This window comes from Eleutherodactylus coqui, chromosome 4 (genome assembly GCF_035609145.1).
Source record: "Eleutherodactylus coqui strain aEleCoq1 chromosome 4, aEleCoq1.hap1, whole genome shotgun sequence".
NCBI lineage: Eukaryota > Metazoa > Chordata > Amphibia > Anura > Eleutherodactylidae > Eleutherodactylus > Eleutherodactylus coqui.
Genome location: NC_089840.1, coordinates 145,112,085 through 145,184,173, shown reverse-complemented (window position 1 = coordinate 145,184,173; position 72,089 = coordinate 145,112,085). Strand labels below are relative to the sequence as shown.

The 72,089-nt window shown below is 46.1% G+C and overlaps 2 protein-coding genes across 2 annotated transcripts; one reads left to right on the top strand and one right to left on the bottom strand.

Annotated features, from left to right (window-relative positions):
* The first annotated feature begins 22,993 nt into the window (after positions 1-22,993).
* GPR37L1 (G protein-coupled receptor 37 like 1) lies at positions 22,994-30,040 on the top strand. The gene is made up of 2 exons (XM_066600238.1): positions 22,994-23,663; positions 26,071-30,040. Exons 1-2 carry the CDS (start codon positions 23,088-23,090, stop codon positions 26,839-26,841), a joined length of 1,347 nt encoding a protein of 448 aa, XP_066456335.1. The 5' UTR covers positions 22,994-23,087; the 3' UTR covers positions 26,842-30,040.
* A 13,985-nt stretch (positions 30,041-44,025) lies between these two features.
* On the bottom strand, positions 44,026-71,192 carry LOC136625762 (ADP-ribosylation factor-like protein 8A). The gene is made up of 7 exons (XM_066600237.1): positions 70,922-71,192; positions 66,760-66,840; positions 64,775-64,848; positions 62,519-62,612; positions 51,864-51,931; positions 51,026-51,096; positions 44,026-45,140 (listed from the first exon to the last, which is right to left on the bottom strand). Exons 1-7 carry the CDS (start codon positions 71,042-71,044, stop codon positions 45,091-45,093), a joined length of 561 nt encoding a protein of 186 aa, XP_066456334.1. The 5' UTR covers positions 71,045-71,192; the 3' UTR covers positions 44,026-45,090.
* Positions 71,193-72,089: the final 897 nt, after the last annotated feature.

Below are 72,089 nucleotides of genomic sequence, written 5' to 3'. Positions count from 1 at the left end.
CTGAACAAAGCACTTGCTAAGGTCACATGGCCAGCAAAGACCTGGCAGTTGTGAGGGAGATAAGGGTTGAGGATATAGTTCAGCTTTCCAGTATCCTGAATGGCAGCTGATGGACAGCTGGTTAATACTGCATTAATCCTTATACCACACATAGGAATATGGCCGTGGAACATCCCGGGTCACCACCTAAGTGACTGTGTGAGATAAATAATCTAACCTACTATATGAATTATGTACTGAACAATGAAAACTGTAGTCCCTAGTACCAGGGTGTAGTATTCGCCATAAATACGTTGTAGAGTAATAAAATTGTAGAGTAATGGAAATAGTCCAAAATACTATTGCAAATTGTTGCTTTGTGGTACAAGTCTAGATAAGGTAAACCTGCCCTACCAAACGTTTTAGGATGAGTTAGAATTTTATAACTAAGGTGCAGTGAGGACACAAAATAGAACATATGCAAGTTATTATATTAAAAGGCAACTTCAAATCTCAACGTCATAGAAGAATTTGAGAGTACAAGTTTATAACCATGTTTCACATTGAAGATCGGAATCAACATTGGAAGTGGCTTCATGCATCATTGGAGAATATGATAAATCTATAGCAGAGATAAAACACAGGCCTGATGACCCCCTAACACCAATTTAGAAACTAAAAAACTTTCACATCCCTTATCAATTGATTAAGTATTTATTCCTCTACTCACCTGTTCTAGTATTGTTTTAAGTACAAATTAATCACACCATGTCATTTTAAATTTATGTATGCATCTTAGGCCTCTTTCACATGACCGTATGTATTTTTACATTCGCCCGTATGCGGCGTAAAATTGCATGAATGAAGAATTGCTGTGATCAAGTCCCGAACTTTACCCGCATATTTTCTGCCGTTCACACAGGCTGCTGCTGCATATCGGCAAAAGAATATGCTGCAGTGTGGAAATCCATCAATCGGCAGAAATTCTCAGAATGGCTACTAATACTTAAAGGGGTTGTCCCGCGCCGAAACAGGTTTTTTTTTTTTTTCAACCCCCCCCCCCCCCCGTTTGGCGCGAGACAACCCCGATGCAGGGGTTAAACAAGAACACCGCACAGCGCTTACCTGAATCCCCGCGCTCCGGTGACTTCTTACTTACCTGCTGAAGATGGCCGCCGGTATCTTCTCCCTCGGTGGACCGCAGGGCTTCTGTGCGGTCCATGGCCGATTCCAGCCTCCTGATTGGCTGGAATCGGGACGTGACGGGGCGGAGCTACATGGAGCCGGCATCCTGCACGAGCGGCCCCATTGAGAAAAGAAGAAGACCCGGACTGCGCAAGCGCGTCTAATTTGGCCATTAGACGCCGAAAATTAGACGGGCTCCATGGAAACGAGGACGCTAGCAACGGAGCAGGTAAGTGAAAAACTTCTTATAACTTCTGTATGGCTCATAATTAATGCACAATGTACATTACAAAGTGCATTAATATGGCCATACAGAAGTGTATAGACCCACTTGCTGCCGCGGGACAACCCCTTTAAATAAGCCAGGTGTCTTCTTTTCCCAGTGTTGAGCGCAAGTAAAACCCCTCCCCCTTTCTATTTTTCCTCTACCATAGAAGTCAATGGGAGCTTCCAGCATAGCTCAGCAAAAGATGGGGCAAGACCTATCTTTTGACACCGCATCAAAAATCCGTGACCGTTTTCGGTCACTGATGTGCTATTTTTCTTGGCGCTGGATAGGAGCCTCAGGTGTAATAGCCGCAGGTCTGAAGGGTAATCAGGGGTGAGCCAGGAGTCAGCAATGGGAGGTAATGCTTTGCAGTACAAATGGATGAGGCGGGTAATGTAGTCAGATGGAAAGCCAGAAGTTGGTATCAGGTGGTCTTGTCGCAATAGCAGAGGAGCAGGCAGAAATGGAGTTTGATAATCACTACTGGGAAGCAGAATAATCATGCACTAAAGGGAGTGCAATCAGGAACAGAGGCAGGAGGCAGGAACTAGGTAACAGATCAGGGGAAAAGGCTGAGAGTCATGCAAGGGAACTGTCCACAGGCTGGATAGCTCAGCAGTGAGAGCCATCCTGACAGATAAAGTTTAGAACAAGGAGGCACAATCTGAGATTAGTTGGGGGAAAATCAGAAGTAACGTCAATAAATATTTTTTTACTGAAATTGTAGTTTATGCTTGGAACAAACTTCCAGCAGACATGTTTGAAACAATAAATTAATCCAAGAATGTCTGAAATAAATCTAGATCTACCCTAAGAGAGAAGTAAAAAGGAAATGCGTAAGGGCAGACTAGATGGACAATATGGTCTATTTCTGCCATCAATTTTCTGCTTCTGTGTTTGCACAACGTTTAGGAGGAATTTTGAGCCATTTTCCCTGCAAATGTGTTTTGTTAATTAATATTTTTGGGGTACCTTGTCTGCACAGTTCTATTCAAGCCATGCCACAGTATCTGGATCGGGTTCAGATCAGGACACTAACTTGACCAGTTGAAAACATTAATCTTTTTTTATGCATTCTTAAGTTGATTTTTTTTGTGTACTTTAGGACATTGTTGCATCACCCAACATCTCTTCAGCTTGAGGCCATGGACTGCTGCCAGGTAGTAGTATACAGATTGCATCTATGAAGTGCACACTAATGGAGGAGGAACAAGGGAGAAAAAAAGTGTATATATTTATTTTTATAGATGACCATGTGATAATGTCTACATGAATGGACTTACACCAGGGTTGTTCTGTAGTGCCACTGCTACATGCTCCATAATTGTAGCATATAATGAAGGACATTCTTGCCAGATGTCATTTCTGATTGTGAACGAACTTGAAAGTAGGAAATTTGTGCGAACCTGTGCTGTTAGATTGATTACTATATGAGGCCATAATTTTGCCCAAAAATGTCACACCCAACCTGATCTGTTTAAGGTAAAACTGAAGAAACATCCCTCAATGCACATGGTCAAAGGCCTTTTTTGCATCTATGGTGAACAGGCAAAACAGGTTGTTCAATATTTTAGCTTTATTTATCACCACCCTTTATTTAACCCCACCTTGTCCTTATGGATAAAAGGTGAAAGAAATTATCTTTTAAAAAAAAAAGCTTAACATCCACTTTGAACACTGATATAGGGTGATAACTTGCGAACAAAGAAGGATCTTTCCCTGGTTTTGGGATGACAGTTATTAATCACAGAAACGGGGAAGTCTATAGTGTCACTAATTAAGCCCTTCACAGGTATAGACTAAAAAATTTTATCTTTATTGAAATCCTTTAAAAACGTCTATGGGCTAACTGACAAGCAAAACATAAAGACGAAGGATATCTTGATATCCTTTCCAAACACCAAGTCTCTTGTAATCAATACGAGACTCCAAGGTACCGGGGTAATGAATTGCATTAATGTATATCCAGGTGACCATATAATAGATACAAATAGATTAGATCCGTTTATCCGTATGAGTATAATAGAAAGTCAGTTGTTATGATGTGACGTTTGGAGGTGTACCTGTATAGTTCACAGCTAAGAATTATAACTTCATGAGTCAAAGATAGGGACAGCTCTTACGATGTTTAGAAGTGTAGTCATATAGTTCATAGCTAGGGATTATCACTTCATGAGTCAGGGATTAAAACAGCTCAACGCGTTTCCCCACTGTAAAGTGGTTCATCAGGAGCCAAAGTGTGTGACTGACCATTATGACAATACTTGGATACGTTTATAAATACTTCCCTAATGTCCTTTATCTTATAAAGACCAAATAATACTTGGTGATGGCTAGAATTTGTTTGACGTCTGGGAATCGTCATGTATAGAGAATCTGGTCAGGTGTCATGTAATGACACTTAGTTGGCAAGATTCTTTAGTAATAGACAGCTCAGGGAGAGCTTATCAAAGGGTTATCTCAGGTCTTGTTTGGACCCTGAAATAAGGTTGTGTAAGGATATCACCACCTTGAAACCCTCTGGAGATGGCCTTAGCTCATTATCTGCTTAGATAAGCCTAGACTATGAGAATCAGAGTTATCAGTGGCATAGAGGAACTGGCTGCTAATAGTATAGATTATACGGACAGTGAGTTAGTCTGATATACTCCTGTTCCTAAACCAGCAATAATATGCTAAGGATATGCAAATTGCCCTATATATCTACTACAAAGCAGTATTTATAACTTCCTCTTGTACTAACTGATAGTCGTCCTATAATGACACTAACTAGTAGTCTGATCTCGAATAGATAGCTATTCTAAAGCCCTAATAATAGTTCAATAATAGTTTACTACTAGTGCCGTAGTAAAGTAGTTCTAGTCCCGGAGCACCTCCGGGCACAGTGCGCATGCGCGCGCTGCGTGATGACGTCATTACGTCAGTCATGTGATGTTAATGCGCTCTCAGTTGCATAGCAATGCGGCCGCTTGCTGATGGAGTAAATATCATTTATTCATCAGAGCTCAGGGATGGAATGAAAGGCTCACTCTTTCTAGGATAACTGATGATTATATACATCGTAAGTATTTTAAAAGTCAAAAAAGAGAATATAGATGCCAGATATTATAATGTGGCTCCAATTCAAAAAATAAAGGTTGAAAACAACCCTGCGTTCCAAGTTTATATTTTAAAGGCACAGTAAGCTAAACATGTCTGAGCGTTGCAAATTTCAAGAATTATCATGGGAACAGAAACCATAGATACTGGAGGTCTTGTTGATACATTAATGGTGGCACATCATAACGAGGACTAAGAACCATGGACTAAAAAGTTCCCAATATTGTCAGAGGATGGTCATCAAATGTGGGCATATAAAGTAAGCATAAATAGTAGGCTGTCAAAGATGCTGAAATGCTTAAAAAGGATAAGCAGAATAACTTGAATGAAACTCCTAATAGAGTGAGGAGCAGATATGACAGGATCAGTTTTAACCAAAGGTCACTTTTCGATAGTTCAGTCGGGCATTAAAGCTATGTCAAAAAACCAAATGAAATATTATAAGAAGCAATTAAAGCATAAGTTTGCGTTTAGACCTGACGGGTTCAAAGTGTTCATGCGGTAGATCCATGCGGCTTCTTTCTGAAGCAGACGTTCGTCAACGTTCCCCCTGCGGCCATGTGTCCCCAGCAGTTCAATACCCTGGAATTTAAGGGAGGATGTGTTTCCATCATGCATTGCCCACACATGGTCAGCCAGAGGTGTGGATTCATGGCGCTGTATATTGCTGATATGTCCTAGAATTCTACGGCGGAACTGTTGGATGGTTTTGCCTATATAATTTCTAGGACAGGGACATGTGGCCATATAGACAACGTTATGCGTCCTGCAATTGATGAAATCACGACATTAATACTTTTTTTAGTAGAAGCGCTGGTGAATGTATTGCCCTTTAAAATAAAGGAGCATGCTAGACATGGGATGACAGTTATATGCAACATTAGGGACTGAAGGGGAAAAGGGGAGGATAGGGACACATGTTTAAATACAGTGCCGAGAAAAGAGGTGATAACCTCTCCAGAAAGTTTAAGGAACTTGAGCGTAAACCTGTCTGGTTCAGGATATTTACCTGCTGGGGATGTGTTAAAGGGGGTTTCCAGGCAATGCTTGCTGTCAGGGCCATGATACACCAGGGTTAGAGCAGGGGCCACTGCTCTGACCCTTGTGTAGTGGTTGATACTTGTAATTGCAGATGTAGCTCTCATCAAAATCAATTATATATTTTAAGGCCTCCTGCTGCATTAAAGGGGTTGTCTCGCGGCAAACCTCAAAATTTTACTTTACCCCATTCCCCCTGTCACCCCCCTGGCATAAAATAGCAAAGTAAAGCGGTTTTTAAGCCGCTTGCTACTTACCGATCCGACGAAATATGAAGTTTAAAAAATCTTCTCCCAAGATGGCCGCCGGTCCTTTCCCAGGGATGCACTGCGGTTTTCTCCCATGGTGCACCATGGGCTCTGTGCGTTCCATTGCCGATTCCAGCCTCCTGATTGGCTGGAATCGGCACACGTGATTGGGCGGAGCTACGCGATGACGTGCAGAAGGGGGCGGAGCCAGAACGCCGCTCGTGCCTGGACCGAGTAGAAAGGGAGAAGACCGCACAGCGCAAGCGTGTCTAAAAAAGCAAGAAGACATCAGAATTAGACGGATCCATGGCGACGGGGACGCTAGCAACGGAGCAGGTAAGTGAATAACTTCTGTATGGCCAATATTTAATGCACGATGTACATTACAAAGTGCATTAATATGGCCATACAGAAGTGTATAACCCCACTTGCTGCCGTGGGACAACCCCTTTAATAATGAAAGTGTTGTCCCTTTTAATAAATAATGTGAAAAAAATTGTAGAGGGTGATGAGGAGAAAACAAATCTATTAAATAGCTTTCACTCCAGTGTAGTCACAGACGAAAATGAAATGTCAGATGCTATGCACAGTGATCTCTCCACTAAATGTCACTTGTTTAACCCAGGAAAAAGTGCTGAACCATCTTAAAAAAAAAAAATTGCAAAATAGCCAAGTCCCAATGGCATACACCCTCGGGTTCTATAGGAATTAGGTAATGTGATAAACAGATAAGGTTTGTTCCACTGGATTGGCGCATAGTCAATGTGGTGCCAATATTCAAAAGGTGTCCAGTGTGGGTTCCGCAAATCAAATCCGCCCGTGGACATGAGCCGTAAGTCTTAAGCCCCATTTACACAGGACGACTGTTGGGCAAACGATTGCCTGACACTCGTCCCCGCGTGTACTCGCTCCCATGCTGTTGCACAGGAGCAAGTATTGTTGGCTCGTAGTGCGGCAGCTGGAGATTTCACTCCTCGCTCTCCCCTGCCCCTCTCCATTCACTTAACACAGTGGCCGTTCAGTACTGAACGGCTGCTGTTTACACTGACCGATCATCGTTCAGGATTTTATGCCGCTTAAAATTGACCACCCACCTTATTCACCAGATCTAGCTCCCTCCGACTATCATCTGTTTCCAAACCCGAAGAAAGACCTCAAGCGTACCAAATTTCACAGCATTTCTGATGCCATGGCTGCTACGGATGACTGGTTTGAGGCACAACCGAAATCCTTCTTTTTGCAAGACTTACAGAACTTGGAATACCGATGTAAGAAGTGTGTTGACATCAGTGGGGAGTATGTGGAATAAATGTAAAGTTTCATCTTCCTATCTTGTTTCTTTCTGGGTAAAGCCAAAGACTTATCAGCAGCCCTTCGTATTAACCCTTTTCAATCCAATTTGTATCCTGGTTTTCCTAGAGGGCTTACTCTTTTTCTGCCGTTATACAACAGCGCTATATGCTGGCTAAAGCCAGTACTGCACGAGGTGACACGATGGATAGGCTCCGACAGCAGAAAGGCTGGCAATATACAGTAAGAGAACCCCGACGGACGTCTTATAACATCGGAGCTGTACAGCCCTTAATCATAATGTCTTCAGACGTCAGACAGTGGATTGGAAAGGGTTAAGGCCCCTGTCCACAGCAGTGATTTCACCGGTGGTAAACCGCCAGTGAATTACGCCGGCTGGAGCTTTCCATAGCATTGCTATGGAAAGCGCCGGCCCCCTGTCCACGAGCGGAGAATCATTGCAATTCTCCGCTCGCGGCCGGCAATTGCCCCGATTCTCCACGGTCAGCCTGTCAGATTAGGCTGACCGTCGGAGTTTCGTCTGCAGCTCCTGCTCCCGGGTGGCAGATACCGCAACACCCGTGGGCAGGGGAACTAATGAAGAACTGTAAAAGATTGGGCTATTTCAGTAGAGCCTAGCGTTTATAGCAGCGGAGCTAAAATTGTCCGCAACTATTAATATTAACCATGACCACACACCCTAGGTCTGTCCTACAACAAAGTCCTTTTTATTAATGCTAATTTGTAGAAAAATAACCCATAGCACCACCAGAAGTACATAGCACATAATCCTCCAATAAAAATTCAAAACCTGTTATGCATTTTCATAGATAAAATACAGAGAAAAAACGTGTGTTTCAGTGATTTTATTTGAATTGTATTTAAAAAGTTACCTTTGTTTGTGCACCTAATTGCGCGTCTGATCGCCCGTAACTGCCGGGGGTCTTTGAGCTTCAGGTCGCTCCACTTGTTCTGCAGTTGTGAAAGACTCCGTACCGTGCCATAGTCCCTGCACATAGTCTCTGCCACCTTCTTCAGGATCCGTTGCTTATGTTTATTTGGATGAAGATAGGGCCCTTTCATGCTTTCATAGTCCATTCATTCCATAATCCTGACCAAAGTGTGGGTTTCCAGGCGCCCAAGTGGTGATGTCCTGATGCTCATTTTAATTAGCAGAATAAAATGGCGATCAGTTAGGCCCACGAAACGGAGTTACGAGTCCCTGCCCAATACTTGCGCTGATGCCCTCGCATTGGTTATGTCAGACGCACCGCACATCCACTCCTACTTGGGGCATTTTTTGAGAAGTCTCGGTACTCACGCGAGATTAAGCTGCAGTTAACGGGTTTGGTTGCGATGAAGTGCGCGCAATGTTTTATGCGCTAATGTGTGTGTTTTCACGAAAGTTTTACCCGCCTATTTAGGAACAAGAATATTAAGATGGTTTAGAGATTAGAGCAGCCAAATATTCCTTTGTTTAGCACACAATTGCAATGTCATGACAATTGACTGTATCCATTAAATAATGTAGGGAATAAAAACATGAAAACTGTGTCCTTCTATCCCTCATAATGCAAGCTGTCAGTTAGGGCCTCATACACACGGGAGTGTCGGACCCCGCATACCGCTCTGATTTACCCAGTGCATCAATATCATGATGTCGCAATTCACAATATGCGTTGTTGATGGCAGAATGGACGCCAGACGGGTGCTTTCCATAGTTGTCTATGGAAGATGGACTACGTAGAATGCATGTAAAAAGGACTAGCATGCATCTGGCCAAATAAAAGCACCAGTTTTTATTTGGTCACCTGTCTAATGGGTGACTTCAACATACAGGCATGTCTGCCCGGTTTTACCGCCAGCCATCGTTATTGCTCTTTGTGTCAGCTTAGTACAGCCGCATTCGATGTCACAATGAAAATCCTGCCATGCACAGGAAGCCCAGCTTGGTCAAGACTCTGGTATACTAAAATACACTAATGGCTGACGGCAAAATCTGCCACCGGGCAGATATGCCAGTATGTCAAAGTCACACAGTTGACAGAGGTGACCAAATAAAATCTGGTCAACCAAGCGATCAAAGAAGCAGAAACGTTGTGAACAACACCAATAAATGAAATACACATTCTGACAAATTTATTAAAGACACTTAATGAATATTTAACACAATTACATTTTTTATTTGTCTTTAAAAAATAAAAACATAAAACAGGCATTTAGGTACAGAAGAATATTTTTTTTATGTAACAAAAACAGAAATATCAGAATTATCTTACATAAAACCAAACAATCTTAAATAAAAACAAAACTGCCAGTGTGTAACATCCAAGACAATGTCCAGTGCGGAACAGAAAAATTTAACTTTTTACAGTCCGTGGAAGCTGTAGAAATTTTCATGGTCAGGGGGTGGGGGGTGGTGAGGAGAAGTGAGCAAGTTCTGCATGCATAGACCACACACCAGTTGGCAATGCAGGGACTGTCATAGAGTTCAGGAAACCATATTCCTGCATGTGTCCCATAGGGTAGTCTGCTTGAGGGAAGCTGCTTTGATGACAAAAATAGCTAAGTTGGCTCAGGCGGCCGTGCAGTGCATCTATGCTCAGTTGCAAAAACAACCTCTCAAAATGTTCCCGTTGTGACTCATCCATGCAACGCATTTTGCATGTAACTGTCCGTCTGATAAGATCCAATTTGGCTGGACGTTGTCCACAAAGGAGCTTTACTGCTTCCAGAATCTCCAAGTTCTCAGCTATCTGTGCTCTCTTGCGTGAAGGGGCGGTGGATGTAGTTGGTCTAGGGGTTTCCGTCTGCGGCGGGCTGGGTGCGCTGGTCACCTCTTGGCTAGTGCTTGTTTCATCCGTTGGATCCTCTTCAGTCACTGTGACTACTTTTTCCTGCACCTTCAAGCTCTGTTGGAAAAAATAGAAAAGTGGTTATTTTAGCACAAAAAAGGAACATGCAAAAGTACAAATGACAATGTACTTTTCAAAGTATGGCTAGTCATGTACTTACACTGTTCAATTCACCTGGGGTATCCACTGCTGATGCCATGCAACTTGTCTCGGACGCTACATCTACAACACTGTTCATCACACTTTGAGAGGCTTGCGACGCCTCCTGGTCCCTGGTGAAAGAAAGTAGGTCAAAGTACCACAACTTTGGCCAGTAAATTTCATTGGTACTGGCCCCAGAACGCTTGCTCTGCTCCACATTCTTAAACAACTCTTTAAATGCGGTGCGCAAATTCTATATTTTGGTTTTGACCATTTTCACGTTAACCGGCTGTCCTGGCGAATGTTTTTGGAATACTTCCATCAGCTTCTTGAATACTACAGTCTTCTTTGGTCAGTTACTGTACTCTGGGCAAGTAACCTTCCATAAGCATGGGAATGAATGGTACACTTCAATGAAATCCCTTGTAAACTCTTCAGGTCCATGACGTCCCTATTAAAACACAAATAAATAAATTAACATACAGCTGAGATCCATTTTACTGTAGCATTCAATGTGCCATGCATAAAGCATTGCCTAGTGCGACCATTTATGATCATTACTATGAAAAAAAGATCACATTTAACCGCTAAACAGAAGTACAAACATACTCACTTAAAACAGGAATAAAATGGTCGTAATATTTCGCCGAGCGCAAAATATTACGACATCTAGCTTTCTTTCTAATGCCACTGTGCTAAACACAAGCTAAGCACATCCACAATTTTCTAAGCCAATACAACGAAGCTCTTTTTTTTCCCCTTCACTAATGCAAAAGCCATTTAAACAAACTATTGGTCAATTATCATTAAATGTAAACGCTACACAACAATAATACTAACTACTGAAATGCCCGGGCACCACGTCATTTTCTAACGATAATCATTAGGTTTAAACGTTTGTCTTTGAGAGGAAAACCATCGCTCACTTTTGATCATTTAAACAAATTTTTTTTTCGTTCAAAAAGTATTTTATTCGCATAGTTTCAGTTATACAAACATACATTTGTCAATTGCATAGTAAGTTGGAATGGTACATACAGTAGTTGTATTGCCATATGTAAATAAATTCTTTTCACTTTTGAGAATTCTGCTATGCGTCTTTTTCCTTTTTTAGGGCAGATATATACTGTCTATATCTAACTAAACTTGTACTACAACACAAACATAACTGACAGACAAGGGGATTCGGGGGGGGGGGGGTAGGAGAGAGGGTAGGGTTGGGGGCGTTATGACCCATGAATCTTTGGCGTCAATTTGAACACTGTTTAAGGCGGCAGGGCCCAGCTCTGAGCCGCCCCATGCCCCACTCTCAAGGGCTTACTGGGGGAGCTCCAGAGCCCTCTATAGGTGCCCCGTGGCCACCCAGGCCCCAAACCTTTCAGAAGCTCTGAAGGTAGACCACGCCTGCCAGGTATGATGGAATGTTACCTGGGAGTCGCTCTCCTCTGCTCCCATCTCATCGAATCGCATAAGATCATTTACTTCTTGTACCCACATCCCTCTCGAGGGGGGGGTTGTGGTTTTCCAGAGTCTAGGAATGACTCTTCTGGTTGCTAGCAAAAAAAATCTCAAAACATTTCGCTTGATATTTTTGATAGAACCCGGGAGGACTGAGAGAAGGGCCATCTCCTGAGTGAGCCTTAGCTGTGATTTGTAAATGTGGTTATATAAATCGATAATTTCCCCCCACAAGGCTGCCACTCCCGGGCAGTTCCACCATATGTGGGACATGCTCCCAATGTCGGTATTGCATCGCCAGCACGTTGGTGGTGTCTGTGGGAAAATTTTGTGTAGGTGATCAGGAGTTCTATACCACCTGGCCAAAATTTTGAAATTTAGGTCCTGAGCCTTACCGGCCGAAGACATTTTGTGACATAGTGTCCAGGCTCTCTCCCAGTCCTCTGTCGGTAGACTGTGACCCAGTTCTTTTTCCCAGGCTTCTATGTATGTGGGGCTTTGGTCCTCTGCCTCCCGATTCAGCATCAATTTGTATATAGTTGAAATCGTGTGTCTCTGTGTGTTTGAGGACGTGACTATTTGTTCAAAGGGCGTAAGAGCCCTTGTTAGGTTCACCCGAGGAGCCAGGGACCCCACAAACCCCCTCAACTGAAAATATTGTAGCCAGTATCCGGGGCCAGACCCTCCATCACCTATTATTTCAGTGAGTGGTTTCAAACTCGTGTTGGACATGACGTCTCTGATTCGTGGGATTGGTGTAGTCTGTAACCCTAATATGGATGTTCCCCCTAGCGTTGTCTGGAATTGTGGGTTTGTTATAAGAGGCGTTAGTGGGCCAGGGACTGAGACCATGCCTTCTTTGTGCCCGAATTCCGTCCAAGTCCGAAATAGTTCCCCTACAAACGGAGATATGCCAGGAATCTCTTTTATGAGTCTAGATGGGATCCACGCTGTTCCCCGGAGGGTCCCTGGGACCAGAGAGTGTTCCGCAGTGACCCAAAGTTTGTGGCTTTTCTCTTTGAGTAGGTCTAGCACGCAGTTTGTGAGGGAGGCTTTATAGTAGAGTTTGAAATTGGGCAAGCCCAGACCCCCCTTCTCCTTTTGTCTGGTGAGGAGTGAGTAGCGCAGGCGTGGCTTCTTTCCCCTCCAGACAAACGCCGTAATGAGGGTCCGAAGGCGTTTTAGATAGTAATTTGGGAGTTTCACCGGGACCGTCTGGCATATATAAAGAAACTTTGGGAGAGAGTCCATTTTGATTACGTTGACTCTACCACTCCAGGACAGAAACAGGGAATTCCATTTGTTAAGATCCCTCTCTAGTTCCGACAGGAACGGGAGAAAGTTCAATTTAAAGGTCTGCGTTATGTCTGCTGGGAGTTGGATGCCCAGGTATTTTATAGAGGGCTGTTTCCATCTGAATGGGAATTGCGCCTCCAACTGTGATGCCTCGGCCTGCGGCAGCGTCACATTCAGGATCTCTGATTTCTGGGCGTTTACTTTGTAGTTGCTTACTCTACCGAAACGTTTGAACTCTTGAAGGATTACGGGAAGTCCTATGTGCGGGTTGGACAGATATAGTAGCAGGTCGTCTGCGAACAGGGCCATCTTATGCTCAACTTTCCCAGTCCAGATCCCCCTGATTGAGCCATTTTGACGGATTGCGTTAGCTAGCGTTTCCATCGTTAGAACGTATAGGAACGGGGAGAGGGGGCAGCCCTGCCTGGTCCCGTTTGTTATTTGGAAGGCGCCCGACAGGGATCCGTTTACCCGAATCCTGGCTGTGGGATTTCGGTATAGGGCCATGACTCGGTCCCTTGTCCTCGGGCCCACCCCTATTTTATCTAGTGTGGCCGCGAGAAAGAGCCAGCTGACCCTGTCGAACGCCTTCTCTGCGTCGACCGCCAAGAGGCACAGCGGGTCTCCCCTGTCCCTTGCTCTGGCAATCAGTGAGAGGGATCGGACCGTATTGTCCCTTGCCTCTCGGCCGGGGACAAACCCCACTTGCTCCCCATGTATCAGCAACGGTATGGTATTTTGGAGACGCGTGGCTATTAATTTAGCGAATAACTTTATATCTATGTTAAGAAGTGATATGGGTCTATAGCTGCCGCAGACCGAGGCATCCTTCCCTGGTTTTGGAATAACTGAGATGTGGGCCATTAAGGAGTGTGACGGGAATGGGCACCCTTGTTCCACCGCATTGAATGCTTTAAGAATTAAAGGGGAGATTTCTCCTCTGAAGATTTTGTAAAATCTGGCTGTAAAGCCATCAGGGCCGGGGCATTTGCCCACCTTCAGCTCTTTGATAATTTTTGTGAGCTCCTCCTCACTAAAATCCTCGTCCAGGTCCGCTGCCTCCTCAACTGTAATTCTTTTGGGGGCGTTGGAGGTTAAATAGGCCTCAATCTCACCCTCTAGTCCCTGGGCATCGGGCTGCGTTTGATCCCTGATGTTGTATAATTTAGAATAATACTTTTTAAATTCTTCCAAAATGTCTGCTGTGGCGTGCACGTGCCCTCTGCCCTCAACCTTTAATTTGGTGACGTGAGCGGGGGAAGTTCTAGGATGGAGGGCCTTGGCCAACCAGCTTCCACATCTGTCCGCATATTCGAACGTCCCTCTGCGCAGCTTATCTCTGTATGCTAGTGAACGTTGGTCGAGGATTTTAAGTATTTGCTGCCGAATGGTGGAGATTTCGGCTTTAAGCACTTCGCTTTGGGATTTTTTGTTGGCCTCTTCTTTGTTTTGCAAGTTTGAAATAAGTGTGCGTAGTTTCGTCGAGTTTTCTTTTTTAAGCCTGGAGCCATGTGAAATTAAGATTCCCCGGACCACACATTTTAATGCTTCCCATTGGACAGGGGCGGACGTTTGGTCACTCTGGTGGTCCGCTATGAATCCAGTGATTGCTTCCTTAATGTCCGAGACACAAAGGGAGTCACGGAGCAAGTTATCGTTAAGTCTCCACGAGGTGATCCCCGCGCGAGTCGGCCGCACCAAAAGCCCCCCGTAGACTGGGGCATGGTCTGACCAGAGAAAGTCGCCTAGGGAGCACCTCGGGGAGCCATCCAACAGTCCCTGTGAAACCAGGAGCATGTCTATTCGTGTGTATGTATTGTGGACTGTTGAGTGAAATGTGTAGTCCCTGGTCCCCGGGTGAAGGATCCTCCACAGATCCACTAAATGTAGGGCGTTTAGTGTTTTTTTAAGTCGCTGTAGTGCTGATTGGGGTACAGAGGTCCTACCTGATGAAGAGTCTACTTCTGGGTTCAGTACCAGGTTCCAGTCCCCGCCCAGGATGATTTTGGATCCGCTGGCGAAATCGGCCAGGTTCTTTAGGATCTTGATGGCCGCTGGCACTTGTTCCTGGTTGGGAAGATAAACATTAGCCAGAGTATACAACATGTTGGACATTTCTAATTTTAGGAAGATGTATCTGCCCTCCTGGTCTGTTGCCGAATCTATTACATTATATCTGAGGTTTCTGTGCAGGGCGATAGACACCCCTCCCGCCTTCTTCGTGGGGTGTGGGCTGTGGAACCATGTGGGGAACAGCTTGGAGCCACAAGATGGAACATTGTCTGCCTTAAAGTGGGTTTCCTGGAACATAGCTACCTGAATTCTTTTCTTGTGGAGATGGTAAAGTATCTGGCCCCTCTTCTGGGGGATGTTTAGGCCCTTGGCGTTGTAGGTACTAAATGTAAGCTCAGCCATGGTGGTCTTCGGTGTTTTGGCTCCAACTCGTGTAGACCCTACCACCCTCCACGTTGGGGGGAGATTTGGGAAGGGGGGGCGGGAGAGACACATGAGGTAAATCAAACAAGAACAAAAACAACAATAAGAACAAATAATTCGTATCAAACTGGTGTACTATCATTTCCCGATAGTTTGCGAGGACTATCTGTGCCATCGCTTTAAACTATAGTGGCAAGAACTAACACACTTGCGAGCTTTCGCTCCCTCCCCCTATGGTATCAAACTTTTTGTAATGCGTTTGGTTTCCAAAAATCCCCCCCGGACCCCAAGGTAATCCCGATCTCGTCGGACCTGCGCACGGGTACTAAATGTTCTTTTCAGGTTGGTTTCGTCGACTTGGGCTTCTGAGAATCTCGCGTCTCCCTAGATCTCTCTCTGCGTCGTCTTGATCTGTGTTCTACTGTTTGCCATTCGGGTCTTGGAGGGGGGGTTGGGAGAGAGGATGATTTGGGCCACTCCGGCAGAGACACGAGTGGCAGCTCGAATGTCCCGAGGAAGTTGGGCAAGTCGCCGAGGCTTCGGAATGTGGCTGATTTGCCTCCTTTGTTGGCATGGAGTTGAAATGGGAATCCCCACCGGTAGACGATTTCTTTTTCCCGCAGCAGCGAGAGTAGGGGCTTCAGTGCTTTTCTCAGCTGGAGAGTGCGTCGTGATAGGTCTGTTAAAACCATTAGCGGAGCTCCTCTGTATGTCAGGTCGCCTTCTTTTCTGGCTTGGCGGAGGATTTGATCCTTTAGGTTATAAAAATGCACTCTGCATATGATGTCTCTCGGTCTTTTCGGGTCGGTGGGTTTGGGTCCCAGCGAGCGATGGATTCTGTCTATTTCTATTTCTGCCTCTGGGGGTCGCTGCAGCAAGTTATTAAAGAACTCTCTCGCCCATTTGTTCAGCTGTGTATTGTCGATTTCCTCTGAGAGGCCTCTGATTCTTATATTGTTCCTACGGTGGCGATTTTCCAAATCGTCGATCAGGTTATATAATTCAGAGATTTGCTGGGAATGTTGCGTGAGCTCGTGGGCATGGTCGTTGATGGTATTAGACACTAACTCTTGCTCGCCCTCGATTTCTTCTATTCTCTGGCCCAAGTGGCGTATATCTTGTTGTAGCGCGGCGATGTCATTTTTGTGCGACGCTTCCATCTTTTGAAAAAGGCCGTTAATTTCACTTTTAGTGGGGAGGGCTCGGAGGTGCTCCTTCCAATCCCATTCCTCTGGGGGGTCAGATCTTGAGGGCAAGGGGTTTATTCCTTCACTCCTGTTTTTCTTTTTTGTGGCTGTGTGCTGTGTGGCACTTGCAGCTGGTATTGGGAGCGAGGGTGCGGAATCATCTGCGCTGGACCCCTCTGTAGCGCTAGTCTCATTTGTGGGCTCTCTTCTCCCTGGGCCACTACGGTCATCCCTCCTCTGTGTGGGTCTCTGGGGTCGGGGTGGCTTCTGGACAGGAGGGCTATTGTCTCCTGCTACTTTATTTCTTGGTGTACTCTCTCCCCTTTTTTCTATTGTTGGGGGGTCTTCTGCCTCACTGTCCCTCGGGCCCTGGGCTGGGGTGTGGGGTTGTCCCTCTTGGGCCATGGATTTAGGGGCCATGGGAGTGTGGTCCTTACCCCATTCTGCCGACTGCTGCTCTGCCTCTGCTTCTGCCAGGAGTGCCTGCAAACTCGTCTCGGCTACTCCTGGTCTCTGGGCTGCTGCTGCTTCCGTCCCCCGCTCTGTATCTCCTGCAAAGCCGGCACCCGCCGGCGCCTCCTCCACGTGTGCGGCTTTCTCTATGCCTCCTGCACAGCCGGCACCCGCCGGCGCCTCTTCCACGTGTCCGGCTTTCTTCAGTGCCAGCGGCGCCATCTTGGCCGCAGCACCTCGCTCCCCGCTGTCTCCCGCGCCTCGGAGGAACGCCGACAGTCCGCTCCCCGGGCGAATCGGCGTCTTCCTGCTGTGCTCCCGCGTCTTCCCCTTCACCATCGGGCCGGTAAGCGGGGTCTTGGGGTCCTCTCTGGGGCTGGAAATAGGTCTTGGGGTCGGGAGCGAAGTGAGTGCACTTCTCACTCGCTCATTCGCTAGCCACGCATTTAAACAAATTTTGAGTGATAATCGTTGCGTCTAAATGGGCAATAACACACTTCAGGGACAATTCACAAAGGCGGCATACTCAACGAGAAGGATTCTACAATATCCAAAAAAAGCTGCGAGAATACTGGAGCAACATATAGAATTCAGAATGCTCTCTCTTCTTGACGGGCTCATAGAGAAATTAGGAAGGATGGAGTTTAGCAGTGTTATGGCCCAACTACAATCTCACGAAATGGAGAGAAAAATGAAAGTCTTAATGGATCACTGTCACCTCAGAGACGAGAGAGTACAATCTACTACATAGGAAAAAACAATAAGCCCTTGATAAAACTGGTTGTTGTTATTAGCCATTTAGTCCTTCATGACCCTTTGTGGACCCTATAGGTGAGCTCCCTCCATGTTGTTCGGTTTTGCATTGCTTCTTTCAGTTGTGTGATATCCATGCCAGTATCAGCTCTGACAGTATCAGCCATCATGTTCTTTGGCGGCCAGGTCTTCTTTTGCCACTGATCTGTCCAAGCATTACAGATTTTTCTAGTGACTCTGCCTGCATTACATGGCCAAAATACATGAGTCTGAGTCCGGTCATCTTGCCCTCCAGTGATATATCGAGTCTTATACGATTAAGTACTTCTCTGTTTGTTGCTCTCGCTGTCCAGGCTATACGCAGCAGCTTTCGTCAGCACCACAGCTCCAACGCATCAATTCTCCTCCTATCAGCTTTTTTCGCAGCCAGCTTTTACATCCATACATGACTCTGGGGAAAACGGTGGTTTGCACTATCCTGCATTTAGTTGCTATACCGATATCCCTGCTTTTCCAGATTTTGTCATGTTTAGCATTGTGCTTCGCCCCAATGCTATCCTACGTTTTATCTCTGGCTTAGATTCTCCAGCCTGGTCAATTTTTGAGCCAAGGAAGATGAAGTCTCATGTGCATTCTATGACCTTGTTGTTGATTTTGAGTTGAATATGGCCATTGTTTGCAGTTGTCATAATTTCAGTCTTCTTTAAATTCAGGCAGAGGCCCATTTTTTCACTTTCAGTCTTATTCTTACATATCAGCTGCTTCAGACCAGCTTCTGTTTCTGCAAGCAGAGTTGCGTCATCTGCATAACAGAGATTGTTTATGGTTCTTCCACCTATTTTCACCTCGATTTCCAATTTTTCCAGGTTCATTTTACGCATGATCACCTCCACATATAGGTTAAACAAGAAGGGTAAGAGGATGCAGCCCTGTCGGACGCCTTTGCCGATCGCAGACCAAACTGTGACTCCATACTGTGCTCTCACAGTGGCTTTTTGATTGGTATACAGTGATTTTATTAGCTGATACGCCCAGCTCTTGCAGAGCCTGCCATAGCTTGTCATGGTCGATGTAGTCAAAGGCCTTGATGTAGTCAATGAAACATATAGATATTCTTTTGGAATTCTCGAGCTTTTTCGATGGTCCATCGCAGGTTTGCAATATGGTCGCAGGTGCCGCATTCTTGATGGGATCCTGCCTGCGCATGAGGGAGTGCCGCTTCAACTACTGATCTCAGTCTTTCCTGTATAATTTTGAGAAGGATCTTGCTTGCATGCGAAATGAGGGCTATTATTCAGTAGCAATTCTGGGAGTTGCCTTTCTTTGGTAGAGGGACAGATCTTTTCTAGTCCTGTGGCCATTGTGTGGATCCCCATACTGCCTGGCACAGCGCTGTGATGCTTTTCAGTCGTACTGGCAGCAATAGCCCCGCCGGTTATGTTCTCTATGCCTGGTGCTGTATTTTTGGGTAGTTGTTTCATTGCCATACCCACTTCTGACTCCATAATGGAGGGCTCCAAGTCCACAGGCTCCACCTCATGCAATGTGTGAACCCAGCCGTGTAGGAGTCATCCATATACACCGGTCCCAAGCCCAGATAAATGGATAGGGTTAAGGAAAAACCTGGCGACCTACCCTGTAAAAAAAACTTTGTCTTGGAAACCCTATGATAGAGCTCTCAAATGATTCAGATCCCACTGGTAAGCAAATGTAATTCCAATGTTGCATCACTGCTGGAAGGGCAATCAGAAAAACCGTAACCCTCAAAACTATAGAAGAGTGGTAAAAGTGAGTCAGGGAAAAATGGAAAAACTGCTATTAAGCTGAAGCTCAGGATATTAGGGTTGAGGAAGAGGATATGTAAGTAAAGGTAGTCAGGTAGCATAGTTAACCTTTTGAGTAGGCTCCTCTTCTTGTCAGGACAGAACAAAATGTCTATCAGGTGCAGTTTTGGGAGGACAGGCATCAACCCTCAAGTTAGTCAAAAAAGAGATAGCATAGAGGATGAAAGACAAAAATATCTTCTAATATTTATGGAGATATACTTCCAGAACTGATTGTGCAGGTGGTGCCTCTTCCAGAACAGAAATATGTGGCCAATACCCATGTGTATCTGTTTAAATTGAATTTATATTAAAATGTGGCCTTAAAGCATTCCAAAGTTTTCAGGTGAGTTTTTCAGGATATGCTGCTGCTGTGTGTACCTGAGGAATAACATTATTTATGTTCATTAATTGACTTGTATATTGCATTTTTTTTTACAAATCTCCCTCTCTACAAGCTCTACCTCTAATTTTAAGTTGTCTCTGAATTGATGGGGAAGACTGCTGCTATGAAGTCTTTTATACACCACATATGCAGAAGGCAGCAAAGTCTACTCCCTATCTATTGGTAGTCAAATAGCATCATCATGGAGGACAGTGTACACAAGTACTGAGTAGTGTAAATCTCTCACTATTAGCTCCAGCAGCCATGTCTATGAATTTCTTTTCGGTCTTCTCCTCCTCCTCCCCTCTTCATACATTTTTATGGCAACATGAGTCATGACACGCCACCACTACTAGAGATGAGCTTCACTTGATACCAGGCAATAAACAGCAAATGAGAAGGGAGACCCCTAGTGAACAGCACATTAGTGAATTATTTCAATACACAAACATCATTTTAGGTAAGTCATTTGCTCTCAGATAAGCACTTGTTGAAAAGTTTGTACCCATGTTTTGATTTTCTGATTGTAGATTTTTTTCTTATTCTACTTTGGGTGTTGCTCCACTCTACACTCTACATGGATGTTGCTCCAATGAACACAAGACCTCTTGTGCTCCAGTCAGCAGCTCCCTCTCCTGGGCTATCCAGGATTTTGGACAGTTCCTTGCTGAAACCCAGCCTTGTTTTATGTTTCCTTATCCCTGCTAAATTCACTTCCTGTCTCCCTGTTTTGGCTCCACACTGCTACTAATTAGGACTTCCTATAAAAGCCTGACCATGCCTCAGATCCAGTGCATGATTGTTGTGCTCCACCACCTTGATCAAGCTCCTCTTCTTCCTGCTCATCTGCAATTGTTCTGCATACTGATACCTATGGCTGCTGACCTCTGACTTCCATTTGACTACGGTTGTCTCATCCTATTGTACTGCATACTGAGATCTACTGCTGCTCACCTCTGGCTTCCATTTGACTACACTTCTGTCTCATCCCATTGTACTACATACCGATACCTCCTGCTGCTGACCTCAGGCTTCCATTTGACTACAGTTCCATCTCATCCCATTGTACTGCATACTGAGACCTACTGCTGCTGCTGACCTCTGGCTTCCATTTGACTACGCTTCCACCTCATCTCATTGTACTGCATTCCATGATTTCCTGATAAAGACATCCAGCTTCCTTGACTACTCTCCAGTGACCGGCATGGATTTAACACCTGCAGCTCCAATCCAGCATTGGTAAGACATAACATCTTGTGTTCCCCTTTCCTACTAACTGCTCCCCTCTCCCCACAGTAAGGAGGTGTATATATACACATATCCCACTTTATATCCCTTAGTTATGCTCCAAGATTCAAGCCTTTAGTTGTCCTGACTTTAAAGCTATGTAAATCATTGGACCCCCTACAAGTGATATGGTGAATAATTTTATGTTGTTTCTAAACTGTTGACTCCACAATTGTTTGTCTTTTACATTAAATTCCATACGCTGCAGTCAGCACATTGAAATGATTCTCATCTTGGGCATAGAAACCCAAATAATATATCTATATAAAGTACATAGTGGCTCCTCAGCAGCACAGCCCTTTGCGCCTTCCAGTTATGATGGATGGCATAGTGGTTAATACTTTTGCAACATCTGGTTCAGTTCTTAAGTGAGCCAGTATTATGATTGTAGGTGATTATGTGTCTCGCTTTTCCATCTTTTCTTTTGCTTTTGTAATTCATCTCCAATATCATTGATCAATACATTTTTTCTTCACCGAGATTAAAACAATGAAGTCTATTTTTTTGTCTCTCATTATCTTCCAAGGATGTGCAAATTCTCCATGTGCTTAGAAATTGTCAACCTCAATTCGCCTTGAAAATCTAGAGGATAAAAAGAGTAAAACAGCCATACAGAAATTCACTGCAGTCTTTTTTTTCTAAAAGCGAACTCCTTCTAGACTCTGACATACCAGTGATGCAATTGCATGTCATTCTGAAATAGCAATTCCTCACCCATAACTCTAAAAAGAGGTTTGCATATCAGGGTGCACACGTTGACCCCATTGCGGTCCCTCCTTTTCAGGAAATATGTATCCTTAAAAAGGAAAAAAAAAATATCAGTACAAACTGCTCAAAGTCTTCAATTAATGTATCAGATCCTTATCTGGATTCTGCATTGAAAGTTAAAAAATTAGATTGTCTCCAAGCCAACCTTATGCCTCTTGCATATGTAGAAGGATTTGACTTCCAATGTCTTACTCTAAAGAAATGTCTTTAAAACTGCTAGCTTCTTTGAATCCATCAGATACGGGACAGTAGTGTTTCTACCCCTATTCTGAGATAATAGTCCAAAAAGCAAAATACAGGAGTACATAACCCCTCAAAGCCTGTAAATAATGGGCAATATTCCCTTCATACATTTATGAACCTTGAGGAGGACATATAGATGAAAATTTGTAGGTCCTTCACTAATAACCCACTCAAAATTGGGCATAATCCTTTCCCAATAAATGTGAGTTGTGTGTATATTGGTTTCAGGGACGAGAGTTTAATGCTAGATGAGGAATTGATAGTATTTAGCATGACGTAGCAGTTGGCCCTGCTGCTGCAGATAGATAAATGGTATGTCCTCCTCTGTTCCACGATGCGAGCCAACCCATATTGTTGTAGTTTTTGCATCTCTTTCTGTGATTCTTGCATCTGGTAAATTAATGACATCATACTTTCAAAACCTTCATTATGCCGAAACAAACATGGATTGTTTGCCCCAGCAACTAGTACACTGCATTACTCTTCACATGACATTTTGTTTTCATTAGTATCTCGCTTGGATGCTGCTGTGTTACGGGAACACGTTGCTATAAAATGTTTATTTAAATATTCTGTATACTGTTTATAACTTTTAAAAAACACAGTTGTAGCTAAAATGCATCTCGCTGTGGGTTACAAGCAACTAATTTATAGTCACGCCACTAGGAGGTGCCAGAGAGCAGAAAGTCGAGGCTGGTACACAATGTATGTAGAAAGGGAATGAGCAAAGTGTCTGGCACAGCATCAGGTCATGTGGGAAAGACATTGTGAAGCATTCACAGAGGGATAAGTGCTTCTTTGTGTTGCTCTATAGAGTTTCTCTCCGTAGTATCTCCGCTTTATCTCAGCCCTCTCCTCTCTGCTGTAAAGAAGGGTATTTTTGTTTTTTGCAAGTATGAAACTTTCAAAAGTTTTATTTGATTCCTTTCTGTTTCTTCTGTTTTTTCATTTATCAAACATCAAGACCAGCGCTTGTAATGAAGAATCCAGACACACAGCTGCAGTACAGAGCGTTAAGCATGCCGCTGCCAAACCTCGAGTCAGGAGAGGGTCACAGGGAGAAGGATCCAAAAAAGATGCTGGCAATTTAGGATACCCAAGGCTTATCTATTCACCAACCACTGGATTACCTAATGTGAATCAGATGCAAAATGACTCCTCACAGTCGCCCACCTGGGGGCCAAAGCTGAAAAACTCACTGTATCCTTTGAGTGAGAACTCACTCAGTGCTTATGGAGTGCTTCTGCTATCACTAGTGGTATTTGCTGTGGGCATTGTTGGCAACCTGTCCATCATGTGCATTGTGTGGCATAGCATGTCGATGAAGAGTGCCTGGGATTCCATCCTGGCTGGTGTTGCCTTGTGGGATTTTCTGCTTCTCTTCTTCTGTTTGCCTGTAGTTGTCTTCCAAGAAATCACGCATCGGAGACTTTTGGGGGTCCTCTCCTGCCGCATTGTACCATACATGGAGGTGAGCATTTTTCTCCAACATTTATGTATATGCAAATAGAAAATCCAATACAACAAAAGCAATTTGAAGCGAGACTACTGCCGAAACATTTTATTCCTAAATGGAGCAACTTTACAGTTTCCCATTCTGTCTATAATCACTTGAATAAATGTTCGCATTGCTTTATAATAAAAGATGTTAATAAATCTCATGTTAAACGCTGGGATCATGATAAGGTTAAGAAGTACAAATTAATTTCAGACAAATCAAATCTGGATTTTCATTACCTGAAACTGATTGTTGTCCCTAGACCTAGAGATATAGATTTATTATTGGTGCCTCTAAGCAATTCTTACCCCCCTACAGTTTAGGACGAGCTTTGTTAGTTCTGCAGGACATTACAGTTTTAAAAAAGCAGAGTTGTTTTACTTTAAACAACTGTAGATCTGGTTCTATCAGTGCTACTGAAATGCTTTTAGTATCATTTTAAAGCCTTAGTTTTAAAATGACACAAAAAGCATCTCAGTAGCACTTACAGTACTGGAGCTACAGCCGTTTGAAGTGGGGTCGGATATATTGAATTGACAGCAGTCACTTTTCTATCAGTGTGTCGGAGCAGCAAGCAGCAGAGAAGACTTGTGATTCCCCTGTCTCTCCCCCTGTCCTAGGGAAGAGTAGTAAAATGCTTGCTAATGTTATCACCCTCCCATCAATCAGAGTATATTTACTCTCTGATTGTTACATATGGGGATCTTTTTTCCAAGAAAAGGAGCGAAATGAGGGCTTGCTTATCTAATCACTCCTCTACACTGTTTAGCCTTGCAATTGCCACAGTCATTGCTGCCCAAGTCATCTAAATATTTTTACAGAACAAAATTGTAAAAACTTTTTTTTTCGCTTACACAAGGCTTTAGATATTTAAAACAAAAAAACCCGCACAAAATAGGTAACACCACTTCCATAACTTCTCTAAAATATTACATTATTTATCCAGTATGGTAAATTCTGTAAAAAAAAAAAAAAAGCTAAGCAAGGTAGCCATTTTCTGTTAATCTTGCTTCACTAAAATAGGAATAAAAATAATTAAAAAGTCGTTTACACCTCAAAATGGTGCCAGTAAAAACTACAAGGCATCCCACAAAATAGAGGTCTGTTAACAGAAAAATAAAAATGCTCTTGTCCTGGATTATAGTGACACACAAAGTCTTTTCTGTAAAAAAAAAGTGTTTATACTGTGCAAAAGTAGTAAAACACAAAAAACATTTGTAAAGTTGATGTTGTCATAATTGTAATGACCTCTGGAGTAAAGTTACGGTAACCTAATATTTATACCACATGGTGATCTCCATTGCAATAAATCCCATAAACCAATGGTGAAATAGTTTTTTCTTACATTGCCCCAATCAAAAACATTAATAAAAGTTAGGCAAAATTAGTTCTTCTACAAACTGGAACTTATCCTGCAAAATACAAGGTATCATACAGCTGACAAAACAAAAAACTTCCAACTGCTAGAACACAAAAGAGGGTATGATTTACTGGTCCCTATGGCTAAAAATGAATGATGTCAGTAAAGCATTAAAAATGCACTTTAAAACGACTGAATTCTGCATCAAATACATTTACATGACACAAATTTGAAATTTACAATAAAAAAGTGACAATTTTGGGAGGTTTTTCCAATTTTAATGTGCCTGTTTGGGGGATAATAATTTAGCATTATTTCCCTAGTAATTACTATGAAGTGATTTAAAGGGAACCTGTCACCACATTCATGGTACCCAAACCACGTGCGGCAATAAACCCCGGACAGGTATGCTCATTGCACCCATGTATGTTTTATTCTGAAACACTGCAGCATTTCAGAATAAATATACTTTGAAGTCCAACTTGGAACAGAGTTCAGAGTCACAGGGGCGGGCTGTGCTGGGCCTCTTCCCACCCGCATCCTGTAGAGGGACAGCTCTGTCCCTGCTTACAGAAGAGGTGCTCCAATTTAAGTCAAACTTCAAAGTTTGTTTATTCTAAAACATTTCAGCAATTCAGAATTAACTATATATGGGTGCAATGGGCATACCTGTTCCAGGTTCATTGTTGCTCATGGTGACAGGTTCCCTTTAACCCCTTAACGACTGGCCATAGGTCTTTTGACGGTAACCATTAAGGAGCTTTATTCTGGTGCAGGTCTCCCGTGCCAGAGAGAGTGGGTGCTTGGCACCTGCTCTAACAGCGAGGACTGAAGAAACCTTCGATCCCTGCTCAATGTCTTGATATCTAGACTCTTGTATGAAGTTTTACTTCTCTGCCTGCTGTTTATGGGATGTGGAGTGCCTATAGGCCGGGTAATGGCAGAAATTTTGAATATACTGAAAACAATCAACTATTCATGCTTGAAAATTGTTTATTTTGTGTTTCCCTTTTGGCATAGGTTTCTTCCCTTGGCGTTACAACATTCTCCCTGTGTGCACTGGGCATAGATCGCTTCCAGTCAATAACTTCATCCCAGTTATCTCCAAGACCAGTGGAGCAATGCCAGTCCATCCTGGGAAAGGTTTCGGTTATCTGGATTGGATCCTTGACTCTTGCTCTCCCCGAAATCCTTTTGTGGCAGCTGAACCAGGAACGCTCTCCAGTATCAGGGTTAATCAGTGACTTCTGTGTGATGCATCCCTCTCCTGATCAGCTTCCAGTTCTACACTCCTTAGTTCTGACATACAAACATGCCCGTATGTGGTGGTTCCTTGGCTGCTACTTCTGTCTACCCCTCCTTTTTACTATGACATCGCTACTGGTGACTCTGCGAATTGTTGGAAACACAAAGAACATGAAAAATAGCCAGTGTCAACGTCAGCTGAGCTGGATAGTGGCAGGTCTAGCTATTGTATATGGAGTTTGCATCCTCCCTGAAAATATCACAAATATCTTGGTGGCCTATACCAGTCTGGATCTCCCGGAGAATCTTTTGACACTTATCACTCAGTTTTTCTTATTCCTGAAGTCTGCAGTAACACCCGTTCTCCTCTTATGTACCTCTAAACCACTAGGACAGGCGTTCTTGGATTGTTGCTGCTGTTGCTGCGATGATGAGGGTAAAACAAGTGCTGCAAGTGACGATGCCGACAACAGTACAAAACTGGAACCGCTTCACCCCCCATACAGTGGAAATGATGCAGCACTACAGCTGGGCACACCGTGCTAAATAGAAGAAAATGAACACAAATCACATAGATACCGGTAGTGATCCCATCCTCATAACCTAACAAAAAGGGAGAATGTAGTACATGGCAAATAGAGGACAACTGGAGTAAAACTCTGAATGTTTGAGGTGAAAAGAATAGATCAAACTGAATGGATTAAAAGGTGAAGTGCAATGTTAGTGCTGGACAGATCAGACCAAACATCACAAAGTAGGGACTGCTAGAGAGCAAACCGCTTAAAAACACCCCATTAAAGAGCAAAAATTTCTGTAACTAAATATCTGTTTCAGACATGTGAACCGCGTTGTTTCTGTAACGAGCACTGAACTATCTGCAAACACTATTCGGATGAAACAACAGACAGAAACTTCTGCAACACTTCGGCTACATGTGAATACACAGAAAACGTCTCTTCACTTTACATTTAGGACAGTTCTCTTGCCCAAAGTATTAAATAGATGTGGAAGTGCTATGTAATATACCGTTACATCACATGTATGTACACAGCTGCCCTATGGACAGTACAGCGGCCAGGCTGGATAAGTACTGAGAGAGAAACAAAGCATATCATTGTCGACTAATACATTCAGTAAGAAATACATTCAGCTCAAGCCAAATGTCAAAATGCATAAAAAAATTGCAAATTCTGGGTATTCTGGTCTTTGCATTTGTTGCTGTAACTTTAAATGAAAGAGTCTTCCTAAAGGCCCGCTGCCATTCAGAAGCCTCTGCTCACCTAATGATCTTCAGAAAGCAGCGCTCTTGGCATAAACATGTGCTTAGGTACTGATAGAAATGTGAAGTGAACTCCATTATTGAGATCTTTACAAGGTTACAAAAGAACAAGGTAAAATAACTATGACCAATGTCGTTTTGGCCTCATTGACACATGCTTGTAGTAGTTCTGCATTTACAAGCTCCTCACCTTCTTAATACTAGGGGTATTTTCTTAGTGACCAGACCCCTGTTAGTTAAATAGCTCTGACTTATTTTTTTAGCTCTCAAAATGTATTTCTTCATTATTTAGTGCCCCAGAAAAGTGCACAGCATATAGTGTCATGGAGAACAGTATAGTGCCCTACATAAAGTGCCACTGAAAACAGCATAGCATAGTGCTTTATATATAGTGCCAGTGAGAGCTGTATAATGCCTTACATATAGTGTGACTGAGAACAGTATAGTGCCTTACATATAGTGTCACTGAAAACTGTATGCCTTACATATAGTGTCACTGACAACAGTGTAGTGCCCTACATAAAGTGCCACTGAAAACAGCATAGCATAGTGCTTTATATATAGTGCCAGTGAGAGCTGTATAATGCCTTACATATAGTGTCACTGAGAACAGTATAATGCCTTACATATAGTGTTACTGAGAATGCTGTAGTATAGTGCCTTACATATAATGTCATGGAGAACAGTATAATGCCTTTCATATAGTGTCACTGACAACACTGTAGTGCCTTACATATAGTGTCACTGAGAACGGTGTAGTATAGTGCCTTACATATAGTGTTACTGAGAATGCTGTAGTATAGTGCCTTAAATATAGTGTCACTGAGAACTGTATAATGCCTTACATATAGTGTCACTGAGAACGGTGTAGTATAGTGCCTTACATATAGTGCCACTGAGAACGGTGTAGTATAGTGCCTTAAATATAGTGTCACTGAGAACAGTATAATGCCTTACATATAGTGTCATGGAGAACAGTGTAATGCCTTACATATAGTGTCATGGAGAACAGTGTAATGCCTTACATATAGTGTCACTGACAACAGTATAGTGCCTTACATATAGTACCACTGAGAACTGTATAATGCCTTACATATAGTATCATGGAGAACAGTATAGTGCCCTACATAAAGTGCCACTGAAAACAGCATAGCATACTGCTTTATATATAGTGCCAGTGAGAACTGTATAGTGCCTTACATATAGTGTGACTGAGAACAGTATAGTGCCTTACATATAGTGTTACTGAGAACTGTATAGTGCCTTACATATAGTGTCACTGAGAACAGTATAATGCCTTACATATAGTGTTACTGAGAATGCTGTAGTATAGTGCCTTACATATAATGTCATGGAGAACAGTATAATGCCTTACATATAGTGTCACTGACAACACTGTAGTGCCTTACATATAGTGTCACTGAGAACGGTATAGTATAGTGCCTTACATATAGTGTCACGGAGAACTGTATAATGCCTTACATATAGTGTCATTGAGAACAGTATAGTATAGTGCATTAAATATAGTGTCACTGAGAACGGTATAGTTTAGTATAGTGCATTAAATTTAGTGTCACTAGGAAAAGTTTAGTATAGTGACTTACATATAGACAGCCTGAACTGCTTGCATCACAACCATGCACTCTGTGTACATAAGCCCTGTGATGTTCTGTTGTCAGTGTATACATGTCAGTGAGAAAAAAGCCATCAGCAAATAATCTAGAACTCCTCATCTGTAACTCATTATAGAAGTTAATGCTGACAGCCATATTCAGGGTTGGTGTAGTGGTAGTGTATTTCAATTTGGAAAGGATACCACTATATATGGCAGTATACCCAGGCGAGCGCATTCAGAGTGTGAGCACAGAACCTGGAAGTTATACAATGCAAACTATGTCACCTAATACGGAACATTTTTGCATTCTGTACAGTGCTTATTCTGGTTGTATATTGTACATGTTCCTAAACAGCAGGTTCAGATATGGCACTTTTTCCAGATTATGGTCATGAATCAGCTGTAAAGATGCAGCAAAGTGCAAAATTCCCTGTACTAATTCCCAACAGTTCCACAGCATAATGCGCGTGCCGTAGATCTTCAAATCCGCAGCATACGCTGACATTTGGGCCACTTACGCATGTAACAGGTTTTGGAAACCCCATTTAGATGTAATGTACTGTAAATTGTCATAGATTTTCAGTGCGGAATCTACACCAAAAAATCCACTCCCCATCCACAACGTCTGAACGTGGCCTCATTGAAGAGGACCAAATTCCCTTAGCTGCAACCTTCTAGGTAGCGGAAAGCTCTGATGGTAAAACAACAAATTCTACTAACTACAATGTATCAAACACGGCTTTGTTTTTATGCTCCTGATTTTGGACAATGCCGGCCTAACTGATACATTGATTTAAGCGTATATTGTATTTCATGGTGTTTATCTGTATTTATTAAAAACTGGCCTTCCACTTTCTGTGTTTCCTTTCATGGGTTCACCTGACATTTTTGGCAACAAATCTGCGGAGAAACCATGTAGCCCAAATATGAAAATAAGTTATAAATAAACTTGTATTGTATGGACTATGGACGTGTGAACATTTTGTGATTAGCCATTTTTTTTGTATGTAATTAACTAATTGAGAAAGCTGTAGCACTGGAGCAACTACTGATCGACTAACTACAATGTTTCCGTTTACATATACTGAAATATGAAGTAAAACACACAGATAGCTCTACTCATTGCCTGCAGTACCATAATACATGTAAATCTGCTCCTTTGTTCAGCCCTTCTCTTTGCTCAGACTACAGGACTATTTGTCTATTCCAGATTGCAATCAGGTCTCCATGTATTAGACCCAGATAAAAGGTTATTCTGTGGAATAAAGTCCTCCTGCTGGTCCGAGGCGGCCTCGGCTGTTCTTCTGTATTGTCAATGAGAAAGGTCTCTTTGTCTCCTTTTGGCTGTGTGGGAGTGGGGAACAGTTACTGTTGTGAAGACAGAAGCATGGAGACGCGGATGTCACTATGGAAACCAGACCCTTAACGGCTACGAAGAAACATTTACATGTCCTGATTGAGAAAACAAAGAGGAAAAAGGAACTACAGTCATTACTTTACTCTGACATAATCAGGGATTCTCCAGGAAGGCTGTGGGACACAAACCCATGAGGCTGCTTTATGGCCAGTTATGTCCGCAGTGACGGAGTTTTATCAAAACTATTGAAAAAGAAAAGTGAGTGGCACATAACAACCAATGGGATTCTTAGTCTCATGTTTAGAGGTCCTTTGCTAAATAAAGTACAGGATAAGAATGAGTAAGCAATACCCAGCGCTCCATGGAATAGGACCATATATTGCAGAGGTAGAAGTTAGGAAAACTAACTTACTTTGCAGGAGGATCTCAGTTGAGAACATCCCCTAATCTTGCTTGGCAATTTACCAAAATGGTGTTACCCAGGGCTTGGAATAAACGATCCACCGGAGGCAAGGTATCCAGGGTTTATTCATAAAGCATTATATGGGCTTAACAATATTACTTTGTTATAAAAATATTAAACTGGAAATAAGTAGTTATAGAAAGTGTGCAACGCGTTTTGGAGGATGATTTTAAGACAACACGAGTTCTAGGCGCAGTTTCTTTCCTGGACCTTTTAAGTAATTTTATCTTCTATATTACATATAATTTAACCCTTTCCAATCCACTGCCTGACGACATTCTGTTTGAAGGCTGTACAGCTCTGATGTCGGAAGACATCCGGCAGGGTATTCTTACTGTATATTACTGGCCACTCTGTTGTCAGGGGCTTCTCCAGCATGTAACATACTGCAGTACTGGCTCTAGTCAGAAGATGGCGCCATTACATAATGCCAGAAAGAGAAAGCCCCCTAGGAAACCCTGAATTTCCTGTATTGTATCCTGAAGTATAATTTTTAAGGCGTGAAGTTACCTCCCCAGAGTACCTTATGTAATCGTATTTAATTATTTATTTTTGTAATTTTACAATCTGTAGCCATATATAGTTTTCATTGTAAAACTTTACTTATTTTACATCATATCCGGTCGCCGGAGTGCATTAATGCCTCCGACCCTTTGGAGCACAAGGGCATGTGTTCCAGAGAGTGTTTCTAAGCTTGGACAAATTACGCCATTCAGAGCGCACAATGTTGGTAAACGCTAGTCTTCGCAGTCTTTTTGTGCACCAAAACAACCGCAAAAGCGGGAAATTGCAAATTTCTGATGTCTTAATTTAGAAATATATCACCTGGCTGGACATTTTGTTATGTACTCGAGAAAGGTGGAAGAGTCATCCTCCGAAACACGTTGCACACTTTTTTAATGCTATTTATTTACAGTTTCTTATTTTTCTATTGAACTGATATTGTTAAGCTCATATATTACTTTATGAATAAACCCTGGATACCTTACCTCCGGTGGATGGTTTATTCCAAGCTCAGGTTAACACCAATGTCATACATCGCCAACCGGAATGAGGGGATGTTCTAAACTGAGACACCCCTGTAAAGTAAGGGAATTTTCCTAACGTCTACTCTCAGCAATGTATGGTCCTAGTCCCTGCAGTGCTGGGTATTGTTTACTCATTTTTATCATGTACTTCACGTTTCCGAGATCTGTATCGGGATTATATTGATGCTCTCCTCCTTTGGATGCCCGTATGACCAGTAACCACTGGATAATTGGGGACTTCAGGTGTGACACACTAAAGGTGGCCCAGCCACGCCAGGTAACTCACCTCTGCATTACCTGTATATTTGGAATTTCTCAACCTTCCTACCTCAGAAGCACTGCCCTTGTTTATTATCTCTTTGCTTAAAGGGGTTGTCCCGCGGCAGCAAGTGGGTCTATACACTTCTGTATGGCCATATTAATGCACTTTGTAATGTACATTGTGCATTAATTATGAGCCATACAGAAGTTATAAGACGTTTTTCACTTACCTGCTCCGTTGCTAGCGTCCTCGTTTCCATGGAGCCGACTAATTTTCGCCATCTAATGGCCAAATTAGCCGCGCTTGCGCAGTCCGGGTCTTCTTCTTTTCTCAATGGGGCCGCTCATGCAGGATGCCGGCTCCGTGTAGCTCCGCCCCGTCACGTGCCGATTCCAGCCAATCAGGAGGCTGGAATCGGCAATGGACCGCACAGAAGCCCTGCGGACCACCGAGGGAGAGGATCCCGGCGGCCATCTTCAGCAGGTAAGTAAGAAGTCACCGGAGCGCGGGGATTCAGGTAAGCACTCTCCGGTGTTCTTTTTTAACCCCTGCATCGGGGTTGTCTCGCGCCGGGGGGGGGGGGGGGGGGGGGGGGGTTGAAAAAAACCCAAAACCCGTTTCGGCGCGGGACAACCCCTTTAATGAAAGCAGCAGCCTGATTGGTTATGTGTACCTACCATACTACTACTAGTATCTATGTATTAGTCTTGAAAAATCTACCCCATTGCTTTCACTCCCAAATTAGTTTCCAAATGAGATGTATGCAAACACCCGCCAACCCAAACCCGGTACTTAAACAGAGCTTGTTACCACCTTTATGTTGCTCCCTTTGAGATATGTCTGTAAATTAGTTTGTCAGAACATTATATGTTATTTGCATCAGTGCTTCCATACAGGACTAAATGAAGTAGTTCTCTATGTTCAGGACATCTGTTATAGCCCCAATCACCTCCTGGGCTAACCCTGCCCTCCGCTCGCCAATTGACTGCCGTCTCCCTATGTACAGTGATAGGGAATCAGCTGTCAATTACTAGCTGGATTGTGGCATATGCAGGGTAGCCTGAGCTCAAGAATATCGGCGACTATTTCTTGTAGTCTTCTATGGGGTAGCTGCTACTGATAAAATGTCAGGAACACGCCTAGAAGCAGTATACACACACACACACACATATATATATATATATATATATATATATACACAAACACACATTGTCAGTAACATCCCTCTCCTAGAAGAAGTATAGAATAGGAATTTAGTTTACCGTTGACACCCTTTCTTGAAGTCGTTATGACAGTATATGGGCTTCCCACCCAACCCCTTATCACATCTTGTGTGTATATATGTATACGGTAAACTAAATTCCTATTTTCCCCTCGACATCATACGTTGGAGGAATACCACATTATAAGCAGGGCTTAGGGTAGGACTACAGCCTGTAACACCTTCCTTCCAAAGGCCGTATCTCAACCGGCCTCCAGCTCTAGTCTACATGAAGGTGTGGTTACTGGACCACGTGGCGGCTCTGCAAATTTGGCCAGTGGTGGCGTGGGCCTTTTCTGCCCAGGAGCACGCTATGGCCCAGGTGGAGTGGGCCTTCAGTAGGGGAAATGCCCTGGGACTTGTAGGCATCTTTAATGGCTCGTTTGACCCATCGCGCATTGTGTCTTTAGAAGCGGCCTTTGCCTTAGCTGGCCCCTGCAATTGAACAAAGAGTTTATAAGATTTCCTGAAGGAATGTGTTGCTTCCAAGTACGCCAACACTGCCCTCCTGCCATACAAGTTATGGAACTTCTGTTCCTTCTGGTTTCGGGGGTCTTGGCAAAAAGAGGGAAGAGTTATTGATTGACCCCTATGAAAATCCATCAGGACTTTTGGCTGAAAGAAGGGATCTAACGTAAACGTAATTTTGTCTGGATGGACTATCATGTAGGAAGCCTTAAGCGAGAGGACCTATAGCTCTCTCACCCGTCTAGCTGACATAATTGCCACTAGAAGGGATACGGTACTTTGTATGTGAGGGTGGAAATTGATAAGTCTGCAAAAGGCTCGAAGGGAGGTTCACAAAGTGCTTGTAGAACTAAGGATAAATCTCAGGGAGGAGTAGTCTTCCTGATTAAGGGGTGAAGTCTGCTAGCACCCCTATGGAATTTCTTGACCCAGCTATGGTCTGCCACGGAAAAGTCAAAGAAAGTCCCCAGGGCTGCAACCTGGACTTTTAGAGTATTTGGACTTAACCTCTTATCCAAGCCCTCCTGCAGGAAGTCAAGGATTCTAGGGATCTCGGGCTGAGATAGCTCCCGAATATCCTGTCTCATCCACTCCGAAAACTTTCCCCAGACTTTTGAGTAGAATCTCCTAGTCGAAGGTTTGAGGCTCTCACAGATGGTTGACACAACCCTGTTTTACCTTTTCAGCATCCAGATGGTTAATTTGAACCTCTAGCCCCCCAGGTAATGTAGCTGTGCCCGATGTAGCAGGTCTGGTCTCATCGGCAGGCAAATGAGATCTCTGATAGAGGGAATTTAACAGTGGGAACCAAGGCCTCTTGGCCCAAAAGGGAGCCATCATTATTATGGCAGCTCTCGATCTCTGGACCTTCCTTAATACAAGCGGTATTAGAGGCAGGAGGAAAAAGCGTATGCTAGATCCCAGACATGCGACAGGGCATCCATTTCTACTGCCTGAGCCTCTGCTCCCCGAGAGAATAGATGACATTTAGCGTTTCTTCTGGAGATGAACAGGTCTATCTGTGGAGTCCCCCACTCTGTAGTGAGTAATTCGAACACCAGAAGATGTAACTCCCATGCAACGGGATGCACTTCCCTCCTGCTGAGGAAGTACACCATCATGTTTTCTGAACCTTTTACATGAAAGGCCGACAGAGATCGGGTTAGTTGCTCCGTCCAGCGTAGGATCTTCCCTGCCAACCGCTGCAGAAGAGGATTCTTAGTGGAACCCTGGTGACGAATAAGTGATACTGCTGTCACATTATCTGAGAAGATCTTAACATGTCTCCCTTCTATCTGTCTGAAAGCTGTGCGGGGATTTCCAGACCACATTTACTGTAGTTCTTTAAAGTTAGACGTATTGGCTACCTAATGAGGACCCCAAATCAATTGTATGTGCCTCCCCTGTAGGTGGACCCCTCAGCCCGTGGAGCTGGCGTTAGTTGTAATACCTACTGAGGTGGTCAAGGTTCCACTCGGTGACTTTGGTGAGAATATCTATTGACATCCAGCAACAGAGGGAGTCCCTAACCTTCGGTGATATGGAGATTCTCTGGTTTCAAGAAGCCCGAGTCCTGTCCCATTTTTTGAGGATAAAGGCTTGCATTTTTCTGCTATGGGACTGAGCCCAAGATATAATACCGATGCAGGAGGTCATAAGGCCCAGAACTCACATAGTTTCTCTAATAGATACTCCAGGAATTTTTATAGAGGATTACACACGTTTCTAGATTAGGTTGCCTTTTGGAGGGGAAAGAACACTGGAGGTGGGAATCCAGTAGAACACCTAAATTTTTTTTCCCTAGGTTCAGGTTCTAGGCTTCTGCGTGTTAATGAGCCAGCCTAATTCCTGCAGCAAAGCAAGAATAACTTCTAACTGTGAACTCAAGTCTGCGAGGGATTCTGGCACAAGGAGGAAGTTGTCCAGATAAGGGATAATGATTATCCCTAAGTCGTGCAAACGTGTAACCATTTTTAACACTATTTTAGGGGACGGAGGAGATCCGAAAAGGGTAGACAAACTAGAAGTGATGAATCAAATCGTCCATATGTAACACAAATCTAAAATATCTTTGGGAGTTGGGGTGGATGGTTTGTGACAGACGGACACACACTTGTTATTTGTATAGCGCCAACTTATTCCGCAGTGCTTTCAGGTAATTTATTTATTATCCCCAGCAAGCTGGGTACTCATTTTACAGACCTGGAAGGTAACCTTGAGCCGGCTACCTGCACCATGTGAGATTGAACCTGCAACCTTCATCTCGTGAGCGAAAGCTTAGGACTGCATACTGCTGCCTTAACAGTTTGCGCCACACAAGGCCAATAGGCATCTTTAAATCGATGGTGGCCATAACACTACGTTGAATTTTTTGTAAACTCATATAGGATTTTTACATTTATTATGGTTCAATAAGAATTATCCGGTTTTGTGACTAAAAATAACGGGGGAATAAAACCCTTTTTGACAATCTTCTTTGGGAACAGGGATGATGGCCCCTAACGTTAGTAGGTTCTGAATCCCTATATGCAAGGCCTGTTGGAGGAGGGGGTGACTAGAGGGAGGTTACTACAAATCTCCTGGGGGGGGGGGGGGCAGTGAGAACTCGATCCTATAACCCTCCGATATTAAACGTAACACCCATTCATTAGCTGTAATGTTCCGCCATACACTATGAAATGTGGACAATCTCCCACCCACTTGTTGGGGGTAGAAGTGAACGTACTCTTTGATGGAATCTTACCCCTTCCGGGTAAGACCATCTTCCAGTTTTCCCATTTCCTTTGTATACCCTAGATGAGGAGTGGGGTATTTGTGGCCTCTTGGGGGGGGGGAAATCTCTCGACCAGTAACCCCTGACTTTTATCAGCTGTACCTTCTCCAGAAGGTGTTCCATGTCCAGGCCAAATATATGTTGACCCTGAAATACACGTCTACTTTGGGAACATCTTCAAAAGTTGCTATGTCATCCTCTGAAAACAGGAGCCTATCTTTAAAGTCCTTTGATAGTATTAGATTATGCTCCGCATACTTCTATTCTTTCAGTGTTAAATTTACTGGGAACACTGGTTTGCGTCAGGAAAAAAGGCCGGCAAATATTTCGTCTTGGCATGGAACGAGGCTGCTGTCTCTTCCTCCACTTGCATAGTTTTGCAAAGTGCTCTGTGTCTATGTCAGCGGAGGAAAATAAATATATTTTCTCCTCCTGCAATTCCTCACTGAACCCCGATAATTCCTCTACTGAGAGGTTGTCCCCTAACTCGGACTCTGAGTCCAAAGATCCAAGTCTTGTTCTTTTCGCAGAAGTAGAGGGCACTGGCTACTGGAAGTTGGATATGGAGGCCTGAACTTCCCCTCGTACTATGGCGCAAATATCTGGCATCACCAAGGTTTTTTCCTCCTGCAAAACTTTTGTCATACACAAAGCACAGAGTGACTTTGTGTACGTGTTGTCTAGACATTTTAGACACACTGGACATTTTTTTTACTTCTTTTTCTGGCCTCTCTAGACTTCTGTGCATCCCTGTCTTGTGATGGCATGGAGTGCAGATGTTAAAGTGTGTGTAATGGTGGTAGTGTGCATTGGTTGGACGACTCACTTTTGTCGAGTCTCAGATTCCTCTGTGGCGGACATCCAAGCGGCAGAGCCAGCAGTCTTGAAGAGCACCGGAGGATCAGGAGCCCGTTCTTGCATACACCAGCAGAGCACAACTTGCAGCTGCTGTGTGTCTTTTTTCAAATTTTCATGGTTCTCCACTAAGCCACGCATCCCCCGTTGAGTTGCCGCTGAGGCTCTGCCCCATTGCGAAGCATCTGACATCAGTCCGGCATCAGACCAGGAAAAAGACAGCTCCTGCCGCTGGTAAGACCCACGAGGCGGCCGCCGCGGATGATGGCAGCGGACCCTCACTTGAGCCCCGGCCCGCACAGACTCAACTGGGACTCTACCCCGGCCGGGCTCTGGAGACCTTCCTTGGATACCCCGCCCGCGCTGTCACAGACAATGTCCAGGAGGATAAGCTCAACCCCCCAAGAGGTCAGGCACCATCCGTAGGAGTCTTCTGCTGTCACAAAGACACTGGTGTTCAGGTGGGTGGGGAGAGGTTCTTTTATGTTCTTCCGCTTCCTTTCCCCACAGGACTGCATACCTCCAACGTATGCTGCCATGATGACGAAGGGAAAAACTAGATTTTGTAAGAACTTACCGTAAAATCTCTTTCTCGTCTTGTTCATTGGGGGACACAGCAAAGACCTTGGGGTATAGCTTCTGCCACTAGGAGGCGACACTAAGCATAAAAAAGTGTTAACTCCTCCCACTAGCTATACCCCTCTTGCAAGCAGCATGCTAGCTCAGTTTGTGTGCAAGCAGTAGGAGCAGCCAGTAGGAAACAACACAGAGAATAAACAACAATACTCACGAACTGTAACTCATTCCAACACCGTGTGCGACTGCACCGAGGACCCTCTCCTAGGGAGTATACGTCACAGTTCCAATACCAGACTGGGTGGGTGCTGTGTCCCCCAATGAACAAGACGAGAAAGAGATTTTACGGTAAGTTCTTACAAAATCTACTTTTCTCATCTGTTATCATTGGGGGACACAGCAAAGACCTTGGGACTTTCTAGAGCAGTACCCAAGGGGGTGGGAAAATAGAAGAAGCCGCGTGTGTAAGGAGCAACCTGCCCTTCAACTGCGACCCGCGTTAATGGATTACTAAGCATCCAACATGCTCAGACAGAGCTTAAAAGGGGCCTAAGTAAAAAGCCCGATCCACCCTCTGGGGGAAGAAATCCTGACAAGGAGCCTCTGATGAGGCACTCGCTGTAAGAGTATACAAGCCGTAATACGGCCTGAGAATAGAACCTCGCTGTGACTGTGACCATGTATGCCGCGAGTCGATCCGTTGCAAGGATTCCCCCCGGAGACACCGGAATCCAGTCGGAGTTGCCAGGATTAGCAGCCGTGCACTAACGTGACTGAAGCATGCTACTTACGCGAAGTACTCTTGCGTAGTCAGACCAAGCCAACTTACCCTGGAGCGTTCCTCAGAACTACTGACAAAGGTGCCCACCGATACTCCGCTGAGTGGCCCCGATACCGACGGCAGACTCACCGCAGGTAGATAACGATCGTCTCCTGTACCGACGGTACAAGGTAGGCATCCAAAGCAGAGTTGTTGGGCCCCAAGCGCAGAGACTTCAGAGAGTTGTCGGCCTTGCGCCAGTCGACTTAGTTGTAAGTGAGCTTCTCTATACCTCCAGGTAGCCAACCTCACCTTCACAGTCCCTCCGTGAGGGAGGACGCAGGTCGATTCCAGACGCCCTGAAGATACTACTTGTTGAGATCTGCCCCGTTCCATGCTGGAATTCCGTGTTGACCAAGGCTGGAGGATCTGCTGTGTAACCCAACTACCTCCGTCCATGACGTCGGCTGTCAGATTAGAGCGTTCATTTGCATGGCCCCTCGTGCTTCTGAGGACATCCGTCCCCTGGAATGGAGACTAAGTGGGTAATCAACTAGCGCTAACCCCGTACTAGGATTCAATGTTACCGCGAGAATCTACTAGGCACCACAAAAGTTGGGCACGCAAGGCAGCAAGGGTACACTAGAAAGGGACTCTCACTGATCCCCTTGGCACAACCCCAGCAGTAGGGGAGGGCCGAACCCTAAAAGCTGCCGACAGTACAAGTATGTACTGTTTTACGCTCAGCTGCAAGCAATAACGCAGGGAAGGCGACGCCTGAGTATCGCCGAGAGCCGCTGGATCTGCCCTACTCAACTCCATTAGGCGTGTTAACCTCCCTATACAGTTCTGCACCCCTTAGGGTCATCAGGAGCTCTGCCTCCAGTAGTGAGATAGCCACGGCTGTAGGACAAGTAGTCCAGCGGTCATAGCAAGCACAACATGCCCTGTAGTTCAGTGACCGCCTGAAGGAATGCGGACTCATAGTGGATCAGCATGACAAGACGTCGACTGGAGGGGCGCCCCAAGTTGCTCGTAGGAAGCTGCAGGTGTTCATCCAAGGGGGGTAGCCATTAGGTAAAGGTCCAGCGCGCAAGCTCTTCGCAGACTTCCTATGAGTATTCTCCTTCCCTCGGAAAAGTACCACAGGACTCAGCAAGACCGAAGTACAGCCCAAGGCCGTATAAGATGTTGTCCCTGGGATGACTATCTTGGAAAGTGTAACTCTTGTACTATAGCGAGATCACATACCATATATGGTTCTAGCCGGGCCCTGTCCGCGTGGCATCCCAGCATCGGACATTGCGGTCTGTTTGCCTGCAGGGAATGCGGAGGGGCAGCTAGCCGTTAGGCCAGGCTCAACTCCAGTCAGGCCTGTCACCGACGTCAGCGTACCGCTGACAATCAGTGTGAGTAACATTGTTCATAGACCGAGATATTCTCTGCTGGCCGTAAGCCAGTACTGCAGGGGAGAGCGCACTTGATAAATGGCTCTGTCCCGGACTCCGACCAGAATGTAGGAAACTACTGAGGGGAAAAATCTGACTCCGGCTCAGACCAGTGTATGCGCTGCTTCAGGCATGGAAGGCACCACCGGGCTCCGCAGCCTGGGGTGCTGCCGACAAGCGGCCTGAACCCCGTTGTATGTAAGACAAGGTATTCTCCAACTAGGTGTAGTCTCGTTCCGTAACGAGAGCGCACACCGCATGTGTGCCTTGCCTGCCGCTGTCCGCGTGTCCTCCTGGACACGGACACTGTGGTATGATTGCCTGTGGAGAGAGTCAGCCCAATTTGGGGCAGACCTGTGAAAGAATGAGTCCAGAGACTCCTTGTGTGAGTACTGACGAGAGGTCGCATACTCTGTAAGATGAAAGTCTCTCCACTTAATCTGGTACTTCAGTGGGAGCACATTCGCTATGCGGCTGTGGCCGCCCCGCCTGCATCTCCTGGAGTCGGGCACTGCGGTACATGTGACTGCGGGGGACAGCAGGGGAGCTGCCGACGGGCAAGGCTCAACCCAATGCGGAGCAGACCTGTGCCGCGACAATTTTAGAGTCTCCCTGTGCAGTACCCTATCCAGAAGGGATGGTACCACAGGTGTCAGCAAGCCCAGAGTAATGCTGACCAGAGTTCGCACATTGTTGTCAGTATATATAGTGCTGTAGCGAGAGCGCACCTGGCCTGTAGCTCTGGCCGCGTGTCCTCCTGGACTCAGACACTACGGTACTGCAATAGGGGAGCTACCGACGGGCAAGGCTCAACCCGGCCCGGAGCAGATGATAGGATGCTGATTCCAGGGACTCCTTGTCAGCGCGCCCAGGTAATGCTGACCATCCGGTTGGACGCTGTATACAGTAAGGCGAGATATCCCTTGCTGGATGTATCTCGTACTGCAGCGAGAGCGCACTTGGGATGTGGCTCTGGCTAGCCCCGTCTGTGTGTCCTCCTGGGCACGGATGCTGCGGAATGCTGGCTACAGGGAACTGCAGAAAGGGGCAATGGGGGAGCTACCGACAGGTAAGGCTCAACCCGGTCCGGAGCAGATATGGGCAGCGATGGTTCCAGACGGTCTTTGTGTAGTACCGTGGAAGGTACCAGATGTCTGAGCAGGTCCGGAGAATGCTGCCAATAGTTCAGCACTGTTGTCCGTAGTGAGAGCGCACCTAGTACGTGGCTCTGGTCGGCCCCGTCTGCGTGTCAAAGCAGGGGACCGCAGGAAGCGCCATAGGGGAGCTACCAGCAGCGGGAAGCCCCGATAGGCTGAGTGCAGTCTGAACGAGACCCCAGTAACCCCAACTTCTCGCGTGGATTGCGTACGGAACGGTAGCCTAACTGTGAGCTGGTGGGCTGCACATTCGCCATATACACCGGCCTATGGCAATAAACTTAACCGAACGGCCGTGAGCTACGCCATCTGTTCAGCAGCAATCACAACCTGACCTGCGGCAGTGCACACAGGATATGTGCGCCTGAGACCGCTGTAGAGGACAATGCTGACTGCACAGCCTCTAAAAAACCGTGGCCGGGCAATGGTAAGGCGTATCGGTGGGCCGGACGAAAATGGACGCACCGCGGCATGACCTTCCTAGCAGGAACGCTGGGAGGCGTAGGCGTGTGACGCCATGTTGCGGGGGGAGGGGCATCCTCCTGGACGCGCCAACGCGAGTAGTAAGAAGTGGCTGCGCGGGGCACGAGTAGTGGGAGCCATGTGACCGCCCTGCGGCAATTTTAAGAGGCCATGCACCAACCCATAGGGCCCCTTGCCGTGGCAGGGGCGTCTGAGAGAAGGGGCTAAGCAGGGGGCCGCGGGGGCCCGGCTCAGGAGAAGAGTGGGGCCACCCGCCGACACGTGGGGCCCCTAGCCGTGGTGGTGGGTGAGGGGCGCGCGGCGCCATGTTGATAAAGGGCGCGCGCGCGGCGCCATGTTGATAAAGGGCCCATGCGGAGAGAGGCGTGTAGCGCCATGGGACCGCTCAGCAGCACTTTTGAAAGGTCCCCGCCCCTAGCCGCAGTAGGAGCACCGTGTGAGAGAGGGGGGGCACGCGGGGCCGAGCTGACAGTGGCGCCAAGTGACCGCTCGGCAGCACCTTCGAAAGGTCCGCCGAGCGCGGCGCCATGTTGATAGAGGCGCGCGACGCCGAGCTGACAGCGGCGCGCGGCACTGCTGAGAGAGGCGCGTGGCGGCACTGCTGAGAAGGGGTGCGCAGCGCCGTGCACGGCACTTTTAAACCGTCCGCGCGCCAGCACAAAGATCATCTTGTACGGCCGTCAGGGCCGAGCCGCTTCGCGGAGGCTCACCTGGCGGCGCCATGTTTTGGGGGAGGATCGCGGGCGGAGTATAGCATCTCCGGCAGCGAACAGGGCCACCTGCAAGCTCTCCGCCGGCGTGCAGCAACAAGATAATGTGCAACAAGCCGCCTGACCGCTCCATCTCTGGCCAAAAACAGCGCTTTCAAGTATAACATGCCGGCGACACAACAAGCCGCGAACGGCCAGGAGGCCGTCAACGGCAACCACATGCACAAACACGCCGACACGGGCCAAGTCCCCGCACACACCCAGCAGCAGCCAATGCAAAAAAACACATAGACATTACGGTCCGCACGGCGGCGGACTAACAAAATAAACCCACATACTTACCTCTTGACTGAGGTAGGGTGGCTCCCGGGCTCCAGCAGAGCTTCTCCCCATCATCGCCTGCCTTTGATGAGGCAGTGGATGCCGAACCATAAATAAGGGGGGCTCTATGGCTGGCGGGTCACACTCAGTTTGGTGGCCGAGTGTGCCTCCTTTTCTTCAGAGGGGGCCCGGCAGACAACAGATGTCTGTAGTTACGTCTGTTCGCCGCCCTCGGTGGGTTAACGGGGAGAGTCCTGCCTCCTCGTTATGCCCTGGCCTTCCGGAGAAAAAAAGGAAACTAATGGAAAAATTCAAAAGAAAGAAAAAAATAGTCTCAGCAGGAGAGACAGTCCTGCCTCCTACACACTAAGCTAAAAACTGAGCTAGCATGCTGCTTGCAAGAGGGGTATAGCTAGTGGGAGGAGTTAACACTTTTTTATGCTTAGTGTCGCCTCCTAGTGGCAGAAGCTATACCCCAAGGTCTTTGCTGTGTCCCCCAATGATAACAGACGAGAAAGCTCAGTAGTGGTCAGTAAAAAGGCGTATTGCAATCTCTAATAGGTTAAGTACATCTCGGGCTGTTGTCCATTCACCTACAAAGAAATCTACACTAGCTACAAGCTGGAGTAGATTTCAGGTATAATTTATGCCAGATTCCGTGGTAAATTAGACCAGGGCATCAACGCCGCGCCCGACAAACCATGCCTATTGAAAGAAAAAAAACGAAAAAAAAAAAAGATTTGCAGAGTAAATCTTAAGAAAAGGCTTAGTGTGTGCAAAAATCTTTTTTACACAAACCACATAAAGAAGTGGGATTTTATAGAACTGATGGATGCTTCATCCCGCTAGCCAGTGAGGTTGTTGATGGGTTCCCTTGAAGTAGAGTGTTACAATAATACAACGGATGAGGAGGGTTTCGATGTTGACAAAGTTATTAATTTATTAGACAGCAAAAAATAAAATATACACCAGAAACAGACTTCAAGAAACAAAAAGTCTTTGTGTTTTGTAGACTTGTATACACCGTGCCAATGGCGGCAGCGACTAGGATATGGCAAATTGTTCAGAATATCTATTAACAAACATTTGCTGTAGTCTTAGATCTGAGCAGCACGGAAATACTTGGACATAAAGAATGCAGCTTCTCTGTATTTCTACATGAGGCAAGTACTTCATTAAAGATGCATTTTCTTAGAACAGGCAGAAAGCGTCTTAATTAAAATTATCCAAAACCTTTTATTAACGAAACACGGAAGTCGTCTTATAAAATATGTTCACACAGGAAAAATAATTGAAAAGCCTTGATCCACCTTTTGTTTTGCTCCTCGAGGTGGCGAACGCTTCTTCAAGTGACTATACTGGGTCAAGGAGAGACCTGGCCATTATTGCCTATATATTTTTTCTTTTGTAGCAGGTTTATATAAATTGTCTAGAAAATGGCCTGTTCTATTTTTTTCGGTATAATATGGTTATATTTCTGTTGTGAACCGAGACTTTAGCTTAGACATACCAGTCTCCATACCTTACTTTGCGTACAACTATATGATATTTCATACATACATATATATATTGACAAGGTGGTCTATATAAATTAATGTTGATACGTTATCAGTCAACCAGCAGATAACTAAATTCTTACATTTAAATAAAAACAAAAAAATAAAATAAAAATCAAAATTATATACATGTACACGGGTATAGATATATACACACACTCCAACAACAAGAAAGGGGTATCAGAGAGATGGCTGAATGAGCTAGAAGGTGAACAATATCTTACAATGGAAGTGTGGAGAGTGTAAAAATACCAGTAAAATAGAGGCGGAAGGAGATGAGAAGAAGAGGGCATACCCAAAAAGATAAAAAGGAGAAAGGGAGAATTCCAAGGACTTGGACACCTTTCTCGGCATTTGTGGTAAGTCCTAGAAGGAACACATTCTCCAGGATATGTAAAAGTGGCAGCCGGGGTTTTGGTGTTTTCAGCTCCTCCGGGACTTAGAGTGCTGGATAAGCCACTGTAGAGTGATGTCTGGAAGAAACACATGAAGCATTACAGCATAAGCAAGGGTGTCATATATAACAAGGCAAGTAGATCTACAACAAATGGAGAAATAGAACATAGCATGTCCATCCAGTTCAGCCTATTACTCCTCAATGTTGATCCACAGAAAGGCAAAAACCTCCAATTAGGCAGATGGCAATTTTCCTCATTTAAAGGGGAAAAAAAACCTTCCTGGCAATTAGAATAACCCCCAGAATCATCGACCCTTCAGAGTAGTCAGTGATATAACATGCAATATTGGAACACTAAAGAAAGACATCCAGGCCCCTCTTATATTCTTTTATCGAGTTCATGATTATCACATCCTCAGGCAGAGAGTTCTATAGTCTCACTGCTTTTACCGTAAAGAACACTCTATGTTGCTTTTTTCCTCTAAATGTAGAGAGTGCCCCCTTGTTACAGTCACAGTCCTGGGTATAACAGATGATGGGAGAGATCTCTGTATTGTGCCCTGATATATCTATACATAGTTTGTAGGTCGCCTCTTAGACGTCTTTTTTCTAAACTGAAGAATCCCAATTTTAATAGCCTCTCTGGGTATTTTAGTCCGTCCATTACATTACTTTAGTTGCCTGCCTTTGTACCCGCTCAAGCTCTGATATGTCCTTCTTGAGTACCAGTGCCCAAAACTGTACACAATATTCCATGTTTGGTCTGACTGGTGACTTGTAGAGGAAGAACAATGATATCATTTGCCCCTAGACCTCTTGTGATGCCCCCCTATTTGTCTTGGCAGCAGTTGCCTGACACTGGTTTCTCCAGTTAAGCTTTCCGTTAACTAAAACCCAAGTCCTTTTCCATGTCAGTGCTCCCCAGTGGTTTTCCATTTAGTCTGTAACGGTAACATGCATTTTCCTATCCACGCGCAGAACCTTATCAGTGTTACACCTCAGTTACCACTTTTCTGCTCCCAACTTATCCAGATCCATTTGCAACCCCATTCTGTCCTTGGTGTTAATTACTTTACACAGTTTTGTATCATCTGCAAATATCGATATTTTACTGCACAATCCTTCTACTGGGTCATTAATAAATATATAGGTCTTTAGCAAAAATAGGAGAACCAAAAGATGCAAGCTCTGCAAAGAATGCATGTTTATTTCAAGCTATTCTTCACCAACAAGAGCAAAGCCATGTACAATTGGCGCACCCCTAAACACATTACAACGTCTGTAGAAACACACTAACGGTACCGTGACAGAGATATGCGCTCTCTACAGACTTGCTTCCAGGGGTCTCATGGGGGGGGGGGGGGGGGGGTGTCAGTCTGCCTTTTAAAAATATCCCAACAATAGTGCCGTATGCTGCAATATTTGTGCGGTTAAAAAAAATACCAGACCCTCGACGGACCCCAGTAAAAGGCTCAGCGGTTCCACCAAATGGATAGCGAGTGGCTTACGGTTATAAGATAGGATCTGAATGAAGTTTGCCGCGGTTGTGTTTTTGCTCAGGTTCTCCGCTTCCCTCCCATAGTGTAATGTTGGGTTTACATGGAAGGACCAGTTTTAAAGGAAGCCAAAGGAATACCTTAGGAGGTAGCTTGAGAAATGGCATGGAATGAGGAAACAAATACATGCAGTATGTGCGGACCTTTATCATTAATGTGTAATAATTATATATATATATACAGCAAGTGTTTAAAGGGGTTTTCTGGGTCATTTCTATTGCTTCAGGATACGCAGCTGTGAATGTGTAAATGAGCCCTTAGTCTATGATCTACAGGTATATCTAGAACATTCTCTACAATGACCCTCCCAGCATTACTTCCCCTAGGCCTTGCAGATTATTAGTACCTACATGCAGAACTTTACATTCATCCACACTGAATCTCGCTGGGGCAGATACTAACACTACCTAATAGTTAGTGCACACTTAGACTAGTCTTAAGGTGCTTTTACAGGAGACGAGTTTCAGGCACTTAAGCGTCTGACACTTGTCCCAATGATCATCACTCATCTGCTTTCACAGAGGAGCAATAGTCTTTCAGTAAATGGAGGTGGAGCACGCTGGAGAGCTCTCTAGTCTGTCCGCCTCCATCTCCATTTTTGCAGATGACACCACGCTATATAATATAGTGCAGTCTATGGAAAATCATCACGAGTTATGAGCAGACTTGTATTCTTCCTAGCACTATGCTCAGTGTGTCCACCTGAACAAAACAGAGTGAACTTGTAGTTTTCAGCCCCTTCTAGGAGTTAAAACCTTAGGGTGCCGTCACACTTGCATGAAAATCACGCGATTTTTGTGTGATGCGAGAGAAAACGCAGAATTATGAAGCCCATGCTTTTAAATGGTTTCATTCACATCTACGATGTTGCGAGATTTGAACATCGCTGCCTGCCCTATCTTTCTGTGTTTTACTTTTTTTAAAAATCGCCCATGTTTCCCTATGGGGCCTTCATTTTATCGCATCGCAACGCACGAACTTGTGATTTTCATGCAATGCGTTTTTAGCATTAGAAACTCCTATTGTTTATCTCAAGAAAAACACAGGAGAAAGTCACAAGTGGCAGCGATGTTTTAGGAAAAAAGCATTGCTGACGCTCAGACATCTCTTGAGCAAAACTGTGATTTTGCCATGATTTTCTCACATCAATATCGCGATCACCAGCATGAAGGAGCACTTATATGAAAATCACATCTATGCAAAGTTCCTATATGAGGCATGTGATGGGATTGTTTCCCAAAGCGTGCCAGAACCTGTCTTAGGGTACTTTTACATGGGCAGACTATCAGCAAAAAAGTCGCTCAAATTAGCAATTTTGACCAATTGTTGTCCCATGTAAAAGTGGGGTCCAACAGGGTACAGAGCGAGAAGTGGCACGTTATTTGTTTTGTTTCAGTGAGCTGCTCCAAAGTGACTTATGAGCGATTTTTCATTCACTACCCTTTTCAGTCCAATTACAAATTCTACTTTCTAAACCAATAGACCGTATTGTACCCGTTCGCCATCTATGAGGGACAGTGTCATACGCCTTGGCAAAATCCATAAACACAGTACCCGCACAGCCTGGCCTCTGTCCGCTCTCCTACTCCCCTCTTCATAAAAACAAATCAGGTTAGTTTGACAACTTCTGTCTTTGGTGAACCTGTGCTCACTATCACTTTTAGACAGATGGGTTAACAGTCAAAAGAATTGTTCAAACGAACTAAAGTGAACGATAATAATCGTCCGGCTGGACGGCGAATAGAAGTAGTTTGTTGTTCATATTCTGCAGGCATAAAAGCCATCATTGGCGCCTTCACTTATTGTTCGGTTTAAACAGCAAAAGGCCCTCTATTCGCCTATAGAGACTGAACAATTCTCATTTGCGTGAGACAACGAGGCATTTGCCTGTCTTAACAGGCTGAACGAGAGCTAACAGAGACAGCACTCGCTCAAATCAGAATGGTCTCGTCTAAAAGGACTCTTATAAAACCATTTTTTAAATGGGAAGATGGAACAATGTATCTACAGCGCCACCTATTGGAAGGCAGCGGTCCTGCAAATCAATGTCAGACTTTTTAACAAGCCCTGTAACAATGTCTGGGAATTATGAGCCAAAGCCAGAAACTTCTTCCAAAGAAGATAACCATGTACAAACAGTGGTTTCGGGATTTTTGCCCCTCATCAGTGTGCAGAAGGTTTCTGGCTTGGCTAGTAAGAGGCCTGTAGACACGGGTCAGGAAGGGTATTGGTTTTCCTTAAGGAGAGCACCTAGAAGGTGTGAGGAGACTTATAAGACCATCCATCCATGCTCCTCACACCTTCTAGGTGTACTTGGGAGAAATTGGGTAGCAAATTGAGTGGTGCTTTTTCTCCTATTGCCTCTTGTGAAAATGAGAAGTTTGGGGCTAAACCTGAATTTTCTTGGAAGAAAAAAAAAAAGGTAAAAATCAGAATTATTCATTTTTGCATCCAAATGTTAACGTCCACAAAACACTCATGGAGTGAAAATGCTCACTGTGCCCCTTAATAAATTCCTTGAGGGCTCTAGTTTCCAAAATGGGGTCTTTTGAGCGACGTTTCTTATATTTGCAATGCAAGGCCTCTGCAAACCTGAAATTGTGACTGGAAAATGTCCTAATAAGAGGGAGGTTCCAAAATCCACAAGCTGCTCCTTCAAGTTCTGAGGTTTGTGCTTGAATCAAGTTGTAAACCAGGGCTAAATATGGGATATTTCTGAAAACTGCAGATTCAGGATAATAAATATTGAGATTTCTCTGGTACAGAAGAAAAAAAAAAAGTTTGAAAAAGTTTGTAAAAAAAAATTAAATGTTTAAATTTCACCTCCACTTTGCTTAAATTTCAGTGAAACATCTAAAGGGTTAACAAACTTTCTAAGGGTGGTTTTGAATACTCTGAGTAGTGCAGTTTTGATAAAGGGTGATTTATTGGGGGTTTCTAATAAACAGGCCCCTCATACCTACTTCAAAACTGGTCCCTGAGAAAAAAAATTGAGTTTGGGAATTTTCTTCAAAATTTGAAAAATAGCTTCTCCACCTGCTAAGCCTTAGGACATCAAGAAAAATACAAAGGAAAGTTTAAACATTATGCTGATATAACTTGGATGTATGTTAGATGTTATTTAACATTTTGGTTGCTATGAATGTCTTACAAGCAGAAATGATCAATTTAGAAAAATGCACATTTTTCCAAATTTTGGATTTATTTTTCTAAATAAACAAAAATATACCAATCAAAATTTACCATGAATATAAAGTAAAATGTGTCACGTGAAAACAATCTCGGGATCACTTGAATATGTAATAGCATTCCAAAGTTATTACCACATAAAGTGACATGTCAGATTTGAAGAAGGGGGATGGGGAGAGGGAGGGACAAGTGGTTAAGGATCCTCCACCTACCTTGTAGTCTGTTAGCTCCCATCACCAGCCCCCCCCAGTTATTTACCTCTTTAGTTTCTGAAGTCAGCAGACTACTTTACAATGTGGAATATCGCCTACAGACAACAGGAATTGTAAACTTTTTCATTATGGGATCTTCTTTTTGTGGAAGTTTGGAGGAAATGTCTGCAATTTGTTTACATGAGGATTTTTTCATCTGCCCCAATACCGAAGTAGTAGCCACAGTTCCCTACTTCTTGCACTTGCTCCATAGCTATGCTTCCTACATATGACTGATCGTCCTGTGTGCCAGGAGTGTACTAATAGTTATCACGGAGACCCACCAGCTAACACTGCTGTCTCTATAAGATTTGCCATTGACAGGCATGCTGGAACACAAACCAATCAGAAGGGAGGTTTCCCAACCAACAAGATCTCCGGCCCCGGCTCTGACGTGTAACCATATTCTTACTGCCTCTTCTCAGTTACAACACGTAACTGGATTATGTAGTATAGCAGTGTGACACATTGCGCCACCAGAAACACTGGTACTAGAATTTCCCAATAGTTTCTTAATAACAGTTTTGTTTTATAACAACATTATTGTCTTCGTTATCTTTTAGCCCCATTAGAAGATTTGAAAATTAGAATATTCAGAATAAAGTTAGTTTGCAGCCGGCCTTATATTGTAGGCAGAGGTGAACATGTTAAGGTTGGGCCACTGCTCATGGGCCTGTGATGCTTGCTGGCTGCTGAGCCTAAAATCTGACAGTTTACTGACAATACACCACATGCAGCGGCATCTGTAAAGGCACACCACTAGTAACAGGCATTATACCAGGACAGGCCAGAGGATCCATGTGTGAGGACCCTTGTCAAATTAATCTGCAGGATCACCAGGATGTGCCTGTAGGTAAAGGCGCAGAAACTACATCTCACCAACGGCAGACACATAACATCAAATACGAGACACTCGCAGTAAGTAAAAGTCCTCCGTAATTACATACTTTTCTACTGGCACCTACCAATGTTGTCCTTTTCTTTGCAGGAAATGGAGTAGCAGCAGATCTCCCGGTCCTGGATGGCCGATAGGTTCCTAAACAAGAAACAGAATAGAATATAAGCCGATCCAGGCTTGTAAGACAAAACATTGCCTACTATAATATAATACATGCTTATTGTAGGGTAATTGTGTCAGGGCTAGTGCGATAACAATGACTCTTGGCGGGGCAGTCATTTATGTATACCGCAGCCCCTACGCTCTGCCAGCAGAGATCCCTTACAGGCTGCGATAGGCACTGCGCATGCCCAGGATTATGACGTCATGGACATGCACAGTGTGACTTTTTCTCAAATTCTCAGCTCTGTGCCGAGCGGGGCTCTGTATTAAACACTGTCCATTTGCAGGCATTGCGAAAATGCAGCATTTCAATACACAGCCCTTCAAGAGCTTCATATGAAACACAGAGAAATAGAGCGTGCTGCGATTTATTTCTCCTATGTTTTATACGGATGTCCCCTTGCATTTACAACGCAGGTGTGAATGGAAGAATGGAAGTCCATAGATTTTCATTGCCTTCATTCACAGTGTGTTTCACACGGGAAATACGCATGTGTAATACGCGGTGACAATCCATCCATGTTTTTAGGATTGTGCTGGGTTTAGTTAGACTCTGCCACGGCCCCTACTAGCGGCATCCTGGTGGTCTCGGGACCAGTCATATGATCGCCAGGAGCAATAAAGGCTTCGGCACGTTCGCTGCAGCGGTCCCATACACAGGTCTCACGTTCAGCTTAAACCCATGCTGTAAATATAAGGACCTCCTCACATACTTACAGCTGTTTATAAACGAACATACTCACATTCTTTCAATTAATTCTTTCTCATCAAGAGCACCCGAGATGTCTCTCTTGTTTCCAAGGACAAGGACCTGAAACAAAAACATACAGACTGGCTCAAAATTAACCTCTGGAACCGATGTCCTTCCATGATTCAACTTGCTATGGTTTTAGGCCGACTTCACACCTGCGCTATTGTTTTCATTGTTTATCTCTGTTATGGGAGCCTAATAGCACAAATAATGGAAGTGCTGGATCCAGCCCTGTGGTCTTGCATTATCCTGACACAATAGCACAACACGCTGCGCCATCCTGCCTCGGATTATTGGCTGCATCTGCGCCGGAGGGTCCAAACAGAACTTCTGACGCAGGTGTGAAGAAAGTCGTAGGTTGTTTAGTGAAAAACAAGAAAATCAAGAATTGAAAAAAAGTTTTGAAACAAATTGGGATCTTAATTGAAGGCCAACAATGTAGGAATTCTCTGTAAGTGAAAGTTTACCTAAAATAATACCTAAACTGCTTCCTTTAGGCCGGATGCCCACGGTGGGATTTTCGCTGTGGAATTTGCGGCCAAACGCCCACAGCGAATTCCACAGCAATGTCCGTCCATAGACATGCTAGGTTAAAAGATTCTTCCCTGCCCATGAGCCGAAATCAACTGCAATTTTCCGCTTGCGGGGGAGAATCACAGCATGCTCAATTTGGTGCACAAAATTGCAGTCAATGAAAGTCATCTGTCCCACGGCAAATCGCTGCAGATCAGCGTCATTATCGACATGTCCTGCACTGCGTATGTGCGCCAGCTGAGACGCTCACAGCGGATCCGGACATGCGAGTAGGAGACTCTGGGGGTCACCGGGTCTGATTCTGCTGCGTGATTTTGCAGTCGGTATCAGACCTGGCAGTGTAGCAGAATACAGTCACTTATGAAGAAAGCGGAGGGAACGTTGGTGTTTGGACAGACAGGACGGCACCCGCACATGGCCAACCGCGGCTCGGCAGAACTGGTGTACACACTGATTATTGATGACGGCCAGTAATAATCAATTTGAAAGCAAGTTCTCAGCTGCTGTCTTTACCCCATCAACATGCCAATTAGGACAGCCTTTCCATCTCTTCGTTCATAAGATCTTGGAGTAGTAAATGAATCCTGCATACAGCTTCTACTGCCAAGGAAGTTCACTTCCCTAAAGACAAAACTCTCCAAGGGAACCGCACCTAAACATACACATCCACCTTATGGAATTTGGCAATGTTGCTGCCTGTAAAGCAGTATTCTAGTTAGGTGGCATTTCAATTCGTTTATGTGCTGCAGTGAAAAAAAAAAAAAAAAGGCGATCGATTGGGGGTCCCAGCAGTCAGCCCCTCACCAGAGATTGCCATAATGGGGTTTCTGAAGCAGCCGCATGATGCCACTCCAATCACTTCATCAGGATGGGCAGTAATAGCCGAGCGCTTGAACGCTGCCATCTCCATCAGTCCCACTAAAATAAACGGAGCGTCAATGTGCATGCACGGTCATCTAGGGACCTTCAGATCCCCCAGTATGGCAATCGGTGGGGGCCCCAGCTGCAGGAACACCACAGTTCTATCTGTTGTCACCTATAAAGTGTATAGGTGAAAACCTAAAAAAAATAAATAAAAATCTGCTAACTGGAATAGTCCGTTAATGCTGGAAGCGCCATGAAGGAAGAATATTTCCACCAATAATTAGGATCTCCTTTATAAATTCCAATAATCAAAACCTGAAATATTCAATTAACTGCAATTCACTTAAATCGTTCTGTATATTGCTGCAAGGTTTAGGTCGAAATCGTGCAGGAATCCTGTGATATGTGAACGCGCCATTAACAATATTTTTTTTCCAACCCGGATGCTTCATTTTACCTTCACACGGACAATCATTAGCCAGATAATTGTTTAAAAGAGCGAATTCAAGGGATAGTCGTTCAGAGTGAACATGGCCGCAGGGGGACAGGAAGTGGATAGTCCTTTTGTCTCAGCTTACCACAAAAAAAAAAAAAAAAAAAAATAGTCGCTGGTTGATCAAAACTCGTCTGGTGTAAAGTCAGTCGGTTGTGTCTGAATAACTTGCAAAAGAATTTGCCTGGTATTTGTCTATTGATGACGTCAGTAACAACTAACGAGCAATCATCGCTCCATGTAATTGCCCAAAGCCCTTCCGTCCACAGGTGTGGGGGCGCCCAAAGTTAAGCCACATGCTTACCCCACAAACCAGACAAGACATCTGTATGTTGAGTACCGATGGGGTTTTATCTTACATCTGTCTAGTTCTGTCCTCTTTCCTACTTTCCATCTAGGGACAGACTAGGCCCTCAGGTACAAGACTCAGGGCCATTCTTGTCAGGATGATGGCTCTGCTTGTAGGCCTTCCCCCTCCCAAAAAAAAGTTGCTAGGGAAAACTTTCCCTTTCACGTTTGTCAGTGTGGTCTATCTTGGGCGGTTATGTCTTGGTGTGATCCCATCTCTTAGTTTCTTCATGCAGGCGAGGTGGATAAGCCGTGCACGAAGGTAAAAGTACCTCTAAAATGTTAAACAAAATGATTTTCGGCTAAAGCAAACCCTGAAACTTCGATATAATGTGGTTCCAGATTCAACTAAGGGTTACAGAGATATTGAGGGAAATTTACAAAGCCAAATGCACCAGAATTGTGACAAGCTCGTACTCCCCAGTACATCGTTTCGAAAATCTTATTGATATGGTGTGGATGACAATTTGGACGCAGAATTGTGGTCTAAGGTAAGCCAACCAAACCCCTACTGGTTTTGACTTAAAACCACTAATCAAATATTGCTGGTAAAATGTGGCCTAAGGGTCTATTCACATCTACTTCAAGCTTTTCTGTTACTCGTCTCTGTCATAGAAGCTGAACGACAAAATAGCGCAAGTACCAGAAGGACATGTCATTGATTACAATAGGGCCTCTCAGGCTTACAGCCCAGTATTTCCCCAGACAATAGTGCAGCATGCTGTGCCACTCTGTCCATGGTTTTGTACTGGATCTGCACCAACGGCTCTGAACACAGATGTGAACGGAGCCTAAGGCCGCTTTTACACGACAGTATTTTGCATCAGTATTTCTAAGCCAAAGCCAAGGGTGAGTCGGAAACACAAAAGGAGCAAATCTTCCTCTTTAACTTCTCATCTGACCAGGATCCTGGGGTGAGGCACTTGGACTGAAATGTTCTTTGTGAAATTTATTTCAAGCATAGAAACTGCATAAATTGGTCAAGAACAATCCTCAAGTGTTTGGATGTTCCAGTGGGAGCCATCGGTGACTAATTGTAAATTATATCAAAGCATTACGATTCAGTGTAGAAAAGGTCATCCTTCAGTGCACATGCAACAAAATGCCACTGAGAGGTCACAATTCATTCTTAGGGCCCATTTGGGTGTCTGTATAGCTGTAGCGTGTGCCGCCCCTGTCCCGTGACAACACCCCGCCTCAGTATAGCCTATTAAGCGTCAATTCAGGCCAAAGAATCACAAAAAAAAAATGAACTTTTCAACCCGACCGTCTCAGATCTTCATAAAACTTGGTAGGACGGTAGAGGCATAAAGTAACTGACTGATGGAACATTTTAGCCCTCAGTGATAGGCGGTTTTATACAGCAGGGCTGTGAACAGGGGAAGCAGTGTGACATTTCTGCTCTTTAGGTCAACAACAAACATCATCTAATTATAATAGAGCTTTCATCTCAGGCTCGTTTTGAAACTAAAGGAGCAAACGTATCATAAAAAATTGTTTTAGATTATTATATTCTTCATCTCAAGGTGACATGATATAAACTTGGACCTTAAATATTAAAAAAAAAAAAAAGTTTATTTGGGATGACTGTGGGAACAGGAGAAAGGAAAAAAAAGTTTAGATGGATTTCATGCACCTGAGAAAATCGTGCAATATTTGTGTGTTGTGAGGATGGGGTCGAATACATGAGGGACTATTCCTCCCTAAAAAAAATCGTGGCATGTCCTATTTTTGGGCATTCCCTCGGAACACCTCACTTATTGATTTCAATGGGGCTGAGAAAAACATTGCACGGCCTTCGAGGTTTCCCATTGAAAACAATCAGGATTGCGGATTGCTACTTCCACAGAGGACATTCTGCAGCAAAAGCAGAATCAAAATCCACATCTTCTGAAACTGGTTGCATCGCCGCAGCGAATTTCGGAAGAAGCAACATTCCCCTCCGAAGTCTTCAGCTGTTAGCGCTTCCTTCACTTGGTACCCGGCGGCTTCTGGTGAGCACAGAGTCACTGGTCATATGATGCAAAAGTGCCATCACCTGACCAGCAGCACGGCACACAGTGCAGGCCGCCGATTTCCGTCCCGTTTCAAGTCAAAATCCACACCAATGGGACATTCTGCAATATTTCTGCCCAGTGTAAACATACCCTAAGTTGTGTTGTACTGCTGTGTAGCGCTGTGTCATAATGGACTTCTTATCCATGGTCACACTCCCACCCCATGTACACATGCCCTAAAGGGGTAACCCATCTGGGCTCTTCATAGGTGAGAGAGGAAACCGCTGCTATAGTTACCTGGTCGGTGACAACGAAGACAGCTGAGCGCGGTTTCTGTAGTTCTTATTGAAGTGTGTGGGAGTTATATACCCAGCGAGGCGCACAGAGCTACACAGTTTCCATACCGCACATTCCCTTCAATAAGAGCTACAGAAACCACACTCGGCTGAAGCGCTTGTCTATTTCCACCAATGGCCAGAAAGCCATGAAAGCGGATATGGGAATACCCCTTTTAGGAATTTGCTGCAATGGATGATAGAAAGAACGGCGCATGTGAATAGTGATAAAGTGCTTTGTCATAAGTGCAGGAAAGGCATTAGAAAGGATACTTTAACCGCTCAGGAAAAGCCAATTCCATCACCGGATGAGGGAAGTGACCCAGAAGTGGCAGCTTACAGGACGCAATTAGTTCTGCAGTCAATAAGTGAAAGATAGAGCTGGGGAGAAGGCAATGACTTGTAACGAGGGCTGGCCAACTCGGCCGAAAACTAAAACTCACATCAGTGGTTAAAGCGGAGTGGTGTCGGGCTGAACTCTAAGGCCAGTTTCACAAGGCCAGAAAATTGTGCGAGATTTGTGCATTTTGAGACACACAAATATGAACCCCATTCATTTGAATGGGGTCATTCACGTTAGCGAGGTTTTCCTGCATGACACTACGATACTATGCAGGAAACCAATTTCAGTATGTCCTATCTTCCTGCGACATCACCCATTGTCCTCAATGGGGCTGACGGCAGCTCCATTAAAAGCAATGGGCGAACTCCGCGATCCTCTGACAGCCGTGCTGTGAAACTAGCTCACATGAGCTCCGCCTCACACCACATGACCTCCGTCTCACATCCCTAGCACCACATCACATGACCTCCGCACCACATCACGTACAAGCCATGTGGGAGAGATTTCAGAGATCTCCTTCATGCGGTGCAGAAAGGGTCTGCGATAAATCCACGGCGTTTAAAAAAAGTTTACGTTATGGAATAACAACAAGGGGTGAATTCAACAATAAAACATCTTCCAAATGTGCGCCATTTATTTGTGGGTTCGGCACTGCAGAATTGCTGAAGGTATTCTATTGCAGAATGTGAGCAGTGATTCCGCCATGTAAGAAGGCGCCCTAAGGGTGGTTTCACACTTCTGATAAAATCTCGCGAAGCGAAATGAGTGAGAATGCAGAAATATGATTTACAATGGTTCCCTTCCCATTTGTGATTTTTTCACTCCTGCGATGTGGAGGGGAAAAAAAAAAATTGCGGCACATCCTATCTTTCTGCGTTTTGCTTTTTAAAAAAAAAATCTCTCATGTCTCCCTATGGAGGCTCCTTTTTATCGCATCGCAAAGCCCGAACTTGCGATTTTCATGTGATGCGTTTTTAACATTAGAAAAGCCCAATGTCTATTGTGAGAAAAACGTGCAAGGAAAATCGCAAGCAGCAGTCATGTTTTTGCAAGGGGAAAAAAAAAAGTATCGCTGACGCTCAGACATCTTATGATCAAAAATTGTGTTTTTGCACAGCGATATCGCGATTGCCAGTGTGAAGGAGCCCTAAGGCCTAATGTCCATGGCTGCATTTTATTTATTGAATCTGCGCGGGAGATCCGCAGCTCTAGCCGCCCATAGAGAAGCATGGGGCATCCGCACTTCATTTAAGTCCTGCAGATTTGATTTTACATGATTTGCGGATGTCAGGCGCGGATAATAAATCGCAGCATGCTCCATTTTAGCGCGGATGTGTCTCTATTCATCTCTATGGGAGGTTAGGATCCGCAGTGCATCTGCAAATACATTTAAATACATTTGTGGATCCACTGCAGATTTGAAAGTTAGAAGCAATTAGGGAGGTGGAGAAAAGGGCTGGGAGGTGGGTTGTGGATTTTTCCCAAGTGGATAATCCGCAGTGCATCTGCTCTGAAAGAATCCGCAATCCACGATCTCCCACAAGGAAAAAATAAATAAATAAAATTTTAAGATGACCTGCAACGCATCCGCTGTGGAAATCCACATGGAAGATCCACCCGTGCCATGGACATGAGGCCTAAGACTAGGTCGTAGATACAGTCGCATGTGATAAATCTGCAGCATAACGGATGAGATTTAACTAAATCACACACACACGCACGCACGCACGTATTTCAAATCCACAATGGATTTCAACCGTTGAAATGTAGCAAAATGCAGCAAAATCTACATGTAAGGCCAGCTGCACACGGCCGTGACGGGCTCCGCCGTGGAATTCTGTGGCGGAGCCCGTCACCGTGCCCCCCTACTTACCTGGTGGTGGGCGGGGAAGCGGTTTCACGCTATCTTCCGCTGTGCTACAGCGGAAGATAGCGTGACGGACGGGCTTCCATTGACTGCAATGGAAGCCGTCTGCGCGTACACCTGCGGCAAATAGAGCATGCCGCGGGTGAGGACAGGTGATTTCACGGTGCGGAATTCCGCACCATGAGAATTGAGCTATTAAGTTTAATAGAACCTAATAGTTGCGGGCAACGCAGCGGATTTTCACCGCGTATTACGCGGCAGAAATCCGTCCGTGGAAAGGAGGCCTAAGGGTATATCTATGCGACCAATATTCTTGAGTCAAAAAAATAAATAAATAAAAGTAACCAAAAAATGATATGAACTCCAAAATGGTATCACTACAAACTACAGCTCGTCACGCAAAAAACAAGCCCTCACAACTCTGCAGAAATCAAAAGCCGTTACGTGTCTTTGAATACAGCGATGCAAAACCAAAATGAATATATTTTCAATTATAATAATCCAATGGGGTATCGTCGTAATGCTACCAACTCACAGGAAAAAAAGATTATGTCATTTATACTGCATAGTGAATGCTAAAAAAAACCAAACACACACAATGGCAGAATTGATGGGATTTTTCACCCTGCCCCTCTAACATTAATAAAAGTTATACCGTATTTTCCGGCGTATAAGATGACCTCCAACTGTCGACTTATACGCCGGGAATACGCTGTAGAAAAAAAAATAAAATCAATTCTTACCTCTTATCTCCTGCACTGCTGCTGCAGGCTGTCGCTCCCTTCTCCACGCCGACAGAGCATTGCTTTCTGGAGAAAGCAATGCTCTGCCGGCGCGCACGAGTGAGTGAAAGCCTGCAGCAGCACTGCAGTAGGGAAGCATTGACTTTTTTTTTTGGGGGGGGGGGGGGGGGGGGGTGACGACACAGCGCCTTACTAACTGTATACCCAGCGTATAAGACGACCCCCGACTGCAGAGCACATTTTTCACGGTTAAAAGGTAGTCTTATACGCCGGAAAATACGATATATAAAATTCCCTGTTGTGTTTCTGCTGCCTCCAGCACCCTCGGTCGTAGCAAATACAGTAAAAGCAACAAAGAATATTTAATACCAGTGATGTCACAGCTGACTGCACTAATACCACATCACATGACCTCCGCACCACATCACCAGCACCACACCAAATCACATCACCCCCCCCGCCCGACATCACATGACCTCCGCCTCACATCACTAGCACATCACCACCACGTCACATGACCTCCACAACACACCACATCACCAGCCCTCCGCCCCACATCACATCACCAGCCCGACATCACATGACCTCCGCCCCACATCACATGACCGACATCACATGACCTCCGCCTCACATCACTAGCACCACATCACCAGCCCCCCGCCACATGACCTCCGCCTCACATCACCAGCCCCACACCACGTGACCTCCGCACCACACCACATCACCAGCCCCACACCACGTGACCTCCGCACCACACCACATCACCAGCCCCACACCACGTGACCTCCGCACCACACCACATCACCAGCCCCACACCACGTGACCTCCGCACCACACCACATCACCAGCCCCACACCACGTGACCTCCGCACCACACCACATCACCAGCCCCACACCACGTGACCTCCGCACCACACCACATCACCAGCCCCACACCACGTGACCTCCGCACCACACCACATCACCAGCCCCACACCACGTGACCTCCGCACCACACCACATCACATCACCAGCCCCACACCACGTGACCTCCGCACCACACCACATCACATCACCAGCCCCACACCACGTGACCTCCGCACCACACCACATCACATCACCAGCCCCACACCACGTGACCTCCGCACCACACCACATCACCAGCCCCACACCACGTGACCTCCGCCTCACACCACATCACCAGCCCCACACCACGTGACCTCCGCCTCACATCACCAGCCCCACACCACATGACCTCCGCCTCACACATCACCAGCCCCACACCACGTGACCTCCGCCTCACACCACATCACCAGCCCCACACCACGTGACCTCCGCCTCACACCACATCACCAGCCCCACACCACGTGACCTCCGCCTCACACCACATCACCAGCCCCACACCACGTGACCTCCGCCTCACATCACCAGCCCCACACCACGTGACCTCCGCCTCACATCACCAGCCCCACACCACGTGACCTCCGCCTCACATCACCAGCCCCACACCACGTGACCTCCGCGCCCCGCCTCACCAGCCCCACACCACGTGACCTCCGCGCCCCGCCTCACCAGCCCCACACCACGTGACCTCCGCGCCCCGCCTCACCAGCCCCACACCACGTGACCTCCGTGCCCCGCCTCACCAGCCCCACACCACGTGACCTCCGCCCCACACCACGTGACCTCCGCCTCACACATCACCCGCCCCACACCACGTGACCTCCGCCTCACACATCACCCGCCCCACACCACGTGACCTCCGCCTCACACATCACCCGCCCCACACCACGTGACCTCCGCCTCACACACCACGTGACCTCCGCCTCACACATCACCAGCCCCACACCACGTGACCTCCGCCTCAAACATCACCAGCCCCACACCACGTGACCTCCGCCTCACACATCACCAGCCCCACACCACGTGACCTCCGCCTCACACATCACCAGCCCCACACCACATGACCTCCGCCTCACACATCACCAGCCCCACACCACGTGACCTCCGCCTCAAACATCACCAGCCCCACACCACGTGACCTCCGCCTCACACATCACCAGCCCCACACCACATGACCTCCGCCTCACACATCACCAGCCCCACACCACGTGACCTCCGCCTCAAACATCACCAGCCCCACACCACGTGACCTCCGCCTCACACATCACCAGCCCCACACCACGTGACCTCCGCCTCACACATCACCAGCCCCACACCACGTGACCTCCGCCTCACACATCACCAGCCCCACACCACGTGACCTCCGCCTCACACATCACCAGCCCCACACCACGTGACCTCCGCCTCACACATCACCAGCCCCACACCACATGACCTCCGCCTCACATCACCAGCCCCACACCACATGACCTCCGCCTCACATCACATGACCTCTGCACCACACCACATGACCTCCGCCTCACATCACTAGCACATCACATCACATGACCTCCACACCACATCACATGACCTCCGCACCACATCACTAGCACATTACGTGACCTCCGTCTCACATCACTAGCACCACATCACATGACCTCTACACCACATCACATCCTCCGCCACAGATCACTAGCACCCCATCACATGACCTCCGCACCCCATCACTAGCACCACATCGCATGACCTCCGCACCCCATCACTAGCACCACATCGCATGACCTCCGCACCCCATCACTAGCACCACATCACATGACCTCCGCCTCACATCACTAGCACATCACGTGACCTCCGCGCCACATCACGTGACCTCCGCCTCACATCACTAGCACCACATCACATGACCTCCGCACCACATCACTAATACATCACTGGTATATTACATGACCAATACCTCACATCATTAGCACTACATCACATGACCTCTGCCTCACATGATATGAGCTATACTTCAGCAGAAGTCACACAGCAACGATAACACCCATGTGTTCTGGTCAATACCATAATTTCTGATATTTTCAATGGCTCATAATAAAGCAAATTTTTCATTTTTGTTCATCCACCGGCCGAGCTTGATTGCCTCTCTCTGCTACATACCTACCTGCAGGTGATCAGATGCTTCGTCTATGGCATTTCCTATGACAACTCTACACATTACAGTTGGAGCCAATGCTGTGTGATCTCACAGGACGGGGATCTTACCGGGATTCCTTGCAGTTGAGCTTTATCCAGTAAATTATGTAACTCATTTTTTGACGCTTCAATTTTGTCTTGATCGGCAGCATCCACCATGTATCTGGGGGAAGGAAGGGGATGTCAGTACAAGTCCATGTCTTCTCTGCCGCTGGACGATACTGGTAATGTACAGCAAAGTACCAGCTATACTATACAGCATATACTGTATACACAAGCCTAGAGGACCACTCAACAATCGCTGACCTAACAGTCTAGCGGAAAGCAGATTCTCTGCTAGTGTACAATTCCATCAGGAGGGGGGTGGGCGCTCCGGCGAGGTCTGCACTTGGACTCTCTTGATTTTCTAAAGGCATGTGCATAAAAATACGCCACCATCAAAACCACACAAATATGGCGGACATGGTGCAGGAGTCCGCTCATTGCAATCAGGCAGGTTATAAAACCTGCAGTTGTTTGCAGCAGATTTTTACGAACCCTCCTTACTCCAACTACTGAAGTCAGGGAAAATAACAGAATGAAATACAAAAAAAAAATCTAAGGCCTCCATTATATTGTCCAAAGATTTTATGGATGAAGGCGTAAAATATATAACATCCCCATTCCTGCCACTATGGGGAAGACCGAGGCGATAGCACACAAGGGGCGGCACCCACCATCACCCATCTGCTTCCACAAGCCGCCAGTAATTGGCTAGCATTACCAGCTTTATTTAACTATAAACAATGGGGTGGATTTACTATTGCACTTCATGTATAATGCCTTTTAGACACTTTTTGCCACCTGACAAAGGGGCGTGGCTTCATTGAAAAATACATATGGCACCATTTTTAGAAAAAACTAATCCCACTAACAGATGGTATAAAGTGAGACTAGACAGTCTTAAAATGCAAAAGATTCATCACTCAGTAAAGTCACTGATAAATCTGGGGCATTTAAAGCGAATGTACAAAGATAGACTCCTATCACTTATCCATAAGATAGGTGGTGCAAATCTGAGCGGTGGGGGTCTCACCACCGAAACCCCCACAGATTCTGAGAACAGGGGTCCACTGACCACTCTGTCAGTGGGGGGGGGGGGGGGCAGTTTCTTCCTTTCACAACCTTCTTCTGACTGCCATTGGAGTCGGGAAGAAATTTCCCCCCCGAATGGGCTAATTGGCTTCTACCTCTTGGGGTTTTTGCCTTCCCCTGGATCAACAAGGGGGTTAAAACAGGCTGAAGTAGATGGACATTGTCTTCCATCAGACTAACGTACTATGTCACAGTGACATCACATTGACGGGATTGTTGCCCGCACATGCACGGCCCCATTCTGTTCATGTCAATGGGGCTATGGGAACTGAGTACAAGCGCTTGGCTATCTCTGTTAGCCCCACTGAAATTAATAGAGCGGCGCTTCGCATGCGTGGCCCTTGCTCCATTCAAGTCTCCTCACTGCGAGGCCAAAATGAGGAGGCTGGGGAAAACCGTTCCCTCGATTAATGATAGTCTCATGTGATAAACGTCTATCTTGGTACAGCCCCATTAAGGACCGTCTACTTTAAATATTAGAATATCAGCCCCAGTTTTTTAGTGGGACAACCCCTTTAAGTGAAAACACTTTATCCAGTAACCCCCTCATACACCCTGTTCAGAGGTTACTACTGTGTGAAGCGTTTTCTGCAAGCGGCATCTCCTGTTGCAAGGTCCTTCCTTCGCCGCGTTGCGCTTTAAACATTCCCCGCGTGTCTCGCTCTGAAGCCAGCGATCTTTAATAGCCAGATTAAGAGGTGGGAACGCTACAGCGCCGGGACTGTAGGGTCTGACTTTGTAAAGACGACGCTTTACAATTAGGGAATACGAGGATGTAGCGTCTGAGTTATATAATAATCCGCTTATACCATGGGACGATCATCGGATGTGGTTAGCTCAAAAGCAGATTTCCTCATTTGTGCTGCATGAAGAGATTTGGAGGTTTTCCCAAATTAACATCGTGGTAATTGTAGATTTTCGGATATATTCACACGTAGCTTCTTCACATGCTCGATGTCCAAAACCTGCCGTGACTGCGCTGTGTGATCACACCCCAAATGGGGGTTTATAAGGTCCCACTCACCGCAGTGTAGCATCTGCTAGGATAATGTACTACAGAGCTTGTGAATCCAAGCCTAGAGGCAGCTTTGAAGCAATTCACCTCAGCAAGTTTACATGTACGTCATAAGGCATCGATATATTACTCATAGGTGGGATACGGATATCTCCTGTATGCGGAATGATACTTACACAATTGCGCTTACACCTCGGCAATATCTTTCCCACATACTTCGAAAACGCGGTTGACCTCCAATATCCCAGAGCTAAACAGAAAGCAGAGAGTAATGTACGTGAGTCATGTCTCTTCTAGGCCCTACAGAAGCCGTGTAGACGCTCACATGCATATAAACATACATATAATATACCATTACTCGCAATGCTGCCCTTTTGAAGAACAGTAACACACAGATGGATCGGATTCCACATGCAGGAGCCCGCAGCATCTGGCCCCATTCCTGCTGATCGGCCTCCCCTGCACCAGACTCTAGCCCCTTCCAATCCATCCTAAATGCAGCAGCCAGGCTCCTCTTCCTGTCCAGCCGCTACTCGGATGCCTCTGCCCTGTGCCGGTCACTGAGCTGGCTGCCTGTCAAATACAGAATCCAATTCAAACTCACTACCTTCATCCATAAAGCCCTCCACAGCACTGCACCACCCTACATTGCTTCCCTCATCCCAATCCACGACCCAGCCTGTTCCCCCCCCCCCCCACTCCGCTAATAAAATCAGACTGAGAACCCCTATAACCAGAACCTCTCATTCCCGCCTCCAAGACTTCTCCAGAGAAGCACCGGTCCTCTGGAACGCACCAAAAAATATCCGGGCAATTCCCGACACACTAAACTTCAGGCGTGCTCTAAAAACACACCTCCTCAGGGGGGCATACCATATCCTCTAAACCAAACCCCTCTGTACTCCGCCTGATAACATGCCCCCTGTCCTACTGACTACAACCCCTGCTAGCCACCATTAACCACCCTCTGTGGTCATACCGATTCACCCACTATACGGCTTAATTTAACCATTGTCTATGTATATATCACCCTTCACTCTCCACCTCGCCATACCGTGCACATCTCCAGCCCCTTTACCCTCTGTATTACCCCATTACTTGTAGTATGTAATCTCGTTGGAGCAGGACCCGCACCCCTATTGTTTCCATCAGCTGATTACTATGTAACTGTGGTTCTGTTATGTTTGCACTTTTGTCTTTCTATATCCCCTGTCTATGTAAGCGCTGCGGAATATGTTGGCGCTATACAAATAAAGATTATTATTATTGCCTGCTAAAGTCATTGTGTTTAGCTGGGCAAACAATCACTCCTCCACACAAGTCGTCTGAAAGACTGAATGAATACCGTTTAAACCCAACGACAAGCGAACGAACGAACAAACTACCGTATATACCGGCGTATAAGGCGACGGGGCGTATAAGACGACCCCCCAACTGTCACCTTATACGCCGGTATACAGAGGAGAAAAAAAAAAATTAATTACTCACCTCCCCCGGTGTTCTGTCACGCTCCGGCAGGATGTCGCTCGCTCCTCGTCCCCGGCGCAGCATAGCTTTCTGAATGCGGGGCTTGAAATCCCCGCTTCCAGAAAGCTAATACACACGCCGGCAGCCATGACATCATTGAATGGCTGTGATTGGCTAAAGCGCACGTGGCTTCAGCCAATCACACTATTCAATGACATCATTGAATGGGTGTGATTGCTAACACGTGCGCCTTCAGCCAATCACAGCCATTCAATGCTGTCATGGCTGCCGGCGTGTGTATTAGCTTTCTGGAAGCGGGGATTTCAAGCCCCGCATTCAGAAAGCTATGCTGCGCCGGGGACGAGGAGCGAGCGACATCCTGCCGGAGCGCGACAGAACACCGGGGCAGGTGAGTAATGAATTTTTTTTTTTTACACTTTTTTTTTTTTTGTATTACCGGCGCATAAGACGACCCCCGACTGCAGAGCAGATTTTTCGGGGTTCAAAAGTCGTCTTATACGCCGGTATATACGGTACTGTTTTTATGCAGCCTGAAACGAAGCGATCAGCGCCAAGTGAGCGGATAATGCGCGACGGCTTCACGTTTGCAGGTAACGATTATCGATCACTTTTGCTTGTGTAAACGGACCTTAAAGCAGAAGACTTCTGACAATGTGGCAGTAACGGCCCTTACCTTGATGGTTACATTTCCTTTGGTGATTTTCCGCATATTAAATCCAACAGTTGGTATCATGTCTTCATTAAACTGCCCAGACTAAAAGAAAGAAGAGCCATTAAATCACAGAACTCAGAATCACCAATGCCTGTATTTTATAGATGTACCTAAATAACCAGAACACCGGAGTGAGTCACACCGATCCACTGACTAGACACGGGCGATAATTAGTAAAGATCGTGCCCTGCTGGGAAGTGACTGCACACAGACCAAGCCATGATGAGGAGCAAACACCAGCAACAAGATACAGATATGCAAACGGGTCCTTTATCTCAGACGGCTGTAATCCGCTGTGTACCACCCGCAAGAGACATGTCCGCGGCATGCAGAGCGCACGCAAAACCCAGACGTGCAATACGTTGTGAGCCCAGCCTTAAACATGTTATCCCAGTCAGACCTGCGGGTTTTGCCGTGCCCTGCGGCATAATTGTGTCTCGCCTGAAAGGTCGCTTAGCATTTGTGACAGACACTTTTCAGTTTTAGAAAATAATTGTTATCCTCCGTATAATGAAAAGTTGTACGATTTTGTATCAGGGCGCGTTCGCACAATGCAGATGTTCTGCGCTTACAAATCCGCAGTAGGAGATCAGCGCCTCTGTACTTGATGTTTGAAATTTTCCGGCGCCATACGTAAATGCAGTCCGCCCCTCCATGACATGGGTGACGTAGTTGGCGTCATGCACAAACAGCTGGGAAGTCTCGTGCCTGCAGTGTGCCGTCGGCTCCCCGCATGTGCAGGTAAGTGATCCCATTTGGGGGCTGAATAAAGTAGCTTACCTGCACATACATGTGCGGAAAGCAGACAGCGTAGTGCAAGACTACCCAGTGGTGCGTAGATGGCGCCCGCCACCCAAATCACAGGGGATCTGCCGTTTTACCGCGGGAAGTACTGGTGACAGGTTTCCTTTAAAGCGTAAAGTTTGGTTGAGGAAAGGAAAAAATTTTTAAAAAAAAAAAGTGTATTCTGGTTGTAGCAAGCAGCTGCCGCCGTGACGTCCTGTAAACCAGGCGGGGCACACCGAGAGCGGCGGGTACACGACAGGCTGTTATGCTGCTGCACGGGGAAGGGCTTGGCCAGATGATACCGTCAAGCATATTGTAAAGAAGTTTTGGTGGGTTTTTTTGTAACTTTCAGGTCACAATCTATATTTTTTTTAAATCCTAAAATCCGGCATTTTAACGCTGAACACAGAGCTGAGTACTAGTCTGATAGTTCCTGATCTGTAGAGGAAGCTTTACAGCATCTGTCATCTCACTGACATCACAGGCAGGATTACACTGACACCTATATGTAGCTAACACAGGACCCACCATTCATAATAGGTAATGTCACAGCTCACCTCCTCCCTCCACACTGACCCCTGCAGGTCACAGAGCATGTCTAGAACAGTCTCCATACAAGTCAGTTTGCCCCCTCCTGTCCATTGTGTGAATGGCCCATGAAGCTGCTGTAAAACATCTCTCTACTGAGGAAGGATGGCCGCTTGCCCCTCACAGTCATATATAGACAAGATGGCCGCCCGCCCCCCACAGTCATATATAGACAAGATGGCCGCACGCCCCCACAGTCATATATAGACAAGATGGCCGCCCGCCCCCCATAGTCATAGACAGACAAAATAGCCCCCCCATAGTCATATATTGACATTATGGCAGCGTCCTCCATTCTCCTACTCATTGGTACTCCTGTATTGCCACCTACTCACTGCGGTACCCAACAAACAGAAGTGAGCGATAACCCTGCTAGCAGGCAATGTTTCTGTTGGGATCCTGGCTAACCTCCTGTCTTGTGGTGCCCCCCCTGGCGGGTCACACGAGCGGCCATGTATTACACTAAAAGCAACGGATGCCATGCAATATGAGGTGATGCCACGTCTTTCAGAACTACTGAGTGCAATGACTCCACTCCGGCTTGTAGCGGGGTCCATGTGCCGCGATAAAGGACAGGCACAGCATCGCTCACCCACACAGGTGATGGCACCTGCTGAATGACCCTCGTACTAGCGACCACAGGAAGAGACTTCCACCCCGTGATACCCCAACTGCAGCCCACCGGGTCAGCCATCCACTCTGCAGAAGCTGCGCCACCTCTTCCCTCTACAAGGACCTTGCAGGGACATTCAGCAGCTGCTACTGACTCGCAGGGACAACCAGCCGCATCTACAGCTCAGTCCTGCAGATGAGGGGCTCATTCACATTGGCGCATTTTTTGTGAAAATTTCTGTCCAGTTAAAACACCTGCAACATGTCCCATTTTGGTGCGTATTAGGCCGCCTGCAGATGGGCGGGTCTGATCCGGCAGCGAGGATTCTCGCCGCGGGACCCGAGCGCCTGCAGAGAGCAGCGTGTACTCACCCGCGCCCCACAGCTACGGCTCTTTCATGTGCTGGCTGCCGGCGCATGCGCAGACCGGAGCCGGCGGCGGGTGAGCGACGTTTCTGTGCGGGGCTCTACGAGCCCCGCAGAGATAGGACATGCCGCGCGAGATTTCATGCGGCCAAATCGCGGCCGTCTGCATAGGATTGCATTTGTTAACGCAATCCTATGCAGGCTTCCAGCGGCGGAAATTCCTGTGTGCAGGCGCCCTTACACATAGAAGTGTATGGGCCGCGCAAATGTGCATTTGCTGTGCACTTACGTGCGCAAAAGAAATTACACAGAAAGACCGAAATACGCAGGGAATAGGTGCCTTCGGTCCGTGAATATGACTGAAAGCCGTTTATGCCTGTGTGGATGAGCCCTAAATCCGTACCTACTGGGTGGTTTTCACGTACCAGTTCTGTCCAAGACCCCGCTGACTTCAATGGGTTAATTCACAAAGGCAATTTTTCACTCGAATTGACAAACTGACCGCCGAGATGGAAGAATCGCCGTGTTCCATCTTGTGCAATTTTGCTCAAGAATCACCCAACTTTTGCTATGGGAGCGTTTAAAAAAAACGGATCACATATCACGCGATTGTCATTCATTTTAAGCGTTTTCCTACAGGGCGCATGTGAAAACAAGAGAACCAGGAAGTGCGGTCAGCGAAAATCAAGAAACACGTAAAAATGATGGGGAAAAACTGCAAACACACAAATGTGTGAAGACTGCGCAAAAAACAGTCAGGATTTCATGGACCAAATCTCTAGCGCCGCTGTAAATTCAGAGGTGGCGACATCCATAGAGACGAGCTTACATTCTCCAGCGACCCCCGTGAAAGGCGAGAGCTAACAGTGGGCAGCGGGGGCCAACACCGGCCAGGGAGGGGAAGAACATCACCTCAGGTAAAGTGTAAGAGGCCCCGAGGCGTCGGTAGGGGAGACCCTATACCTGAGAGGAGAACCCTTATACATTAGCGCGGGGGAGGAGGATGAGACCCCATACATGGGCGCGGGGGGGAGAGGCCCCTATACATGGGTGGCACAGAGACAGCCCCTATACATGGGGGAGGGGTTAGACTCCTACGTGGGCGGAGGGGAAGAGGCCCCTATACATGGGTGGCACGGAGACGGCCCTTATACATGGGCGGAGGAGGCGGCCACTATACTATGACAGGAGGGGAGGAGGAGGCCACCCCTAAACATAGGCGCGTGGGGGGGGGGTACACCCCTATACACAGGCAGGGGGGCAGCCACTATACATGGGCGGAGGGGGCGGCCCCTATACTATGACAGGAGGGGAGGAGGAGGCCACCCCTATACACAGGCAGAGGGGGCAGCCCCTATACATGGGCGGAGGGGGCGGCCCCTATACTATGACAGGAGGGGGCAGCCCCTATGCATGGGCGGAGGGGGGAGGAGGCGGCCCCTATACTATGACAGGAGGGGGCAGCCCCTATGCATGGGCGGAGGGGGGAGGAGGCGGCCCCTATACTATGGCAGGAGGGGAGGAGGCAGCCACTATACATGGGCAGGAGGCCCCTATACATGGGGTCTGGAGATACATGGAGTCTCCCATCCTCCACCTCCTGTACATGACTCATGGACGGCATCAGCAGGGTGAGCTCAGCATCCGTCACTCATCAGTGTGGTACACAACAAGATGGCTGCAGCGCATCCCTGTGCTGCCCAACCGCCCCGCACCCCCGTTCTGCGCCCGTCCACCCCGCACCCCCAGGCCCGGCGGCGCCCTCTCTCACCGCGATCACATTGACGAAGGTGGTCTTCCCGGAGTACTGCAGCCCCACCAGCGTCAGCTCCATCTCCTCCTTCCAGAACAGCGCCTTGAACCAGTCCAGCAGCTTGTTGAATAGCGCCAACATGATGGTAGCGGAGCAGGAAGGATGCGGCGCCCGGCCCGAGCTGTCTGCAGCGTCCTGGGGGCGGACTGTGCTCAGCCTGGCTGGGATCACACCGGAGCCCACGTCTATGGAGCGATGATCATAGAGGGGAGGGGCGAGCAGCGGTCCCCTCATCACAGACAAAAGGAGGATGAGAGAGCTGGCGCCTCCCCCGGCCGGCCGGCGCCCTGCTGCCCCCTACCGTGGAGGAATCACCACACGGCCGGGAGACTGCAGCGCGTCATCTCAGACGGAGCTCACAGCGGATTGTAAATCTGTATGCCCCGTACCCGGCATACAGCTGGGAAGGGCAACATGTCCTGTGTCTCTGTAGCAGGTATAAGGCCTCCTTCCCACGAACGGATTTACGCCGCGTAATTCGCGGCGAAAATCCGCTGCGTTGCCCCCTGCTATTAGGTTCTATTGAACCTAATAGCACAATGCTCACGGTGCGGAATTCCACACCGTGAAATCTCCCGTCCTCACCCGCAGCATGCTCTATTTGCCGTGGGTGTACGCGCTGACGGCTTCCATTGCAGTCAATGAAAGCCGTCCGTTCACGCTATCTCCCGCTGTAACACAGCGGAAGATAGCGTGAAAACTCTTTCCCGCCTACCGCCGCCACGTCATATGACGCGGCCGGCGAGTCACGTGACACGGCCGGCCGCGTCATGTGACGCGGTGGGCGTGTCACATGACGCGGCGGCGGTGGGCGGGGAAGCGTCTTCACACTATCTTCCGCTGGTAAGTATGGGGTCTCTGGGAGGCGCCGTGATGGGCTTCGCAGCGGAATATTCCGTGGCGGAGCCCGTCACGCTCGTGTGAAGCCGACCTAAGGCTGAGAGAAGCTCCGTATCCTCCGTCTCTGTAGCGAGTATAAACCTGAGAGAAGCTCGGTATGCTCAGTCTCTGTAGCGGGTATAAAGCTGAAAGAAGCTCTTTATCCTCCGTCTCTATAGCGGGTATAAGGCTGAGAGAAGCTCCTTATCCTCCGTCTCTATAGCGGGTATAAGGCTGAGAGAAGCTC

What these genes read in the sequence shown, in the direction of transcription:
- LOC136625762 (XM_066600237.1), bottom strand. Translation starts at nt 71,044, where the DNA reads ATGTTGGCGCTATTCAACAAGCTGCTGGACTGGTTCAAGGCGCTGTTC. An exon ending in CGAGGTGTAAGCGCAATTGT is followed by an intron (nt 62,613 to 64,774) that starts GTAAGTATCATT and finishes TCCTTCCCCCAG; the next exon opens with ATACATGGTGGATGCTGCCG. An exon ending in AAAGAATTAATTGAAAGAAT is followed by an intron (nt 51,097 to 51,863) that starts GTGAGTATGTTC and finishes TTTCTTGTTTAG; the next exon opens with GAACCTATCGGCCATCCAGG.
- GPR37L1 (XM_066600238.1), top strand. Translation starts at nt 23,088, where the DNA reads ATGAAACTTTCAAAAGTTTTATTTGATTCCTTTCTGTTTCTTCTGTTT. An exon ending in GCATTGTACCATACATGGAG is followed by an intron (nt 23,664 to 26,070) that starts GTGAGCATTTTT and finishes CTTTTGGCATAG; the next exon opens with GTTTCTTCCCTTGGCGTTAC.